Below are 71,678 nucleotides of genomic sequence, written 5' to 3'. Positions count from 1 at the left end.
CGTGTGTTTTAAGTGGAGGCGTATTTCGCAGGATACGTCTTCGCTAAACAGAAAGCGTAAGCCCCTCCGAAACGTTTTCTTTTTTCTGTTTTATTTTAAAACAGAACTTTGACTGGCTATATCTTTTAAAATAAAACTCCAAATGAGTTGATTCTTTTTCCTACCTCTCTCAAATTTCATCTAGTTTATTTTAAGATTTATTTCAAAAATATTTGGGACAACTTTTTGTACTGTTTTTGAAACATATGTTATTTGAATATTTTTCAAAATAGGAAATGGAGAGAGAAGAAAACTTTCAAAAGTTTTGGAATGCACACTTCCTCTCCACAACTTGAAGGCAAGCATTCTGAACTCTGGCATGATATTTTTGTGTGGTGTTTTGATACGATTACGACACCCCTTGACTTGGAGCATACGTTATTTTTATGTGACGATAAAGTCATACGCCTGAGTGCATATTGGAGATGCTTTGCTGTTAGAAACGGATATGCTGGTGATGGTAATCATCCTCGTAAGCTTCTCATGCATACCGGAAGGAAGCCGGGAAAGTCGCGGTCTTGGGTAGACACGAGCTTGTCCCTAGTTCCTCGTCGAGACGAGTATGTCCGGTATGGCACGGTGAGGCTTGATGAGTGGTGAGTTTATCTGTTAATGGAAATATTTTTGTCATGCTAATCATACGGAGAATACTTGGACCTCCTGAGTCGGCCGTAGGTCGAGTCTTGTTCAGTAACCCACATACTTGTTTCGTACCACCACTTGTCCCTGCCACAGGTAGGGTACGGTTCAGTGAGTTGTCGACCCCGTCCTAGCACACACCGTACAGAGAGGCCATGGTGGAAGATACCGGAGGCCTCCGGTAGGCATCCCACCTGGTCCGGGGGCATGGGTGTTTCCGGTTGGGACCGAGAGGGGGGCACCCCTTAGAGCGCGCGATATAAATTTGATCCCATGCTACGTCGAGGTTGTAGCCTCCCCACTTAGAGTTTGGCTTGACAGGTGTCGTGGGTGATTCCAGACGCCGGTAAGTCGAGTTGGTGTGTGCAGGACAGGTGTGTTCTCGATTAAAAGGCCGTAGGCGGAATTAGTCCCAATGGACTGAATAAATCCGTTACTCGTGGGTAAAGAGTACACCCTCTGCAGAGGTTAAATCTATTCGGATAGCCATGTCCATGGGTAAGGACTACAGTCTGAGATGGGTCTAGTGACGGTTTTCGGATGGAGAAACGGCTAAACTAGAGCATAGTGACGGTCTTCGGATGGAGAAACGGCTAAACTAGAACATTGATTATGACCTATGACATATGAGGATTATGCTTATTATTATTATGGACTAACCATTTACATTATTTGAATTATTAAGTATCCCTGGGACGGTTCTACCTCCTGGATACTCACTGCGATTATTGTTTATAAGCCCTTTATGTGGCGTCGCTCAGACGCCCGACTGCGGCATGCTTGTTATTTATTTATTCTTTATAAGCCCTTTATGTGGTGTCGCTCAGACGCACGACTGCGGCATGCTTGTTATTTATTTATTATAAGCCCTTTTTGTGGTGTCTCTCAGACGCCCGACTGCGGCATGCTTGTTATTTTATTAAATTCTTTCTAAGCCCTTTATGTGGTGTCGCTCAGACGCCCGACTGAGGCATGTTTTATTTTATTTTTCCTTTCGAGGCGTCGCTTCAGTCACTCGATCGGTGCATTCTATTTCTACTCCCGTAATGCATTTTTCAATAATAACCTGCATGCGTGCATCATGAATTTTGTTTATTTCGTGACTGACGTTATGATCATAGAATCTTTCGGAGCATGATTACCCACTATTATATTATACCCGTGTTCATAATGTTTGCGAGTACATTCAAAGTACTTACTGGCTTGTCCCTGGCTATTGTCTTGGCCAGATTTCTTGCTCGGAGAGGAGCATTGCGATGACAGCCCCGGAACCTACGCTACGATGATAGCAGCCTCGCGAAGATAGGAGTTATCCTGGTCAGCTGTTCTTGTGGGAAATGGAGTCCCATAGACGCAGATGAACCACCAACCGCTTCCGCCATCAACCACTAGAAACCAAGTGTTGTACTCATAGGCCACAATGGTCTTGTACTACATATTTTGTACCTTGCTCGGAATTCCTGTATCAAGTTGGTGCCTCATCAGCTAACAGTAATCCTGGGGCTGGTGAGCACAAAGACCACTTTCTGGGAAACTATATCCCGAAAACCGGTCCTGACATAGGCTCGTCAAGTTTAACCTGAGTATTCCGCGTGTGCAACTGTTTTGCACTCGTTGTATTTGAACGTAGAGCCTATCACACCCAATCATCACGTGGTGTCTCAGTACGAAGAACTTTCGCAACGGTGCATACTCAGGGAGAACACTTATACCTTGATAATTTAGTGAGAGATCATCTTATAATGCTACCGTCAATCAAAGCAAGATAAGATATATAAAAGATAAACATCACATGCAATCATAATATGTGACATGATATGGCCATCATCATCTTGTGCCTTTGATCTCCATCTCCAAAGCATCGTCATGATCTCCATCGTCACCGGCATGACACAATGATCTCCATCATCTTGATCTATATCAATGTGTCGTCACATGGTCGTCTCGCCAACTATTGCTCTTGCAACTATTGCTATCGCATAGCGATAAAGTAAAGCAATTATTTGGCGCTTGCATCTTATGCAATAAAGAGACAACCATAAAACTTTTGCCAGTAGCCGATAAATTCAACAAAACATGATCATCTCATACAACAACTTATATCCCATCACGTCTTGACCATATCACATCACAACATGCTCTGCAAAAACAAGTTAAACGTCCTCTACTTTGTTGTTGCAAGTTTTACGTGGCTGCTATGGGCTGAGCAAGAACCGTTCTTACCTACGCATCAAAACCACAACGATAGTTTGTCAAGTTGGTGCTGTTTTAACCTTCGCAAGGACCGGGCGTAGCCACACTCGATTCAACTAAAGTTGGAGAAACTGACACCCGCCAGCCACCTGTGTGCAAAGCACGTCAGTAGAACCAGTCTCGCGTAAGCGTACGCGTAATGTCGGTCCGGGCCGGTTCATCCAACAATACCGCCGAACCAAAGTATGACATGCTGGTAAGCAGTATGACTTGTATCGCCCACAACTCACTTGTGTTCTACTCGTGCATATGACATCTACGCATAAACCAGGCTCGGATGCCACTGTTGGGGAACGTAGTAATTTCAAAAAAATTCCTACGCACACACAGGATCATGGTGATGCATAGCAACGAGAGGGGAGAGTGTTGTCCACGTACCCTCGTAGACCGAAAGCGGAAGCGTTAGCACAACGCGGTTGATGTAGTCGTACGTCTTCACGATCCGACCGATCAAGTACCGAACGCACGGCACCTCTGAGTTCAGCACACGTTCAGCCCGATGACGTCCCTCGAACTCCGATCCAGCCGAGTGTTGAGGGAGAGTTTCGTCAGCACGACGGCGTGGTGACGATGATGATGTTCTACCGACGCAGGGCTTCGTCTAAGCACCGCTACAGTATTATCGAGGTGGACTATGGTGGAGGGGGCACCGCACACGGCTAAAAGATCAAATCAATTGTTGTGTCTATGGGGTGCCCCCTGCTCCCGTATATAAAGGAGTGGAGGAGGGGGGAGAGGGCCGGCCCCTATGGCGCGCCCGGGAGGAGTCCTACTCCCACCGGGAGTAGGATTCCCCCCTTCCAAGTAGTAGGAGTACGAGTCAAGGAAAGGGAAGAGGGAAGAGAAGGAAGGAGGGGGCGCCGCCCCTCCCCCTAGTCCAATTCGGACTAGTCAATGAGGGGGCGCGCGGCCTGCCTCTCCCTCTCCCCTAAAGCCCAATAAGGCCCATATACTTCTTCCCCCGTATTCCCGTAACTCCCCGGTACTCCGAAAAATACCCGAACCACTCGAAACCTTTCCGATGTCCGAATATAGTCGTCCAATATATCGATCTTTACGTCTCGACCATTTCGAGACTCCTCGTCATGTACCCGGTCTCATCCCGGACTCCGAACTACCTTCGGTACATCAAATCACATAAACTCATACTACAATCGTCATCGAACTTTAAGCGTGCGGACCCTACGGGTTCGAGAACTATGTAGACATGACCGAGACACTTCTCCGGTCAATAACCAATAGCGGAATATGGATGCTCATATTGGCTCCCACATATTCTACAAAGATCTTTATCGGTCAAACCACATATTCTACGAAGATCTTTATCAAGTAGTCATCATACTGAGCTAGCCAAACGTTCATAACGTCTGCATCTGCTCCTGCAATAGGTCTGTCACCTAGCGGTGCATCAAGGACATAATTCTACTATGCAGCAATGAGGATAAACCTCAGATCACGGATCCAATCCGCATCATTGCTACTAACATGTTTCAACTTAGTTTTCTCTAGGAACATATATAAAACATAGGTAAGCAACAACGCGAGCTATTGATCTACAACATAGATATGCTAATACTACCAAGACTAAGTTCATGATAAATTAAAGTTCAATTAATCATATTACTTAAGAACTCCCACTTAGATAGACATCCCTCTAATTCTCTAAGTGATCACGTGATCCAAATCAACTAAACCATGTCCGATCATCACGTGAGATGGAGTAGTTTCAATGGTGAACATCACTATGTTGATCATATCTACTATATGATTCACGCTCGACCTTTCGGTATCAGTGTTCCGAGGCCATATCTGTTATATGCTAGGCTCGTCAAGTTTAACCTGAGTATTCCGCGTGTGCAACTGTTTTGCACTCGTTGTATTTGAACGTAGAGCCTATCACACCCGATCATCACGTGGTGTCTCAGCACGAAGAACTTCCGCAATGGTGCATACTCAGGGAGAACACTTATACCTTGATAATTTAGTGAGAGATCATCTTATAATGCTACCGTCAATCAAAGCAAGATAAGATGTATAAAAGATAAACATCACATGCAATCATAATATGTGACATGATATGGCCATCATCATCTTGTGCCTTTGATCTCCATCTCCAAAGCATCGTCATGATCTCCATCGTCACCGGCATGACACCATGATCTCCATCATCTTGATCTATATCAATGTGTCGTCACATGGTCGTCTCGCCAACTATTGCTCTTTAAATAATTGCTATCGCATAGCGATAAAGTAAAGCAATTATTTGGCGCTTGCATCTTATGCAATAAAGAGACAACCATAAAACTTTTGCCAGTAGCCGATAAATTCAACAAAACATGATCATCTCATACAACAACTTATATCCCATCACGTCTTAACCATATCACATCACAACATGCTCTGCAAAAACAAGTTAGACGTCCTCTACTTTGTTGTTGCAAGTTTTACGTGGTTGCTATGGGCTGAGCAAGAACCGTTCTTACCTACGCATCAAAACCACAATGATAGTTTGTCAAGTTGGTGCTGTTTTAACCTTCGCAAGGACCGGGCGTAGCCACACTAGTTCAACTAAAGTTGGAGAAACTGATACCCGCCAGCAACCTGTGTGCAAAGCACGTCCGTAGAACTAGTCTCGCGTAAGCGTACGCGTAATGTCGGTCCGGGCCGCTTCATCCAACAATACCGCCGAACCAAAGTATGACATGCTGGTAAGCAGTATGACTTGTATCGCCCACAACTCACTTGTGTTCTACTCGTGCATATGACATCTACGCATAAAACCAGGCTCGGATGCCAATGTTGGGGAACGTAGTAATTTCAAAAAAATTCCTACGCACACACAGGATCATGGTGATGCATAGCACCGAGAGGGGAGAGTGTTGTCCACGTACCCTCGTAGACCGAAAGCGGAAGCGTTAGCACAACGCGGTTGATGTAGTCGTGCGTCTTCACGATCCGACCGATCAAGTACCAAACGCACGGCACCTCTGAGTTCAGCACACGTTCAGCCCGATGACGTCCCTCGAACTCCGATCCAGCCGAGTGTTGAGGGAGAGTTTCGTCAGCACGACGGCGTGGTGACGATGATGATGATCTACCGACGGAGGGCTTCGCCTAAGCACCACTACAGTATTATCGAGGTGGACTATGGTGGAGGGGGGCACCGCACACGGCTAAAAAATCAAATCAATTGTTGTGTCTATGGGGTGCCCCCCTGCTCCCGTATATAAAGGAGTGGAGGAGGGGGGAGAGGGCCGGCCACTATGGCGCGCCCTGGAGGAGTCCTACTCCTACCGGGAGTAGGATTCCCCCCTTTCAAGTAGTAGGAGTAGGAGTCAAGGAAAGGGAAGAGGGAAGAGAAGGAAGGAGGGGGCGCCGCCCCTCCGCCTAGTCCAATTAGGACTAGTCAATGGGGGGCGCGCGGCCTGCCTCTCCCTCTCCCCTAAAGCCCAATAAGGCCCATATACTTCTTCCCCCGTATTCCCGTAATTCCCTGGTACTCCGAAAAATACTCGAACCACTCGAAACCTTTCCGATGTCCGAATATAGTCGTCCAATATATCGATCTTTACGTCTCGATCATTTCGAGACTCCTCGTCATGTCCCCGATCTCATCCGGGATTCCGAACTACCTTTGGTACATCAAAACACATAAACTCATAATACAATCCTCATCGAACTTTAAGCGTGCGGACCCTACGGGTTCGAGAACTATGTAGACATGACCGAGACACTTCTCCGGTCAATAACCAATAGCGGAACCTAGATGCTCATATTGGCTCCCACATATTCTACGAAGATCTTTATCGGTCAAACCGCATAACAACATACGATGTTCCCTTTGTCATCGGTATGTTACTTGCCCGAGATTTGATCGTCGGTATCTCAATACCTAGTTCAATCTCGTTACCGGCAAGTCTCTTTACTCGTTCCGTAATACATCATCCCGCAACTAACTCATTAGTTGCAATGCTTGCAAGGCTTAAGTGATGTGCATTACCGAGTGGTCCCAGAGATACCTCTCCGACAATCGGAGTGACAAATCCTAATCTCGACATACGCCAACCCAACAAGTACCTTCGGAGACACCTGTAGAGCACCTTTATAATCACCCAGTTACGTTGTGACGTTTGGTAGCACACAAAGTGTTCCTCCGATAAATGGGAGTTGCATAATCTCATAGTCATAGGAACATGTATAAGTCATGAAGAAAGCAATAGCAACATACTAAATGATCGAGTGCTAAGCTAACGGAATGGGTCAAGTCAATCACATCATTCTCCTAATGATGTGATCCCGTTTATCAAATGACAACTCATGTCTATGGTTAGGAAACATAACCATCTTTGACAAACGAGCTAGTCAAGGAGAGGCATACTAGTGACACTCTGTTTGTCTATGTATTCACACATGTATCATGTTTCCGGTTAATACAATTCTAGCATGAATAATAAACATTTATCATGATATAAGGAAATAAATAACTTTATTATTGCCTCTAGGGCATATTTCCTTCAGTCTCCCATTTGCACTAGAGTCAATAATCTAGTTCACATCGCCATGTGATTTAACATCAATAGTTCACATCTTTATATGGTTAACACCCACAGTTCACATCGACATGTGACCAACACCCAAAGGGTTTACTAGAGTCAGAAATCTAGTTCACATCACTATGTGATTAACACCCAAAGAGTACTAAGGTGTGATCATGTTTTGCTTGTGAGATAATTTTAGTCAACGGGTCTGTCACATTCAGATCCGTAAGTATTTTGCAAATTTCTATGTCTACAATGCTCTGCACGGAGCTACTCTAGCTAATAGCTCCCACTTTCAATATGTATCTAGATCGAGACTTAGAGTCATCCAGATCGATGTAAAAGCTTGCATCGACGTAACTCTTTACGACGAACTCTTTATCACCTCCATAATCGAGAAATATATCCTTATTCCACTAAGGATAATTTTGATCGTTGTCCAGTGATCTACTCCTAGATCACTATTGTACTCCCTTGCAAAACTCAGTGTAGGGTATACAATAGATCTGGTACACAGCATGGCATACTTTATAGAACCTATGGCTGAGGCATAGGGAATGACTTTCATTCTCTTTCTATCTTCTTCTGTGGTCGGGTTTTGAGTCTTTACTCAATTTCATACCTTTGCAACACGGGCAAGAACTCCTTCTTTGACTGTTCCATCTTGAACTAATTCAAAAACTTGTCAAGGTACATACTCATTGAAAATCTTATCAAGCGTTTTGATCTATCTCTATAGATCTTGATGCTCAATATGTAAGCAGCTTCAACGAGGTCTTTCTTTGAAAAACTCTTATTCAAATATCCTTTTATGCTATCCAGAAATTCTATATCATTTCCAGTCAACAATATGTCATCCACATATAATATCAGAAATGCTACAGAGCTCCCACTCACTTTCTTGTAAATACAGGCTTCTCCAAAAGTCTGTATAAAACCATATGCTTTGATCACACTATCAAAATGTTTATTCCAACTCCGAGAGGCTTGCACCAGTCCATAAATGGATCGCTGGTGCTTGCACACTTTTGTTAGCTCCCTTTGGATCAACAAAACCTTCCGGTTGCATCATATACAACTCTTCTTCCAGAAATCCATTCAGGAATGCAGTTTTGACATCCATTTGCCAAATTTCATAATCATAAAATGCGGCAATTGCTAACATGATTCGGACAGACTTAAGCATTGCTACGGGTGAGAAGGTCTCATCGTAGTCAATCACTTGAACTTGTCGAAAACCTTTTGCAACAAGTCGAGCTTTATAGACAGTAACATTACCGTCAGCGTCAGTCTTCTTCTTGAAGATCCATTTATTCTCGATGGCTTGCCGATCATCGGGCAAGTCAACCAAAATCCATACTTTGTTCTCATACATGGATCCCATCTCAGATTTCATGGCCTCAAGCCATTTTGTGGAATCTGGGCTCACCATCGCTTCTTCATAGTTCGTAGGTTCGTCATGGTCTAGTAACATAACCTCCAGAACAGGGTTACCGTACCACTCTGGTGCGGATCTCACTCTGATTTACCTACGAGGTTTGGTAGTAACTTGATCTGAAGTTACATGATCATCATCATCAGCTTCCTCACTAGTTGGTGTAGTAGTCACAGGAACATATTTCTGTGATGAACTACTTTCCAATAGGGAGCAGGTACAGTTATCTCATCAAGTTCTACTTTCCTCCCACTCACTTCTTTCGAGAGAAACTCCTTCTCTAGAAAGGATCCATACTTAGCAACGAATGTCTTGCCTTCGGATCTGTGATAGAAGTTGTACCCAACTGTCTCCTTTGGGTATCCTATGAAGACACATTTCTCTGATTTGGGTTTGAGCTTATCAGGATGAAACTTTTTCACATAAGCATCGCAACCCCAAACTTTAAGAAACGACAACTTTGGTTTCTTGCCAAACCACAGTTCATAAGGTGTCATCTCAACGGATTTAGATGGTGCCCTTTTTAACGTGAATGCAGCTGTCTGTAATGCATAACCCCAAAACGATAGTGGTAGATTGGTAAGAAACATCATAGATCGCACCATATCTAATAAAGTACGGTTATGACGTCCGGACACACCATTACACTGTGGTGTTCCAGGTGACGTGAGTAGTGAAACTATTTCACATTGTTTTAACTGAAGGCCAAACTCGTAACTCAAATATTTTACCTCTGCGATCATATCGTAGAAACTTTTATTTTCTTGTTACGATGATTTTCCACTTCACTCTGAAATTATATGAACTTTTCAAATGTTTCAGACTTATGTTTCATCAAGTAGATATACCCATATCTGCTCAAATCATCTGTGAAGGTCAGAAAATAATGATACCCGCCGCGAGCCTCAACACTCATCGGATCGCATACATCAGTATGTATTATTCCCAATAAGTCAGTTGCTCGCTCCATTGTTCCGGAGAACGGAGCCTTAGTCATCTTTCCCATAAGGCATGGTTCGCAAGCATCAAGTGATTCATAATCAAGTGATTCCAAAATCCCATCAGCATGGAGTTTCTTCATGCGCTTTACTCCAATATGACTTAAACGGCAGTGCCACAAATAAGTTGCACTATCATTATTAACTTTGCATCTTTTGGCTTCAATATTATGAATATGTGTATCACTACGATCGAGATCCAACAAACCATTTTCACTGGGTGTATGACCATAGAAGGTTTTATTCATGTAAACAGAACAACAATTATTCTCTAACTTAAATGAATAAACGTGTTGCAATAAACATGATCAAATCATATTCATGCTCAACGCAAACACCAAATAACACTTATTTAGGTTCAACACTAATCTCGAAAGTACATGGAGTGTGCGATGATGATCATATCAATCTTGGAACTTGTCGGGGATATACCCCGCGGTATGACCTGGCCGGAAGTATGACCCGGCCGGACTTGGCATTTCACCGATGACCCGGCCGGACTCATGGGTCTGGCGGCTCATTGGTCAAACAGCTCATGGACCAGACGACTCACTGGAGACCCGGCGGGCGGATCAGACGGACGCCACGACCCAAGGCCCGGCAGGCTGACTTATACTCCGGTGGACCGGCTTAAGATGAAAGGTGTGAGGATTATTTCCTTTACAAGGAAGCAAGACCCGGACTTGTATTCAACTTATAAGGAAAGATAGACTAGTCCTAATCCTAATAGGACTCCGCATGTAACCCGCCCCTCTAACTTATATAAGGAGGGGCAGGGCACCCCAAAGAGGGACGAGTAACAAGAAACAATCTCTAGGGCTAGACACCGAGAGCCGGTTCCCGGCGACTCTCCCGTAATCATAATGAGACCTAGCCCCAAACAGCATGTAGGGTTGTTACCGGATGATGTTTCCCGGGGCCCGAAGCTGTCTAAATCCTTGTCTTGTGTTGCGTCTCTCGATTCCCCTCAACCCCTCTCAAGCTACCACATAGATGCGTTGGCCTCGCGACTAAGTCCTGACACTAAGGACATCTGCCGTGACAATTCCACGACAGTTGGCGCCCACCGTGGGGCCTGCGCACGGTGGTGTTGAGTTCTTGAAGGGATCTCTTTAGGGATCGAGAAGCTCGCGAATAGACGGACAAAGAAGAGTCGGCTTTAAGCAATCGCGCAGGGTAACGTGAGGCCGGACAACCTTGAGCACAGCCGGCGATCAGAATCGTGATTAAACTACGGAGCCATCGGGTACAAGATTATGATCTTGAGGAAGCTAGGGTTGCGTCGGCTCCGCCGCGGCCGTCCAAAAAAGTCGTCGAGACCGAGATTAAAACTTTCCGCTGCAGTTTTTCCTTCTTGGATTAAGGGACGTATACACCGAGGCCGACGCGAAGTCATCCTGTGCTATGGTCAATTCCACGTAAGCCTCGTTTTCCTCCAATCGATCAATCTAGGGGGAGCAACCAGATCAGATCTGCCTTTGCAAAAATTCATACAGAAAATATACACCAAGAAGACTGAAACTGTCACGTGGTAAGACAATCCATCATGGTACTAGATGTTATTGCTAATACGCAAGTGGTCAAAGGTCAAAATACCATGAGTCAGCGAGAAAAAAAAAAGGAAGGCCACGAACCGATCTATTCAATCGGTTACGACTCGGAAGCAACTTCTGCAGCCACGACCTTGCTCAGCCACCGCCGCCGCCGGATTGAGCCGACCCTGTAGCCGCGACCCCACGGTTGAGCCGCCCTCGTTGGTCCCCGGTCGCTTCAGCTCGCCTTGAGGAGTCTTCCGCCTGTGGTAACTCTGGCGCTTTAGCCGCCCCTTGAATTCGGCCACACCGGCCGTGCTGGCCTCCTGCGCCATCCCATACCATCTCCGCCTCGGACTCGCCAGGCCACACGCGCTTCGCATCATCCGCGGATCCCTCTGTTTCTTCGCCTCGTTAAGATATGTTATCCGGACCAACTCCCACGTAGAAAACCAAGAGCAGTGAGTTACAAAACCAAGAGCAGTTAGAATCGCGTAGCTGCGTGCCCCTTTTTCTGACTAGCTTCTTGTGAAAAGCATTTCAGGCACGAGCACACCTGATGAACTCAGAAACCTACTATGGAATCAATCAACCCGCTGGCCCCGTGTGGTCATGAAGCCTGAAGCCGCTGACCCGGACGAGACTTTCCAACCCGCTGCGCCGGATCGCCCCGTTTTCAACGCCGAGTTCCACTGGTCACCACACCTCGAGCCGCCGTCCGTTTGCAAGTCATCTCCACGCGTCCGGGCCTCCCTGGTTTCCATGCTCCTCCTGCCGACTCGCCGGCGTGGCCGTGGGTCGTCGTTCTTCGCCCTGCGGTGCTGCCGGTCCTCAACTACAGCTGTGCCTTCGACAACCACGATCTGACTTGCTCCGGCCGGCGTCGGCTCACAGCTGCTGCTCCTGCTGGCTGCTCCCGTGCCGGTTCATCTCTGCAAGCCTCGCTTTTGAGCTGTCGCACCGGCAAGGGCCAGATGCAGTTTCAGCCTTTTGTTTTAAGATGTCAACGCCTTCCATTCCAACGTCAAGGCCTTTGAGGATTGGGGATAAGGCAAGACTATTCAAAGTTGGATGTATCATTTCTAGGGAGGTGTTTCAAGCACACGAATGGGTGTCACATCAAACAGAGAAACGAGACTACAAGTTTATAATTACTGGAATATGGCGTTCACCCAACAGAACATCAGGTGATATCTTTCCTCTGTATTTTATCAGCATATTAATTCGCTGAGAACAATCACTCTGGTCTGTGGTTGGTATTTTTTCGCAGGACCATTATTCATTACAAAAGTATCACAAAGGGACGTGCGCCAGTATTACTGTTGCATTAGCGCTTGTCCGTGCCGTGCTGCTGGACGGATACATGCGCAAGTTGCCGCTCCCGCTACATCAACACACGCGACTGATTCATCGTCTGCGCCCGCGCCCGAGCCATTTCCAACGCTGCGGACGACTCTCACGTCCGCGCCGGCTTACAATGCCGCGGCTGATTCTCTCGTCCGCACCGGCTTACCACGCCCAGGCCGACTCACCCGTCTGTGCCGGTTTACAACACCGCAAACAACTCACCCATCCGCCCCCGCGGCCGGTTCACTAGACTGCATCGGGCCGCATCTATGTTGCCTCTGATGTTGCGGTCGTTTTTACCGTCCATCTCTCGCGGCCTGGTTTACATCAACACACCGGGCCGCACCTGTCTGCATGAGCTGTTTGAGCAAGTCACAGCTTGGGTAGCCCGGTTTTCTTTCAACAAAATGGAGGCAAATTATCATATACTATCAACCGCCGTCTGCACTGGGTGGCTCAATGGGCAGGCGCACAAGTCGCCGCCACTACAGTTTGCTTAACTTCAAAACATCCAGTTGGAAGGAACCATTGGCTGAGTTGCTGATACGGCTCATACGGGATCATTTATAACCCGCCGCAGTCACTTCAACCTTTTGTGGATTCACATCGCGCTATCAACACCAATGATATACACCTTATGCTATGGTCAATATGGAGAATCTCAAAGCCAACTCCTCGAGTCATCTTGAGACTCGGGGGCTACAATGATATGACTCGGCAGCATTGGCCGGTTTCAATGCATTCAAGAACTCCGGGTCATTGGAGGGAAAAATAATCCGGTTCCGGAGGCTGCCGCCATATTGGTGAAAAGTTTAAAGGCCGTCAGAAAATTTCCGGCTTAAAAAGAAGGATTCCGGTTTAGATCCGGCTCAAGAGACTTGACATCTCCCACAAAGCACTGAAGCTCTTAAATATCCGGTTTAAAATCCGGTTCAAGGGAAATTTATCTGGCACAAAGTTTTGAAGCTCTCAAATCCGGTTCAAAATCCGGTTCAAGGTAAATTTGTTTATCACAAAACTTTGAAACTCTCAATATCCGGTTTAAGAATTTCCGGTTCAAAAAGAATTTATCTCTCGCAAAGTTCGAATTCTCAGGAAAAATTAAAGGGACCAAAGAGAGTCAGTTACAAAGCACAACTCAAACATAGGTACCCTGCTTTAATGGCCATTGGGAGCTGATCGTATTCGAATTTAGCTTAACCCTTTTGGTGTGACCCTGATCGTATTCGAATCAGAGTCATTAAATATTCTCATGATCACTAGGGGGCTTCCTGTTCAAACATAGGTCGTATTCGAACCAAAGAGAGCATAGCTGTCGGTACCCTTTTGATTGGCACACTGCCGAGCTCACTAGGGGGCTTCTTGATCGTATTCGAATCATAGCTCAACCCCTTTTGGGAACCGACGTGGATCGTATTCGAATCAGCGTCGTTAAACAATTCTCAAGGTCATTTGGGGGCTTCCTGTTCAAACATAGGTCGTATTCAAACCAAAGAGAACATAGATGTCGGTACCCTCTTGATCGGCAACGCCAAAGCCACTGGGGGCTATATGATCGTATTCGAATCTTAGCTTAACCCCTTTGGGACGGTTTTCTGATCGTATTCGAATCAGAAGCCTCAAAATTTTTGAAGTCTCCTTTTGCAAACAATTTTTGGATTTTATTTGAAGCTCTTTTTCATATCTAAAGTGTGTATGAGTGGTTGCTATTTAACCCGGCTTGATTTTCGATGATAGATCGCCAGCTTATGACAATCATCATCTATGTGGAAGAATTGGCTTCTAAGGATTGGGTTATCACCCTTACTGCACAGGTCATGTAAACCGGCAGTACAAATTCAATATCACAGTGGTTATATGTGAGATATTATGACCCGCCCTGTGGTAAACCGCCAAGGGATCTTGTGATCTACTTGTGTGCAGGATAAGACTACATTTGGGTGGTTACCCGCCCTGGCTTTTAACGTTAAGTCGCCAGGGCATATGTTGTTTAAACTCTGTGCAAGATTTACAGAGCTATGACTTACATAAATGATTAAGTTCAAGCCCATCATCAAAGATTGAAATTGGTGTCTCAAAAGGGTTATCAATTCTTGATTTTCTCAAAGGCTATAAGCTGTCGGGTATTTAAACTCCGGGTTTACTTATCAACAGATGAGGTATTCAAAGTCGCTTTGGCGCAATGGCTATTATTTTATCAATGGATATGATTTATTCTACGATAGAAGGAATAGTCCTGAGTCGCTGCAGGCTTACGACCCGACACTTGAGGGCTATATTATTCAAATTGATATTACATCGAATATGCAAGTCCCATGTTACTGCCAGCATGAACCATGGCACTTGGGGGCTAATGCAAGGTCATTGTTTGCTCAACTTATTGAAGACCCGACTCATCACATTCTAAATGAGCCGGCCCTTGGGGGCTACCAATTGCTCCTGTCGAAAATTCAAGGTACACAAGCCTTAATCCATTATATTGAAAGATCCACTACTCAGTTGGTAGAGTACAAAGCTCTTAACCTTGTGGACGTGGGTTCAAGCCCCATGGTGGAGATTACATCATATGCTGTTATTATCAATGAATCATATACAAAGTCCCAGCTCGGTAATATCTTACTGACCCGGCCCTTGGGGGCTACACGTTGCTGGTCAAGTTTACATGATCATATTTACAAAGTCCCTGCTCATTATTGCATAATGACCCGGCCCTTGGGGGCTACACTGGTTCAAGTTTTTATGAGCATAAGGCAAGTACAAGTCCCAAGTTGCTGCAAGCATGACAACCCGGCACTTGGGGGCTACAGGGGATATGCATATAAGAGAGGAATAACTTCAAGTTCTCAGTTTTGAGCAAATCTGGTATTATTATTATCGGAGAAATCTACAAAGTTTATGACCCGGCGTCATCTTAAGATTAACTCGGCATCAGCTACATGACCCGGCATCATTTGATAACCCGACAATTTTGGCAGTCATAAATCGGCAAGATCTACATCTTTAAGCCGGATGAATATCAGTTGAATATTTCAAGACTAATATTTTTGTCAAATCAGAGAATTGAAGGCCGACTCAAATGGATTATTTCTTATAATATTTCTTTACAAGAACCAATGTTAGCAAATGGATTATGAAGCTGGACTATTGACCCGGATATTCCAAGAGAAAATGTCAAGGACATAAGAATAATCAGGTGCCGGCTTACAAGAATATTTAACCCGGAGCACAACCTGTCAAATTTGTTCTTGTGTTTATGTTGCAGGGTCAGTTTAACATGGATAAATCCAAATTAAACTAGGGGCTAATGTCGGGGATATACCCCGCGGTATGACCCGGCCGGAAGTATGACCTGGCCGGACTTGGCATTTCACCGATGACCCGGCCGGACTCATGGGTCTGGCGGCTCATTGGTCAAACAGCTCATGGACCAGACGACTCACTGGAGACCCGGCGGGCGGATCAGACGGACGCCACGACCCAAGGCCCGGCAGGCTGGCTTATACTCCGGTGGGCCGGCTTAAGATGAAAGGTGTGAGGATTATTTCCTTTACAAGGAAGCAAGACCCGGACTTGTATTCAACTTATAAGGAAAGATAGACTAGTCCTAATCCTACTAGGACACCGCATGTAACCCGCCCCTCTAACTTATATAAGGAGGGGCAGGGCACCCCAATGAGGGACGAGTAACAAGAAACAATCTCTAGGGCTAGACACCGAGAGCCGGTTCCCGACGACTCTCCCATGATCATAATGAGACCTAGCCCCAAACAGCATGTAGGGTTGTTACCGGATGATGTTTCCCGGGGCCCGAAGCTGTCTAAATCCTTGTCTTGTGGTGCGTCTCTCGATTCCTCTCAAACCCTCTCAAGCTACCACATAGATGTGTTGGCCTCGCGACTAATTCCTGACACTAAGGACATCTGCCGTGACAATTCCACGACAGAACTACTTCCAACACACACCGTCACCTTGCCCTTAACTAGTTTCTGTTCATTCTGCAATTCCCGTTTCGAGTTACTACTCTTAGCAACTAAACCAGTATCAAATACCGAGGGGTTGCTACGAACACTAGTAAAATACACATCAATAATGTATATCAAATATAGCTTGTTCACTTTGCCATCCTTCTTATCCGCCACATACTTGGGGTGGTTCCGCTTCTAGTGACCAGTCCCTTTGCAGTAGAAGCACTTAGTCTCAGGCTTAGGTCCAGACTTGGGCTTCTTCACTTGAGCAGCAACTTGCTTGCCATTCTTCTTGAAGTTCCCCTTCTTCCCTTTGCCCTTTTCTTGAAACTAGTGGTCTTGTTAACCATCAACACTTGATGTTTTTCTTGATTTCTACCTTCGTCGATTTCAGCATCACGAAGAGCTTGGGAATTACTTTCGTCATCCCTTGCATATTATAGTTCATCACGAAGTTCTACTAACTTGGTGATGGTGACTAGAGAATTCTGTCAATCACTATTTTATCTGGAAGATTAACTCCCACTTGATTCAAGCGATTGTAGTACCCAGACAATCTGAGCACATGCTCACTGCTTGAGCTATTCTCCTCCATCTTTTAGCTATAGAACTTGTTGGAGACTTCATATCTCTCAACTCTGGTATTTGCTTGAAATATTAACTTCAACTCCTGGAACATCTCATATGGTCCATGACGTTCAAAACATCTTTGAAGTCCCGATTCTAAGCCGTTAAGCATGGTGCACTAAACTATCAAGTAGTCATCATATTGAGCTAGCCAAACGTTCATAACGTCTGCATCTGCTCCTGCAATAGGTCTGTCACCTAGCGGTGCATCAAGGACATAATTCTTCTGTGCAGCAATGAGGATAAACCTCAGATCACGGATCCAATTCGCATCATTGCTACTAACATCTTTCAACTTAGTTTTCTCTAGGAACATATATAAAACATAGGTAAGCAACATCGTGAGCTATTGATCTACAACATAGATATGCTAATACTACCAAGACTAAGTTCATGATAAATTAAAGTTCAATTAATCATATTACTTAAGAACTCCCACTTAGATAGACATCCCTCTAATCCTCTAAGTGATCACGTGATCCAAATCAACTAAACCATGTCCGATCATCACGTGAGATGGAGTAGTTTCAATGGTGAACATCACTATGTTGATCATATCTACTATATGATTCACGCTCGACCTTTCGGTCTCAGTGTTCCGAGGCCATATCTGTTATATGCTAGGCTCGTCAAGTTTAACCTGAGTATTCCGCGTGTGCAACTGTTTTGCACTCGTTGTATTTGAACGTAGAGCCTATCACACCCGATCATCACGTGGTGTCTCAGCACGAAGAACTTTCGCAACGGTGCATACTCAGGGAGAACACTTATACCTTGATAATTTAGTGAGAGATCATCTTATAATGCTACCTTCAATCAAAGCAAGATAAGATGTATAAAAGATAAACATCACATGCAATCATAATATGTGACATGATATGGCCATCATCATCTTGTGCCTTTGATCTCCATCTCTAAAGCATCGTCATGATCTTCATCGTCACCGGCATGACACCATGATCTCCATCATCTTGATCTATATCAATGTGTCGTCACATGGTCGTCTCGCCAACTATTGCTCTTGCAACTATTGCTATCGCATAGCGATAAAGTAAAGCAATTATTTGGCGCTTGCATCTTATGCAATAAAGAGAACCATAAAACTTTTGCCAGTAGCCGATAAATTCAACAAAACATGATCATCTCATACAATAACTTATATCCCATCACGTCTTGACCATATCACATCACAACATGCCCTGAAAAAACAAGTTAGACGTCCTCTACTTTGTTGTTGCAAGTTTTACGTGGCTGCTATGGGCTGAGCAAGAACCGTTCTTACCTACGCATCAAAACCACAACGATAGTTTGTCAAGTTGGTGCTGTTTTAACCTTCGCAAGGACCGGGCGTAGCCACACTCGGTTCAACTAAAGTTGGAGAAACTGACACCCGCCAGCCACCTGTGTGCAAAGCACGTCGGTAGAACCAGTCTCGCGTAAGCGTGCGCGTAATGTCGGTCTGGGCCGCTTCATCCAACAATACCGCCGAACCAAAGTATGACATGCTGGTAAGCAGTATGACTTATATCGCCCACAACTCACTTCTGTTCTACTCGTGCATATGACATCTACGCATAAAACCAGGCTCGGATGCCACTGTTGGGGAACGTAGTAATTTCAAAAAAATTCCTACGCACACACAGGATCATGGTGATGCATAGCAACGAGAGGGGAGAGTGTTGTCCACGTACCCTCGTAGACCGAAAGCGGAAGCGTTAGCACAACGCGGTTGATGTAGTCGTGCGTCTTCACGATCCGACCGATCAAGTACCGAACGCACGGCACCTCCGAGTTCAGCACACGTTCAGCCCGATGACGTCCCTCGAACTCCGATCCAGCCGAGTGTTGAGGGAGAGTTTCGTCAGCACGACGGCGTGGTGACAATGATGATGTTCTACCGACGCAGGGCTTCGCCTAAGCACCGCTACAGTATTATCGAGGTGGACTATGGTGGAGGGGGGCACCGCACACGGCTAAAAGATCAAATCAATTGTTGTGTCTATGGGGTGTCCCCTGCTCCCGTATATAAAGGAGTGGAGGAGGGGGGAGAGGGCCGGCCCCTATGGCGTCCTGGAGGAGTCCTACTCCCACCGGGAGTAGGATTCCCCCCTTCCAAGTAGTAGGAGTACGAGTCAAGGAAAGGGAAGAGGGAAGAGAAGGAAGGAGGGGGCGCCGCCCCTCCCCCTAGTCCAATTCGGACTAGTCAATGGGAGGGGGGCGCGCGGCCTGCCTCTCCCTCTCCCCTAAAGCCCAATAAGGCCCATATACTTCTTCCCCCGTATTTCCATAACTCCCCGGTACTTCGAAAAATACTCGAACCACTCGGAACCTTTCCGATGTCCGAATATAGTCGTCCAATATATCGATCTTTACGTCTCGACCATTTCGAGACTCCTCGTCATGTCCCCGAGCTCATCCGGGACTCCAAACTACCTTCGGTACATCAAATCACATAAACTCATACTACAATCGTCATCGAACTTTAAGCGTGCGGACCCTACGGGTTCGAGAACTATGTAGACATGACCGAGACACTTCTCCGGTCAATAACCAATAGCGGAACCTGGATGCTCATATTGGCTCCCACATATTCTACAAAGATCTTTATCGGTCAAAGCGCGTAACAACATACGTTGTTCCCTTTGTCATCGGTATGTTACTTGCCCGAGATTCGATCGTCGGTATCTCAATACCTAGTTCAATCTCGTTACCGGCAAGTCTCTTTACTCGTTCCGTAATACATCATCCCGCAACTAACTCATTAGTTGCAATGCTTGCAAGGCTTAAGTGATGTGCATTACCGAGTGGGCCCAGAGATACCTCTCCGACAATCGGAGTGACAAATCCTAATCTCGAAATACGCCAACCCAACAAGTACCTTCGGAGACACCTGTAGAGCACCTTTATAATCACCCAGTTACGTTGTGATGTTTGGTAGCACACAAAGTGTTCCTCCGGTAAACGGGAGTTGCATAATCTCATAGTCATAGGAACATGTATAAGTCATGAAGAAAGCAATAGCAACATACTAAACGATCGAGTGCTAAGCTAACGGAATGGGTCAAGTCAATCACATCATTCTCCTAATGATGTGATCCCGTTTATCAAATGACAACTCATGTCTATGGTTAGGAAACATAACCATCTTTGACAAACGAGCTAGTCAAGTAGAGGCATACTAGTGACACTCTATTTGTCTATGCATTCACACATGTATCATGTTTCTGGTTAATACAATTCTAGCATGAATAATAAACATTTATCATGATATAAGGAAATAAATAATAACTTTATTATTGCCTCTAGGGCATATTTCCTTCAGGTGGAACCTGTCTCACGTAAGTGTACGTGTAAGGGCGGTCCGGGCCGCTTCATCCCACAATGCCGCCGAATCAAGATAAGACTAGTAACGGCAAGCAAATTGAACAAATCATCGCCCACAACTACTTTGTGTTCTACTCGTGCATAGATTCTACGCATAGACCTAGCTCATGATGATGCCACTTTTGGGGAACGTAGCAATAATTCAAAATTTTCCTACGTGTCACCAAGATCAATCTAGGAGATGCTAGCAACGAGAGAGAGGGAGTGCATCTTCATACCCTTGAAGATCGCTAAGCGGAAGCGTTACAAGAACGCGGTTGATGGAGTCGTACTCGCGGCGATTCAAATCACGGAAGATCCGATCCTAGCGCCGAACGGACGGCGCCTCCACGTTCAACACACGTACAGCCCGGGGACGTCTCCTCCTTCTTGATCCAGCAAGGGTAGAGGAGAAGTTGAGGGAGGACTCCAGCAGCACGACGGCGTGGTGGTGGAGCTTGTGGTATTCCTGCAGGGCTTCACCAAGCTCTACGGAGGAGAAGGAAGAGTTGGAGGAGGGAGGGGCTGCGCCAGGGAAGGGGTGCGGCTGCCCTCTCTCTCCCCCTCACTATATATAGGGGGAAGGGGGGTGGAGGAGGCGCCCTAGGGTTCCCTAGGGGAGGGGCGGCGGCCATAGGGGAAACCCTATATGGGTTTGGGCGCCCCCACCCCTAGGAAACTTGCCCCCCAAGCCGGGAGGGGTGGCTGCCCTAGGGGAGGCGCCCCCACCTCTCCAAGTTACGTGAGAGGGGTTGGGAGGGGCGCACAGCCCCTTAGTCGGCTGGTGTGCCCCCTCCCCTTGGCCCATAAGGCCCCCCAACGCTTGTCGGGGCCTCCGAAACACCTTTCGGTCACGCTGGTCGTCACCCGGTACTCCCAGAACAATTCCGGACTCCAATACCCTTCGTCCAATATATCGATCTTCACCTCCGGACCATTCCGGAGTTCCTCGTCATGTCCAGGCTCTCATCCGAGACTCCGAACAACCTTCGGTAACCACATACTATTTCCCATAACAACTCTAGCGTCACCGAACCTTAAGTGTGTAGACCCTACGGGTTTGGAAACCATGCAGACATGACCGAGACAACCACCGGCCAATAACCAATAGCGGGATCTGGATACCCATATTGGCTCCCACATGTTCCACGATGATCTCATCGGATGAACCACGATGTCGGGGATTCAATCAATCCCGTATACAATTCCCTTTGTCCATCGGTATGTTACTTGCCCGAGATTCGATCGTCGGTATCCCCATACCTCGTTCAATCTCGTTACCGGCAAGTCTCTTTACTCGTTCCGTAACGCATGATCTCGTGGCTAACTCCTTAGTCACATTGAGCTCATTATGATGATGCATTACCGAGTGGGCCTAGAGATACCTCTCCGTCATACGGAGTGACAAATCCCAGTCTCGATGCGTGCCAACCCAACGGACACTTTCGGAGATACCTGTAGTGCACCTTTATAGTCACCCAGTTACGTTGTGACGTTTGATGCACCCAAAGCATTCCTACAGTATCCGGGAGTTGCACAATCTCATGGTCTAAGGAAACGATACTTGACATTAGAAAAGCTCTAGCAAATGAACTACACGATCTTGTGATATGCTTAGGATTGGGTCTTGTCCATCACATCATTCTCCCAATGATGTGATCCCGTTATCAATGACATCCAATGTCCATGGCCAGGAAACCACGACCATCTATTGATCAACGAGCTAGTCAACTAGAGGCTTACTAGGGACATGTTGTGGTCTATGTATTCACACATGTATTATGGTTTCCGGTTAATACAATTATAGCATGAACAATAGACAATTATCATGAACAAGGAAATATAATAATAACCATTTTATTATTGCCTCTAGGGCATATTTCCAACAAAGCAGTGGTTGTGTAGTGCAGCGGCGCGGACGGTAGGGGATCCGGCACTGCTCTGTCCCGGGGAGCTGCAGTCGATCTTGCTCCCTTGGGGTGGTAGCTTGCTCCCTCCGCCGGCGGTCAACGTGGCCGAGACCGGGGGGCTGGCGGTGCTGGGCGAATTGGTGGTCGGTGCAGCATGGGGGCTCGAGGGGTGGCTCACACGGCCCGGCAGGCTCCTTTGCTGTGGCTGGGGGTCTACTATGGCTGCTGTCGGCGGGGGTGGAGTGTGGTGGAGTGTTGTGGACGGCGGTGAGGGTTTGGGTTCAGGTGGCGGTCGAGATCGACCGGCTTTGTCTGTGCAGGTGCTCGAGGTGAGTGACTGCGATAGCGGATGTCTCTTGCTGGACCTAGCGGGGATGCTCACCGGGGATTGGCGAGAGGGGGAAGGTCTTGCGCTGTCGGACTTGGTGGCTGGCGCCAGCGGAGATGGCCGGGCTGGGGTGCTTCACGCGAAAGCCTTCTGCCGACATCGTCGGCAACTTTGATGACGACGTCCTCGGGCGCCATTTCCCTTCATGAAGGCATCATTGGGGAGCTACCGTTGCCCGCTTTTTTCCTGTGCTCTGGGCGAAAGCCTCAGATCCTTCTCTGGATCGGACGACGACGCCATCTTTGATGTCGTTTTCCCCCTTGGGGGCGTTGTTTTAGGAGTCATGGATCCACAGTTAGTCTACTGATGTCTGGGTTGGAGCGTTTGTTCGGGTTGTTGGTTTCTAGCACTAGTAGAAAAAGGGGCTTTTGTCCCGGTTGGTAAGGCCCTTTAGTCCCGGTTTTTGAACCGGGACTAAAGGGTCGTTACTAATGCCTCTCCCCTTTAGTCCCGGTTCTTACACGAACCGGGACTAAAGGGCGTGGCCACGTGGCACGAACCGGGACTAAAGGGCCCAGGTGAACCGGGACTAATGCCTTAGCCGCACGAACCGGGATAAATGCTCACATTAGTCCCGGTTCGTGACTGAACCGGGACTAATTTGAAAACTGCCCTGTGACCAAAGCCCTGTTTTCTACTAGTGTAGGGCGGTGGCTGTGGAGGTGCTCTGTGGCGGTGACCAATGCCTTGGTCATCCTGTGTTGATGGTTGACCTCTCCTTTTGGGGGCTCATGGCGACGGTGAGGTCTCAGTGGTCGGTGCTCTTCGATGGCGTCTGATGTTTGGTTGCCTTGCACAGTGCTCTGGTTCTCTTTATTTGCGATGGCGGCCGTGGTGTGGCCCAGAGGAGGTGCAGGATTGTTTCGGCGGATCATTGCCCTTCGGCACGGTCTGTGGCTCTCTCTGTCGCGACGTTGCTAGGCAGTGGGATTCCCTTCGACGGTGGTTGCGACTTCCTAGCTCTTCAAGGTGCTGAGTGAATGCAGAGCAGCAGACGACTTCTTCTCTTCATCTTCTTGGCGGCGGATCTCCTTTCGACTAATCCAACAAAGTTAGTTCCCGCTCTTCTCGGTCCGACGGTGGCTATGGGTGCTAAATTCTTGGTGTTGGCTGCTTGTGGCAGCTTGCTTTTGGTTCTCTTTCTGTGGTTCTTTGTTCGTAGCTTGCGTCCGGTTCTCCTTTCTGTTTTTCTTGTTCTCTGTTGGGTGTGTTGGCTGCTATCTCTTGTACCCGTTGTCTTTTATCTCTCTTATTTATAATGAAAATGGTTCAGGCCGGCGTAAGCCCGCCGTAGCACCGTCAAAAAAAAAGTAATGCTCCTAGAGGAGCAAGAGCTGCTGCCCTGGCTTCTACAACCTGCTATTTGGAGCTAATGGAGCTAGAAGGCAGGAACAACCACTGTTCATGCAGTGTGAAGAGGAGGTCCATTTTAGCCAGAATGCACCAGAAGCTAGCCAAAAATGCTCTCTGTGATGAAGGTCGGCCTGATGATTTGCATGACTTCTTATCTCTGTAGTTTAGATGACAATGCGATGAAGTTCATGAATGAACTTTTGGTTTGGCATAGTTCATGAATGAACTCTTGTCTCTGTAGTTTAGATGACAATGTGATGAACTGCTCCTTTTGTTGGGGTTAAGAAGAACCAGATATGTCACTTTTGGTTCCTTGGTTAAATGTTCGTCCAATTTATGATTGTGCACGAATTGTGCAACATTTTAATGAAAAGCATAAAATCAGCAAAAATGTTGTCCAATTTGGGCCATAATGGTGCTCAGAAATATTTGAAACTTATACATGAAATCAATCATAAGCGTGGGAGTAATCTGGAATATTTTGAGCTCATTTCGATGAGCCATTTGAGAGAAACTTCAAACTGAATTTCAAACAGCAAAGTTTTCGAATTTTTCAAAGTTCTCAGAAAAAATTGAAATTTGTACAGGCAATCAATGATAAGTGTGGGATTAATATGTGAAAATTTGAGCTCATTTTGTATGATCCATTTGAGAGAATCTTCAAACTGGAAATTCAAACAGAAAATGTTATTAAACATTATAAAGTTGCCAGAAAAACTCGAAATTTGCACATAAACTCAGTCCTTCATTTCTGACTAGTCTGGGAAATTTTGAGCTGATTTGATGAGCCATTTGGGCAAAAAACAAAAATGATACAAAAGAACAACATGTCATCGTGGGCTCGAACACATGCCCTGGGGGAACAGGCAGCGAGTACATATCCACTAGGACAGGAAGGGAACTACAAACATCTAACTCATCTCGTTCCTTTTATCTAAAGTTTCTCGCCCGGTTCAGCCGTCAAGCAGACACTGTTTTGCGTGTTTTGTAAAAAGGGCAGACGGTATTTTGTCAAAATGGCACGCACGTGGTGGCATCAGACGCGGACGGTGGACCAGGTATGCCATGCTATCACCTCATACGAGTCCGTACGGAATTTCTGACTGTAACTGCACGCATTCGCAAGTTATATGACTGGATTGACGTATTTTACAACTTTTAGCATTAAAGTGAACAAGTTTTGTGACTAACGGTGATATTACCTTATTGCTAAATTATTTGACGCATATAGGGTGCGCGCAGAGCACAAAGGCATTCACAGATGTACCCCTATCTCTTCACAGAGGATCATCAGGGCATGAACTATGGATGCATCACCCACAGATGCCCCATGACTCCACTTAGATGAAGCAAATGAAGCCATGGTATTTGCGCAACAGAATAAACAAGAATATGTCCCCCCCCCCCCCCCCCCCCTTGTTGGACCCCTCTTCAATATATGCAAGTACTTTTCCATCTTTCTCTACTTTTGTGGAAAAAAAAACAGTTTTGTGTCAAAATGGCACGCGTGTGGCGGCGTCAGAAACGGACGGTGGACCAGGTATGCCATGCTATCACCTCGTACGAGTCCATACGGGATTTATGACCGTAACTGCACACGTTCGCAAGTTATATTACTGGATTGACGTATTTTTACAACTTTTAGCACTAAAAAACATCAACTTTTGTGACTAGCGGTGATCACTAACGGAGCTATGGCAAGGCTCAAAGGGACGTGACCCCGCCCAGGGCTGTAGCAAAACAAAGTTTTACATGCAGTTTTTCCCATAATAATGTATTGATTTTTAATTTGGTGGCATTGTTTTATCATCCGGTCCGCCCAACATTTTTTTGATAGCTCCGCCACTGGTGGTGATATTACCTCATTGCTAAATTATTTGACGCATATAGGGTGCGCGCACCCGAGAGCACAAAGGCATTCCCAGGTGTACCCCCTATCTCTCCACAAGAGGATCATCAGGGCATGAACTATGAATGCATCACCACAGATATCCCATGACTCCACTTCGATAAAACAAATGAAGCCATGGTATTTGCACAACGAAAGCAACAAGAAATCCCCCCTCCCCCCCTTGTTGGACCCCTTTTCAACATATATGAGTACCTTTTCATTTTCTCTATTTTTTCTTATCTTATATCCTCAACATGCTCTCTTTTCCCCTTGGACTAGCTATTTTTTTTCTTAATGAGGAGGGTGCATCCTCCACAAGATCCCGTCTCACCCTGCAGGCAATAGCTTTTTCTCCAGCTAGGGAATCTGGGTTGATATGGCAGCTGGGACAGTCAGTCCAGCGTGGCCCGTTGGCCATGCCCTTGCTCTTCAAGTGATCGGTCTTTGGGGGTCGTAATGTTTGTCTGATGGCATAGATGCAGTCTACTTTGCGCTTTCATGTTTGTTTTTGTGTGTGTCGTTATGCGCGGGTGTGGTGAATGTTTGGCATACGATGATTTGGTTTGGTTTTCGCGTGCCGTTCGTTTGAAGAGGCCTTGATGGGTTGTTCATGTTGAAGTCGGAGCCGTAGGCAACCTCGAGGGTGTGCGTGGGTCATGTGGGTAGCCAGATTCATGAGTGCCCTTTGTTATGGACGTGCTGTAACGGTTTTCGACGGATTTTCGGTAACTAACGGGGCAATCCTCCTCTACCTTTATTTTAATGAATCTCGGGCTCTAAGAAACCACGTATTAAAAAAAAGGTGACGGGTTTATATATCCGCCAGATGAAAATGAAACACATGAAGAATGTCATTTGAAATTTGAAATTTACATACACTTCCTCCTAGTTAGACAAAGCCCCGGGTCCGGATGGTTTTCCCGCTGAGTTCTATCAGAACTTCTGGGAAGTCATCAAACCGGTTCTCCTACTTTTGTTTAGTGACCTACATGCTAGCCAACTAGAATTGTTTCGCTTAAACTTTGGTGAGATTATCTTATTACCTAAGGTTAATGAGGCTGAAAGGATACAACAATATAGACCTATTTGCCTCCTTAATGTTAGTTTTAAAATATTTACGAAGGTTGCGACGATCAGACTAAATACGGTTGCTGAACACGTGGTTCGTCCTTCATAGACTGCTTTTATGCAAGGAGACACATCCTAGATGAAGTTGTTATCCTTCATGAAACAATCCATGAATTACATCAAAAAAAGTTGAATGGGGTGGTACTCAAATTAGACTTTGAAAAAGCTTATGACAAAGTCAAATGGCCATTTCTTCAACAGACTCTCAGAATGAAAGGATTTTCTGCAGAGTGGCGCGCTATGATCCATAGCTTCGTTTCTGGAGGTAGTGTTGCCATTAAGGTCAATGATGACATTGGACACTATTTCCAAACGAAAAAGGGGTTGCGAAGGTGACTCCATATCGCCCATGCTATTCAATATAGTGGCGGATATGCTAGCGGTCATGATTGAGCGTGCCAAGGTTGATGGCCAAATTGATGGGGTAGTAAATCATCTAGTTGATGGTGGTCTCTCTATACTTCAATATGCCGACGATACGATTCTCTTCATGGATCATGACCTCGAGAAAGTAAGAAATCTGAAATTAATTTTATCCGCATTCGAGCAACTCTCAGGTCTTAAGATCAATTTTCACAAAAGTGATTGTTTTGTTTTGGCGAGGCTCAAGACGACTCCCACCTATACGCCGAACTATTCGGATGCGGGTTGGGCCAGTTTCCGATCACATATTTGGGGATACCGATACATTATCGGAGACTCACAAATGCTGAATGGAAACACGTCGAGGAAAGACTGCAAAAAAGACTTAGCAGTTGGAAAGGTAAACTGCTGTCTCTGGGTGGAAGATTGGTCCTCATAAATTCAGTACTAAGTAACTTGGTACTATATATGATTTCCTTCTTCCAATTGCCGAAAGGAGTTTTACATAGATTGGATTATTTCCGATCAAGATTCTTTTGGCAAGGAGATAGCGAGAAAAGAAATATCGATTAGCTAAATGGAGTGTGGTTTGCCGTCCCAAAGACCAAGGCGAGTTGGGCATTCATGACCTTGAGGTTAAGAATAGGGCCCTCCTTGGCAAATGGTTGTTTAAATTAATGACGGGAGATGGTGTATGGCAAACCCTCCTGACAAGGAAATATGTGGGTTCCAAAGCGGTATCTCAAGTATACTGGAAGCCTGGGGATTCTCACTTTTGGGCAGGTCTGATGGCTATGAAGAAATATTTCTTCTCCTATGGATCCTTCTCAATTAAGGACGGCTCGGAAATTAGATTCTGGGAGGACAAGTGGCTAGGAAATGCCACACTCCGAGAACAATATCCGGCTCTATACAACATTGTGCGTCATAAGGGTGATACTATCGCCACGGTAATGGAATCATTTCCGCCAAATATGACGTTCAGAAGAGATTTAATTGGACCCAGACTTCAAACATGATATATCCTACTCCAGCGGTTGTCCATGGTGCATTTGTCACATGGGTCTGATGTATTTCGATGGAACCTACATGGGAATGGACAATTCTCAGTGGAGTCATGTATAGAGCGTTAATCCAGTCTGATGTGCCAGTTGATAATAATAAGAAGATCTGGAAGATGAAGATACCTCTAAAGAATAAAATCTTTGCATGGTATCTTCGTCGCGGAGTCATTCTTACTAAAGATAACCTTATTAAGAGGAATTGGCATGGAAGCCCACAATGTGTCTTTTGTCACCATGATGAGACAATAAAACATTTATTCTTCCAATGCAAATTGGCTCGTTCTATATGGTCAGTCATCCAGATAGCTTCTGGCTTGTATCCTCCTTGTAGTGTTGCTAATGTATTTGGCAACTGGTTACATGGGATAGATTACAGGTTCAGAACTATTCTTAGGGTGGGAGCGCTTGCCATTATTTGGTCGCTTTGGCCATGTAGAAATGATAAGGTGTTTAACGATAAAAGTACTTCTCTGATGCAGGTTATCTACAGGTGTATCGGGACTTTTTGTTTATGGTCCTCTCTACAACGTGTGGAGAATCGAGGCCTGTTTACGGAGGTGTGTACACGATTGAAGGATACGGCGAGGGATATTTTTACCCAACATGGGTGGCAGCATGATCTTAGAATTGGCTCACCTCCGCTTTAGGCGTTATACATACTCTGTTTCTTTGTATTTCGCCAGCAGATCTCCAGCTGGGACACATGGATCTGGATCAGGGTTGCAACCTTGCAGGGCTTCACCGGCGACCAGAAACCTTCATTGTTCCTTGAGAAGCCCCGGCCAAATGCTGGAGAAGAGGAGATGCGATCAGATGAAAGAATGTCCAGCCTGGACAGATCAACAGAGCCTTTCTCAGGATATTGTTATTTCAGAATGTGGAGACGTTCTCCAACCTCTGCTTGTATTGATCTGGTGACAGAATCAACCAGAACCTGATTGTCCTCAAAATGTTCCACCAAGCCTGTTTGACAGAAAGCCACCGTACATTGTAAAATATCATGGAATTCCTAAATTTTCAGATATTCCACATAACATCAAAGCAAACAGTGTTAAGGGCAGAATTACTATTATTAGCTACCCAGTATACTTAGCTGCTGAAGTAAAATCATGTCCAACCCGAGCTCCAAAAAAATCCCTAATGACATGCCAGATATTTCTAGCCACCACACAGTCAAACAAGAGATGTTGAATGGATCCACGTTCGTTGCAAAAGAGACATTCTAATGGTTTAATAATGTGCCTTTTCCTTAGATTATCTCTAGTCATGAGTTTATTATGGGAGAGCAACCAGAGAAAAATGCTAATTTTGGGAGGAACCCTTAGCTTCCAAACAACAGGAATGTAGACATGTTGGACTCCCCTAAAATTGATAACATGATACACTGAACTACTCCCTCCGTTCCGAATTACTTGTCGCAGGTATGGATGTATCTAGTTGTATTTTAGTTCTAGATACATCCATTTCTGCGACGAGTAATTTGGAACGGAAGGAGTAGTTGAGTAATGTCAGTTGCTTTCTAGCTGCCAGATTAAAGAGTCTGTTTCTCAGACAAATTAATCCATTTAGCTATTTCTAATAATTGGAATCAAAGTTCCTTCAAAAACTAAGCTTGAGCTGGTTACCATCCGAAATGCCGGCTCTAACCTAAGAAGACTCATTACAAATTACTCCCTTTGTTCTTTTATATAAGGTGTATTTGTTTTTTTAAAAGTAAAATGAGTGCATGTTTGACCTAGTTTTTAGAAAAATATATCAGTATTCACAATATGAAATTTGTATCATTTGATCCATCATGAAAAGTAGTTTCATATTTTATCTATTAGGTATTGCAGAGGTTTTTCTTTTTATTCTATAATCTTGGTCAAACATTTAAATGGTTGGCTTGCACGAAAATCAATACACCTTATATTCTGGAATTGCACAACCAGGGTGGAGGTACCAAACCAGGTGTCCTCCCAAAGCCTAACCTTGCACCATTCCCCATCACCCACCGGGCCATGGCGGGCTCCTCTTCTTCCAAGCTCTCGTTCACCTCTTCCCCAATGGCGCCCAAGCATCGCCATGAGGCGCTTTCCTCGCTTCCCAGCGGCGGCGACGACTCTTCCTCAGGCCCATGCGGAGCCTCCCAAAATGCGGCCTCCAGCATCATGTCCCAGATGGGGATACCACTGACGGCCCTCCGTCCCTTGCTAACCCAGTTCCACGGCGTTATACTAGGAAGAAAGGCAGAGCACCTCGGCCAGATAACCTTGGAGGCCATCTTTGAACACACACAAAACTCTTCTCCCTCTGATTGAACCCTTGAAGTTCAGAATGTGCTTCATCTCCCTGTCTATTTCCTCTTGGATGCTTATGGTCATAATCATCTCGGCATCTTCATCCGACTTTGACAAATCAAAGAATTCCTTTTGCATTAATTCATCGAGCTCCTTGTTTTCCATACTCCTCATCCGACAAACTCTTTGAATTCATCGTTTTGCCTACAAAAGAATAAAAAAGAACTGCTCAGATAATTTGTTGAACACATAGAGAGAAAGGTGCAGTCCGAGAATAGCCGGACGTAATGTGACGGCAAGAATGGCCGGGAGGAATTTTGTGGCGGTGGTGACGGTGCTGAGGGGTCGGGACAGCGACGGAACTAGGGGAGGGCCGACGTGGACGAGGGAGAAGAGAGGAGAGGAAAGGAGCTGGTCCGACAAGGTCTGAAGGTGGGGGCGGATTTGATGGAATTAGCGGTGGATCATGTTTGTCAAATCCGGCGTGGCAGACGCACCCGGGAGCATCCGGGCCTCCCATATTCAACCCAGATATAGATTGGATACGGGGTGTCGATCAGCATGGATGTGTTGACACGATTCAAGTCGTCCGTAGATGCTCTAACAGGGGGTGACACGGAGTGGATTGGACGAGGCCTATATTCTGACCGCGAACAACGCCTCGACGGCGGATTCCTCTCGCACGCGAATTCGTCGACTGCCCATGTCCCCCACTCGTCGGCGCACGGCTGGGTCTTTTCGATCGCTATCCCGATTCGCCGCGATCCACAACGCATTGCGCAGGACACGGCGTCGGCACCGGCACCTTCGTCGGCAGCGGAAACTTCATACTCCTGCAAAAATACGTATGCTCTCTGATGCATCTCGATTCTTCTGTTTTAGACCAAAATCGATCTCACTGCGCCCTAATCGCCAGTTCAGCTTGGAAATCCTAGATACTGCAGACAACAAGGCTAGCACGAGTCGACTGAATTTTTCAGTTAGTGTCAGTCGATTCGTGGACCGTTGGATAAAAATCGTGTGGCAGCTAGATCTTCTTCTTCCTCAGCTCCCCGACCGCCAAACGTGCCGCCGGCCGAACCGCCGGCCACCGCCACCCGTGGCCGGCGGCGCTCCCGCGACCGCCTCGCCGCCCCGCCCTCCCCAGAACCGCCCCCCACCGCGGGTCTAGCTGCCGCCCCGGCCATCCCTCTAGCCCCGCCCATGACTGGATTTTTTTCTCCGGCGAAGTGCGCCCCCGCCCCACCACCGGCCCCCACCACCGCCCCCACCCTGAACCCTAAGATAGATACTGGGGTGATGACGGCGAGTCCCTTCCTCATCTCCGGCGAGGTCTTTCCTTATCTCCGGCGAGCTCTTTCCTTCTCTTGCCTTCGTTCAAAAATCGACTGACCCCGAACTGAAAAATCAGTCGACTGATAAGTAGCTAAACTGCCTCTAATAATGTGTTTTTTTCTTTCAAAAAATCCTAGATAATCAATTTCAGCAAATTTCACATTATTGAGTAGTTTCTGACTATTTTAGCTTCTGTGCACAATCTTTTGACTTTTCATCTCTGGTTCGTGAGGATTCATAATTCTTTTTTGCAAAATTTGAGTTTTTTTTTCTCGAATACGCACGAGTGTGCGTATTATATATTAAAGAAGAGGATGGGGATTAGAAGACCCCTCCATGTTGGAGCTACAAAGTGTTACATAGCCCAACTCCACCCGCATGTCTAGGCTAACTACTCGCGTCATTGCCCACCTCAATGGCCGCAATGGCACTATCCATGACTGATCTAAATAGGCCTGCCGCCATCCACGCCCTACACTCTACGGCAATCCTGTTAATTACAAAAGAGCTCGAGGGAGCATCTCCATCAAAAACAACCCTGTTTCTATGCTTCCAAAGCTCCCATAAGACCAACACCAACATGGCCCTTGCATCCTTGCCTCCCACGGCCATGCCCGTGTTGCTCAAGCACCATGCTCCCAAGTTCGACGTAGAGGTCGGAGCCCAATCTGGTCTGCCCCAAGCAGCGCAGACGCGCACCCACACTTCCCTCACAAAGACGCATTGGAGTAGGATATGGTTTATGCTTTCTTCCTCTTGATCACAGGACGGGCATGCCTCCTGGTGGTCCAGCCCTCGTCTTACCAACCTGTCAGAAGTCCAGCAGCGGTCCTGCAGTGCCAGCCAAGCAAAGAAACGACATCTAAGTGGTGCTTTGGACTTTCAAGTGAATTCCGCCGTTGGCACTGTTTCCTTTGCCCAAAACTTCGCCTTATATGCTGATCTTGTGGAGTAGGATCCACCCTCCTCCCAAGTCCACCGAATCGTGTCCACCACATCTGGTTGAAGTTGCACCGTTGCAAGTCTATCCCAAAGCCGCAAGTATTCCTGGAGCATTTGCGTATTAACCTCCGGCCCGACGTCCAGCGCCCAAGCTGCATTTGCAATCCCTTGGCTGACCGTGCAAAATTTGAGTTGCATGAGCAAAACTGAGACATATATACTTGAGAACTCTGCTGTGTTGCAGGTAGTGGGTCAAAGGCTTCATCCACTGAAACAAATGGTGCAACTTGCGAGCAAGGTGAAGGTGTCCAAAATATGAGACAAGAACTTGGTTTAGAGGAGCTCCCAGAGGTATGTGTTGCTGGCAATGAACTATCCTAGTCACAAGGATTTTGTTTTTTATCACAACTGCTAGCACTAGCACAGGAACACGATGCATCTGGGCATACGACTTCGGCGATGAATCCGCAACTGCTGGTGTAATTCATTGCAGTCAGCTCAGCTACTAGCTACAAGCTAACGGTTGAACTTATCAACATCGGTTCTGCAGGACATCTTTCATCATATACATTCTCTCATGCCAATACAAGATGCTGCTCGTGCCGCGCGCCTGCGTGTCCCGTGGATTTCTGCACTCCTGGAGACACTATTCCAACCTCATACTCAGTGACCGTACGCTTGGTTTGCTTGGCAGAACATTTGAGGAAACGAAAACCCATCTCACTTATAAAGTTGACAAAATTCTTACAAACCATTATGACAATGGGGTGAAGGTGAAGACACTTAAACAGTCTTGGCCCTTGCAAAGATATCAAAGCCTCCTACCTCGACAGGTGGCTCCGGATCATTAAATCTGGGATCCAAGAATTTAACTTGGTGTTGTCTTTGGTCATGAATAAAAGCTACAGCTTCCCGTGTTCGGTTTTATCTAATGAGGCCGCTGCAAGTTCAATTCAGTCTCTTAGCCTCTTTGGTTGCGCTTTTCATCCCACGTCAATACTTGGGCGCTTGAGAAGATTGAAACGTTTAAGTCTGTGTCATGTCCACGTTACTGAGGATGGATTAGGGCACTTGTTCTCTAAATCTTCCGTCCTGGAGTGGCTAGAGATTGAAGCATGTAGTGGGATAATTTGCTTGAAAATACCTTGTACGCTGCAGCAGCTCAAGTTCCTCAGTGTTCAAAAATGCAAGATGGTGCAGCTGGTAGAGATAGATGCTCCACAGCTTTGCTCTTTTCACTATGGCGGGATACCGGACGGCTATCATTATGGCAGGACACCGGCCATCTATGTCCAAAATTCTTCGCATCTTAAGAATGTAGATATTTCACCTGTCAGCATGTCTGGTATTCTCTCTTATGCTCGCTTTAGCCTTCCGTCTATCGCGCAAAATGTTGAGAGCCTCACCCTGCACGGTCGTAGTGAGGTATGTGTTGGTTTTAATGTCTCAACGGGACCATTCAAGAATGTGTATGTATGTATGTAAGACTTAGACTTGTATGTTGCGATGAAACATGATTAATCTTGGGATTTATTTTTCAGAATGCCAACATTCCAATGCTGCCGTCCAAGCTCCCCCACCTCAAGAACTTGGAAATTTCACTCCTTAAACCCTTCTTTTCCCCAAACTATGATGTCTTCTCTCTGGTTTCTTTTCTTGATGCTTCTCCTGCCTTGGAATCTTTCATCCTACGTGTAAGTCACTATGTACATCCCTCAGAGCTATCTATGCTACTATTAATGTACAATTACACTTTGTTATCAGAAGAATATTATTTGATCCTGCATATGTATCTGCAGGTAGAGCAGGATGCCGTGATGCATGATCCTGTTGTTGGAGACGACACTGAATACCGGAGGCAGAATCTGGAGTGCCAGAATAACAGCCTCAGGAAGGTATTGATCACAGGCTTCTGTTCTGCCAAGAGCCTGGTTGAGCTCACAGTTCACATCCTGGAGAGAACACATTCACTCGAGCTCTTCACGCTGGACACAACCTATGGCTACGATAGGAGGACTTGTAACATTGGCAAATTCCCAACCGCAAGAATGATTGGCCAATGCTGGTCGTTGAGCAAGAGAGCTCTCGAGGAAGCTGATAGAGCCCTGGAGACAGCGGATAGATACATCAAGGGAAGAGTTCCCTCGTCCGTTCAGTTCGAGGTTCTGGGGCCCTGTAGTCGATGTCATATTAGGAAGTAGGCAAATATTATTCTTAGAACTTTCAGCCTAATTTTAACCCAAAATTTGGCTAATAAATTATGAGTAAAATTTCGAATACGAATCTAGTGACAGTTCTGTTTTTTGAGTAAAATTTTTGGTCAAATTTAGGCTAAAAATTTGAGGGGTGCTAACAGATCCAGATGGAGGGATCTCGGTAGCAATAAATAACTTTGGCCCTTTTAAACCTCCCTACTGGCCTACTGGCTGGTGTGTCTATTTATTTGGTGACTTCGAACGATAAGAGGTTGATTGGCCTTTGAATTGGACATGTTCAACTCTGTAAGTGGGACTATTTGCTATATTGAGTTATCTGTTCCTGAAGATATTAGAAGTAGCGTTAATACGGTATTAAGAAATTATTGGTGGCTGTTTGAACTGGAGATGCTAGTGCAGTGATGTTTTGTTGTAGAGTTTCGAATGGCGATGATGTTTCATCCCATCATTCCACGTTCAATGGTTGATGAGGGTTGGCAATCAGGGAATATAAAGCCTCAACCATTAGATGTACTACTGCTCTGGAAGTAGCCGTGAGCAGTTTAGATTTGATCATGATTTATTTTTATTTTTTGTATCAGCATGTGCATTTCATTTTTGATGTAGTAGCTTAGATGGTCTAGGACACTCTAGGCCGGTTGAAGCTTCAGCTGTGCACGCCCTGTCCTAGCTTCAATCTAGGGTCTGCCAAAGTTGACGTCATTAAAAAGATTTAAAAATTATTACCGGCCAATCCATCACCAAATAACAAGGGCACTTACAAAAATATGAGAAATAGTATCACCAAATATACCCTCCACAAACAGGACAAAAGGTTCAGCCTACTTTTTGAGCAATATTCACCAATTACTAAGTTTCAAAAGCATCCTGTAGTTACACTAACTATTTGACAATCATAATAGATTCTTGGCCCAGTCAGAATCTACACCAAAGAAAATAAAACACCAGTAAGCAATTCACAGTGCAGACCAAAATATTCAGTCTCAGTAGAAGTTCAAACTTTTGAAACAAAACAGGTTAAAGCACTGTTTATCTGAAATAAAGCGGAACCCAGCATTTGCCAGATTGTGAACCATCAGTGCAGTGGAAAACCTGGTGCAGCGCAGCACAGTGCAGATTCTGCACCAAAGAGAGAAAGCACGTCGGTAACCAATTCGACGGTTCAGGCTGAAGCATTCCAGTCTCAGTAGAAATCAAATATGTGCAACGAAATAGGCAGAAGTACTCTTTATCAAGAAATAGCTAGACACCCAACATTTGCCACAGAACAGATAGTGAAACCTAAACAACAGACCAGTACAATGCAGAACCACCACTCTCGATTCGTAACATTAAGACACCATAGAAGGCATGGAGAACAGACCGTTAGCACCCCAACTCTGATCATTGGTCGGCGGCAATGGGGACATTCTCTAGTGGCGCCATATGTGGCTCTACTGGAGCCGTCTGTGGTTCCGGTGAAGTCGGCTGCTGCTGCTGTTCTGCATCCTGTTGCGGCTGTTCTGAGCTCGTGGCAGGTTCAGGGTGGAAGTTGATTGGGAACTTGGTGACACGGGGCTTGTCAGCCAGAATGTTTCTCTGCACCCTGTCAAGTAATAGCTTTGCCGGGGGCTCTTCTCTCAGCTGCTCCTCATCGTAATCATTGTTCACATAATAACCAACCCTCATGAACTCCTGACCCACGTAGGAGCATGTCAACAGCAGCACAGTGACACCAATGATGTCTTCTTCGCGGATCTTTAAAGGGTCCGGTGGGTCAGCCTGGAATGGAAATGGAAAATTAATTTCTAGATGCATATTTAGTCCTTTAAACTATGAAGTTCTCTTTATAAGTAACAAAAGGGAAAATAGTGTGACGAATCAAGATTTGAATCTGTGCAAAGTATTCTAGGTTTACTGTCCATTATGAAGATATTGGACTTGACTGATCAATAAAGCACATCTGTTTTTACCTGGAAGACGAAACGGTAGGTCCCAACATTGACAGGTCCAACAAGCACGCTCTCAAGTTGTTGATCATAGGTTTCATCTTCAGCTGATCCAACATATGTGAGCTTCCATTCCAGATCTGACAGGTCAAACAACAAAAATCATCAATAGTTTAGCAAGTCTGTACCCTCAAGAATGAACAAAAATCATCTTTTGCAGAACCGAAACAGACATCACAGGAGAGAAGTCCCAGTGGACAAATCAGAATGCCATAGAAACATGACTGCATACATTAGGGCAGATGTGATTTGTACAGCTACACTACTGCAGGCTGCTTCACTATTTTCGAAAGAACAGGGATGCATATAATTAAGGGGGCTAGGCGGCTAGCACCAATGAACTGCCTTGTCTGCTGACAAATTTATTAATAAACTGCTAAGATAATAGATTGAGTCCCACCTGTATCAGGAATTAAGTGATGGATAGGATAGCCAAAAAAAGCCCAGATAACAGAGGGGCGTAATGAAACTAAATTCATTGTTGAGCTTTATCCGTAACTAAGGCAACGAGTGTTTGTTCCACGGTTGTGGGGCAGCAGTCGTGACACAATCTCTGAAGCCCCATGCTCCTCCTCTTTGCAATTCTTGGGTGGAGGCTGGGCAAGGCAAGTTCACTGTCGCTGCAATGGGTGTTTGCTGGCGTCTCCTCACCTACTCTGATCCTAGGCTTGCCGAAGACCTGCCTACATGGGTGGTGCATCCACACATACCTCGGAGGTCATGTCCCTGTGTTGCCCCAGCAGCAGTTTGGTTGTGAGCTTTCTTGGGCTCTGGTGCGGCTGCCAGTTGGCACTCAGGGTGCCTTAGGCCTCCATCCCTTTGTTCTCATGCTGTGCTAGATCTAGGTTAGCTAGGGATTCAGTGAGGATGGTAGTTTTGTTTTTGTTTCTGCCAATATTCGTTATTCCCCTTCACGCTATGATAGTGCTTTCTTAATGAAAATTACACACTCGAGCGGAAAAAAATGCAGGTGCAATTATTCTTTCACAGCCTCTAGAAAGACCATCTGACTGTGTAAATGAGAAGTTAACAGAAGAAAAAAAATCCAAGGTCAGTATAGTTTTAGCCAGAAAAGGCAGAGCAATAGCTTCTGTCCTAGAACAAGGAGACAGAAGCTTCAGACTTTGCTCCACAAAATCCTCTGCAATCGGTTCTCTTGGTCAGGGATCAACATCTATCTAGTACCTAACCCAGAGGAGTAAATTGGTCCACCCGGTTTATGAATCGGCCTCTGAACACAAGACGAAGCAGCGAGCAGAGCATTCCCGTCAGACAGCCAGTCTAGTCATTTACCCAGTCACAGCTGCAGAGATCGCCAAGATGTAGTGTACTAGAGGAAGATCTCGGCGAGAAACGCGTATTTCGTGATATTCAGAAACGTGCACGGCACACCAATCGCTGCCACCTCTGGAGGCGACAGAGTAGAACAGAGCAGAGCAGAACCGAAGCGAAGGCCGCCGGCAAGGTTCGGCGGACTCGGGAACGGCGCCTCCTAAAACGAAACCCTAGCGCGCCGCCGCCACGCACGAATCGAGCGAATCGGAAAGAGGGGGATGGGAGGGGGGAGCAGGGGGGGCGCGGGACGTACCGTCGTCGAGCGGGACGAGGCACTCGTAGGAGATCTCGAACTGGAAGGGGTTGAGGAAGGCGGTGGGGTTGTCCAGCACCGCCACGTTGGTGATGTTCACCGCGCTCATCGCCGCCGCCGCCGCCTTCTTCCGCCCACCCGGCCGCGTCTGATATCAATCGATCGAGGAGCGGGGGCCGCGGCGGGTCGGGATCTTGCGGGTCCGGGTGGAGGTGGAGGGGGAGCGGTGAATCAAGCCGAGGGAGGAGTGGGGCGGGGCCTTTTTGGAGGAGGGAGCGCGGCGGGGGCGGGAAAGGGGGATTGGGGTTGGCGGGAGACGATTTCGAGGGCGGCGGCACGGGGAAGCCGACTCCAGCCAGAGCCCTGCGCTGAAATCCTGGCTACTGAACCAACCGGGCCGAGACGGCGGGCTCCCCTGCCCACCTATGTGCGGCTCGGAAACCCCTATTTGCCGCTGGTTGCGGCAAATTGTCTTTTTTTTCTTCTTTTTTCACCTAAAAAAAGGCAAATTGTCTTTTTTCTTTTCCTCCAGCAATGCGGCGAATTGTCGAGTCTACGCACGCACAGGCAGAGAAGAGCGAGCGTTTGAGCGATCCGGGTTCTGGGAACCTTCGGAGGTTTCCAGCCGGGTTTTTTTTTTCTTTTTCTTTTAGTGTTTCTTTTTCGTTTTTCTTCTTCCCTGTTTCTTTTCTCTCTTTTTTTCTTTTTTACTTTTATTTCCTTTTCCTGTTCTTAGTTTTCTTTCATTTCTCAACAACTGCTCAGAAACTTAAGAAATTGTTCGATTTTTTGGAAAATGCTCTCTTTTCAAATTTTAATAAGAAATACCAAAAAAATAATTTCAAAAAATTGTCCACTTTTTCTCTAAGAAAATTCGGAAAATCAAAAACATTTAAAATTCCAAAAATGTCGCATCTTTTCAATATTGTTCACAAATACAAAAAAAACATGTTTCCAAAAATAAATTGCAAAATCAAAGTACATGGAATTGCGCAAAAATGTTTGCTTTTCTGAAAAACTTGTTCATGTTTTCAAAAAAATTGCGTTTTCAAAAAAGTGTTCATGATTTCGGGAAATGTTCTCATTTTCAATTTTTGGGTGTAAATATTTCATATGTATTTAAAAAGGTATAATATGGATGAAAAATAGATGTCAAAACATATTTTCAAAAAAATATTAATCGTGTATGTGAAAAATGTTAAACATGTATAAAAAATGTTTATGTTAAATCCAAAAACGTACAAATGTGTATGAAAAATATAGACATGTATTGAAGAAAAATTGAAATCTAAAATATATTTGAAAAAATATATATTAATCATGTTTTGGGACGGAGGGGGTATTAAAAAATGTTAAACATGTATAAACAAATGTTCATGATGTATGCAAAAAATGTAGAATGTGTATGAAGAAAAGTAGACATTAAAACATATATTAAAGAAGATGTTAACCATGTATAACTGAAAATGTTAAACGTGTAAAAAATCCATAACATTAATTGTTGTGCGGTGGAACCTATAATAATGTGTTGTTCTTACTTGAACAAAAACATATTTATGATTATACCCTCTAGGCAAGCATGCACAAATACAAAGGAGTAATTAAGATAACATCTGACCATAGCATTAAACTTTAGGGTTCCAATAGCCCCTTATGCAACAGTTCATAAACTTAGGGATTGGTAATTTCTGTCACTCCAACCACCCATCATAGATAAACTAATCGCATATAGCTCTTCTCTAGGCCCTTACGGTGAAGTGATATGCAGTCGATGTTCGCACATCACAACTAAAGAACACCACATCATAATATCAAAACATTGAACTTTGTTTAACTTCACATTATTATACTAGAGACTCTGCAGCCCAAAAGTATCCTGGCATACTCAGGTTTTTTAAAAGTAGTAGGGTCCAACTCTAAAGTTACACCAACCAAAGATCCAACATAGGCCACATTCTGCTCACACCATTAATCAGTTGGAACATTCCTGACATGTAGCCAAGCTTTGTTAAGGGACATGATGCACCCACATCATTCATTCAATGGGACCAACGAACCACTGATTTTCTAGATTCCAATTCCATGTGCTATCCTAAATATTAGGCACACTATACTATCCTAAGATTGGGAATCTCAACTAAACTAAGTGAAACTGATAGTCCTAGTAATGTACCTACATCCAGAAACAAAAAAAAACTTTAAACTCATGCTCAATAGCTCTAGAAGTAGCACTCCCTCACTAACAGTGATAACCACACTACTATATCGTCCCTTAACTTTTTTGAAGTACTATAGTCAGAGAAATATAAGAATACTGGGCCAAGAGACCTTATCCAAGAGCCGTATCCCGCAAACAACCCAATGCATTCTTAACGCATGATTGTGTGACAAATCTGAGTAATATGACCAAGGTTACTACATTGCTTACACCTAATCATAGGGTAATCAACAGGTAAGTGTCCATGAACACCATAGTTCATGCAATGGTTGAACTTATCTTGAGAAGGAGCTTGAAGGTTCCTCTGCGACACCAGTTGCTTTGTTGCGGTCCGAGAATATGACCGCCGACACGAGCATCATTAATTCTAGTGCACTACTCTCCTTGAACCTCATAGGCCATCTTGTCGCATTGCTCGTTGATGGGATCTGGACCAAAATTACCAGAGTTTTGCTAAGATCCTTCTGAAGCTTCGTGGTACCAGTCATAATTGTGCCCCTGGGCCCGATCTGATTTACCTCTTCCCATCTGACACCCCCCGTTGTCGCGTCGGCCACCCTAGAACCATACTTCACCTTGATCGTCCATTGATCTCGATGGCGTGGTGGAGTCTAGAGGTGGTGGAGTAGGAGACATATATTTTTGGCTACTTCTGCAACGGAACAAGGATCACTTGCAACCTTGCGCGGTCAAAACCCAAAGGATTCAGTGCTAGAAGGGACGTAAGCCAAAGCCCGTGTCGTTTCTAATTTGGTCCGTCTTCGTCCTCTTGAACAGGCCACTCGATATGCCCTAGGTGTGTCTCTTTTGGCGGATGTTTTTTTTTTGCGCCAAGATGAATGTAGATTTTTTTCGAGAATCGTGTAGATCCAAATTTTGTTACAAAAAACATGGCACCTTGCTTGGAACCAATGATTGATTGTATGGAGTAGCATTTTCAAATTTCGAAAACCACCTTTGCTTGGTCGCGGATGGATGAGCATGACCCCGGTCAAAAGCTGTCGAACGTTGGCCCACCCAGCAGGATCCTCCGCCCTCTTCAATAGACGCTCGACACGTGCCTAGCTCGTCGTCTAAAGCTCCAACCTTTCTCTTGTCTTCCTTCCCAACAAGACCCACCTCCGGCCGGCCTCAGAGTGAGCAAGAGAGAGAGAGAGAGAGAGCGCGGCCATGGCAGAGAAGGGGAGCAAGAAGGACATCGGATCCGTCCTCATGCAGGCCATGCTGGCCGCCAAGACGGTGCGGGCGCAGCGCGACCGCCTCCTGCAGCTCCAGCACCGCCTGCAGGACCTCCAGGCCGACGCCGACGCGGAGGCGAACGGCGACGCCAAGCTCGGGGGGCTCGCGTCCAACCTCTTCGAGGTCTACTACATCGGCCTGGAGGCCGGCGCCCGCATGCTCACGGCCTGCGTCGAGATCGCCGTCAAGAAGGGCGTTCGCTTCGCCCCGCCCAACCTGGCTTTCGCAGTCATGCCCGACGAGCAGCTCCACGACGCGCTGCTCGCGCAGCAGTTCCCGGCCCGCCCCAGGTCCCAGGCCCAGGCCCTCGACCGCGTCATGGCCGCCGTCTTGGCCATCAAGCTGCTGGAGGAGCACCTCCTCCCGCGCTGCGTCGAGTGCCTCGCCGGCGGCAAGGCCCCCGTCCCCGGCAAGACCCCCGGCTCCTCCTCGCCCGACAGCAGCCCCGACAGGGACGATGGCCCGGACCCGGTCGCCGCCGCCACCGAGGCCCTCGCCAAGGTCGACCTCTCCAACGACCCGGACGCCACCGCCAAGCCCGGCTCCAGCAAAGCCCGTCAGGCAGCCAGAGGCGGCGGCGGCGGCGGCGACGTGAACAAGTCGCTCGACTACCTGTACCGCGCGTGCAGGATCGCGAGCCTCGCCGTGAAGCACATCGACGTCGCCGTCACCGTCCTCTCCCGCTTCATGGAGCCCAAGAGGCTCGCCAGCCTCGCCGAGTTCTGCGACGACCACGCCTACATCTCCGAGGTCTGCCCAAACTTGCTCTTTTTTCTTCTTCTTCCTCTTAGTCCTTGATGAAAATGATGAATGAATCCATGGATGGATCTGACACACAGTTCGAATCATTTGTTCGCTTGCTGCAGGGGGGCTTCTATCTAGCATCCGATTGACTGCTTCACCTCATCGATCAAGCCATGCTCTCCTTATCGGTCTTTTAATTTACCATCCAGACCAGATCGACCTGTGGTTTCAGTTCAGTCTCTTCGTCAGATTTATCTGCTGCCATGCTCTTCTATTTGTGCTCAATTAATTCCTGGACGGCCGTGGCTATCTATCTCAGCTTCATCAAATCAATTTGGGGTAATCAATGTTGATCTGCATCTTATCTTATCTGTGGGACAAATGATCGAATCGGATGAGCTATATATCTTAATTAGATTCATGTATCGTACTAGTTCAGATGTCGTAGCTGCATCATGTTCGTGGTCGATGGAATCGAATCGCATCCGCATGACAAAATTAGGAATTTGGACGTGCTACTACTATGTGTTTTAGTAGTAATCAAATGTTCTGTGATGCCATTTTTCTGTTCGGATCCTAGCAAGCTTGCATCCCCGGTTTGTGAACCGTGTTTTCTTCTATGTGGCGTAGCAACATTTAGGCTGTGTTTGGTAATCCTCCTACATGCTGGTTTATCTGCGACTGATCGACCAGGCACAGTTTGTTTGTTGTCCCTGTTTATCCAGAATATTTGGTGACCTTCTGCCTTATGTCATTATGTGTGGTGTTCCCACTGCTTCTTTCGAATCATTCTATTGAAGATACAAGTATATAGAACCAGCGTACATGATCTGGACCTTTTGATTCCAGTTGGATTGCTGATCGAAAACGAGCTCCTATCAGTCTCTTATTGTTCATCGATATATGATGCAACCTTTTGATATGAGTGCAGTTGGCTCAGATTACTCTCCTGCATGCTACAAACCTGTGTTAACTTAATTTCTGGACGAAATGTTGTAGGTAGTGTAATGTTGATCTTGGACATGCTATATGTGAGACAACCGAATCAGATTCAAATTGCAGTTTTCGCGCATGTCCAAAATTGGGATTTTCTGGGATTTTGGACATGCTAGTTGTGTTTAATCATTTTCTGGGATGGCATTTGCCTTGACATAGGATAGTAATTTGGGTTGAGTAATGTTGTTATGCATTTTCTAGGATGGCATTTGCTTCGACATAGGATAGTAATCTGGATTGAGTAATGATGGAATTGAATTGCAATTTCAACGCATGCGAAATTGGCATTTTGGGCATGCTACTAGTATGTGTTTAATCGTTAACTGGTATGGCATTTGCTTCGATCACAGGATAATAATCTAGATTCATTATTGAATGTGTGTGTCCGCAGTTCGTTAATTTTGTTCTCAATGGTCACCGAGAAACTCACGGTGAACTGCATCCTCATATGCCGGTGGTTTGGGAGCATGCATTAGTCATAGTATGCTGCCACTTTTCCAACATGTAGTTTCGAAATCGTCTGCCCTGTCCTAGTTATTCTGTAGCTAGGAAAGGATATATATTAGTAGCATTGGCGTTACCCTTAAAGAAGAATAAACTAAAATAAAAAGTCAAAAGTCAAAATAATTAAGTTTTCAAAGAAAGAATGAATTAGTGGAATTGGTATTATTTTTAAAAAATGTTTTAAACAATAATAACACAATTTGCCCACAATTTGCAAGAAAATTGAGTTTTTTATAATATGCAAGGATAACATATAAAATGGAATTTCCAAAAAAGTAAGTTCTCCAAAAAACAATAAATTAGTGTCACTGGTATTATTCTTAAAGAATAAAATAGAAAAATTAAAGGAAAATCTAAATAAGTTTTCTAAGAAGAATCAATTAGTGGCATTTGTATTAGCCATAGAGAATAAATAAAAAACAAATAAAACAAGTAATGAAAATTTGCACATGGTTTACATAGAAATTATGTTTTCTTTTTAATATGCAAGAATAAGCATATATATTGGAGTTTTCTCAAAATAACAAGTTTCCTAAGAAGGAATGGATTAGTGGCATTGTATTAGCCTTAAAAAAGAATGAGAATGACATAAGAAACTAAAACAAAATCAAATTGATAATTTTTTCTAGGGAAGAATGAATTAGTGCCATTGATATCACTCTTCCCAAAATAATAAAATAAAAATATGAAAACACTTAATGAAGTTTTTTGCACGTAATTTACAGTACGCATTTTCAAATATGCAAGAATAAGCGTCTATTACTGAATTTTCTTTAAAAAATAGTTTTATAAGGAGAAATAAATTAGTGGCATTGATATTACCCTAATGAAGAAATAAAATGAAATAAAAATCAAAATAATGATTTTTATAAGGAAGAATGAATTAGTGACATTAGTATTTCTCTTCAAGATAAAGAAAATTAAATAAAAAATAAAAAAAATCAAAATAATGAAATTTCCTATGGAATAATGAATTTTTCTAAGGAATAACGAATTAGTGGCATTGGTATTACCCATTAAGAAGAAAATAAAATGAAATAAAAACTAAAACTAAATCAAAACAATGGATTTTTTGTAAGGAATAATTAATTAGTTGCATTGGTATTATTCTTTAAGATACACCGTCTCCAACACCGACATGAAGTTTTTCGGTGCGGTAGCACGAGTGGAGACAATGTGGCCATCGGGCTCGTCAACCATGGAGATCGTAGGTTTGCTTCTTTTTGCTCTACATGTTGGTCAATTCATTGATTCACTCAATTTTTCAACTTGATAATCAGTTAATCACCACGTTGTATAGCCCGAACAAGTTAAGGACCAGAACACACAGTCATGCCATCTGCTCTGCAGGACAGTGCCCCTAAGACAAACCTACGAAATAAAAAACCCAACTCAAAGAACCAGATCAAGGGAATCGACTCCCAACAACACAAAATACCATCAGAGCGAGAATGAGGGAGGGAAGACTTGCTCCCTGTTCGACAATAGCTCCATCACCACACCACAGACAACTAAGGATCAAAACCTTACTAAAAAACGCAGCTGCCACCATCGACACGAAACAATGATGTACATGTCCCTTTTCATTGCGGGAGTAGCGAATGGAGAAAAAGGGGAGTGGCGGGGGGTGGGGGTGATCACGTTGGGAGGTGGTAGATCAGCGGTGTCGTGGTACTACCTTCGTCCAGGTTACTGGTCATATTTCTACAGTGAATTTAACTAATAAATATAATTTATACATAGCAACAACAAAAATTCAGTAAATATTACTCCCTCCATCTCTAAATATAAGTCTTTTTAGAGATTTCAATGTGGACTACATACAGAGCAAAATGAGTCTATCTACACTCTAAAATATGTCTACATACATCTGTATGCAACTACTATCGAAATCTCTAAAAAGACCTGTATTTATAAACAGAGCGAGTACATTTAAATACGGATTCAACAATTATTTTTTATGATATGCCTTAACATTTTGATTTTGCTAGTTAAATATGCAGTCAAACTTTGATTCTAAGATCCCCAAGAGAGAGAGGTTTCACGGTACTATTGATGGCATTTCCCAAATGATATTCATCTGCCACCTTTCGAAATTTCTAAAATTGCACGTCTGGTTAGTGGTAGCGAAGGGAGCACACCACGCCGGTCAAAAGGAGTCAACGTGCAGGGTGAGAGGCGGTTCTTGTGAACAACATTGCCCTGTCGCTCTCCAATAGCCGCTCGACAGGTGCCCCCCCCCCGGCCCTCTTTTCACCTGTCTGCATCCTCTATTGCTCGTTCACCTCCTCCGAACAACCCAATAGATGCTTTCAGAAGTTTGAGGGATTGTAAGGCTTGAAGGGGATTTTCCCGATGCCAGTTTCGGGGTCTTGGACTGATCGGACATGCAGGGCAACGGGGATTTTCAAGGCAATGTATACATGCTGCACAACACTGGGCAAAATTAAGTTGAGCAAAAATTAAGTTGGGAGAGGGAAAGGGACAGAGACATGTGTGTGTTTGTGTGTGTGTGTGTGAGAGAGACAGAGAGAGGCACCTAGTGAGTGAGAGAGAGAGAGAGAGAGAGAGAGAGAGAGAGAGAGATGGAGTGTGGTAGACAGAGTGGGGGAGCGAGAGAGAAATATATAGGGTGTGAAAGAGAGGATATAAGGAGGGAGATTGCATATTAAAATGAGAGAGAGAGAGAGAGAGAGATGGAGTGTGGTAGACAGAGTGGGGGAGCGAGAGAGAAATATATAGGGTGTGAAAGAGAGGATATAAGGAGGGAGATTGCATATTAAAATGAGAGAGAGAGAGAAATATATATATATATATATATATATATATATAGAGAGAGAGAGAGAGAGAGAGAGAGAGAGAGAGATGGAGTGTGGTAGACAGAGTGGGGGAGCAAGAGAGAAATATATAGGGTGTGAAAGAGAGGATATAAGGAGGGAGACTGCATATTAAAATGAGAGAGAGAGAGAGAGAGAGAGAGAGAGAGAGAGAGAGAGAGAGAGAGAGAGAGAGAGAGAGAGAGAGAGAGCTTTGGTGTGAAATATAGCAGAAGTGCATAGTTACTTGTTTGAAATTCAAAGTGTGTGTTGATGGAGGTGGAAGGAGGGATTGGGAGCCGGATCTGTTACTAATTGAGGCGGCGAACATGGACCGGGGTTGTGGAGATAGTTGGTGGATAAAGATGAAGATGTTGAGTGATTTATTGATAAAAATGTAGATTGCATATGTGCACGAGAAATCTATAGGTATACGTTAACTTAACTAAATCTTCGTATTGATTATATATATATTGCTTGTGCGGGATGGTTATGAGTTGAGAAATAAATTTTTATTATACTTGTTGAAGTACCATTCAAATGAAGCTAAAAACAACATTCCTGACCTTGTACAGGAATATCTGAAGTGCATCAAGTTGATCTTAGTTTATATTATATGTGGATCATTGCTCTTTATGTATACATCGTGAAGTTACATTTGAGGTGAAGTGGATTTCAACTATTTTCCAGTTGTTGCAGGCTATCTTTTCTAGACATATGAAATATGATATACATTATATGCGCAATCAGATAAAAATCTATATGTGTGAAATTTAATATGCATTGTATTCATAGGTGTGAAAAAAATTAATATAAATCCCATGACAACGCACGGACGTTCTACTAGTTTAGGTAAAGAGGAAGTGTGCCTGGAAAATCTGAGAATGGTAACTGTTATGTGATTTTGGAGGAACGAGTTGAGTGATAAAAGGAGTTCGACCTGCCTGTTAGTTAGATATGTCAATCTATGTTTAGAGGAACAAATTTTTTTCCATTGGAGAATAAACATTGTGAGCCTAGAAATAGGGCTCGGAAAAGAGATAACATGTAATTATATTTCTTTCAAGAAAATAAATGGTTTTGGAGTGGTTTCAAGAAAATAAATACTAGATACATCTCCTTTTATCCATTTTGATGACAAGTATTTCCGGACGGAGGGAGTACTAGCATGTTTGTATATCCATCGCTTGGGCCAATAAAAAGACACGGCACCTTCCCTGCTGAGGCCACCAATTCCAGTGGCGGCCCAAAAGATATCGCTGAAGGGCCCGAGTGGACTGAAGCACCCCACACCCGCTGCCGCCCCAGACTCCTCCACCGCCGTCTCCCTCCCCTTCGCCGTCCAGCCACTCCAGCGCGCCGCCTCCATCCCCATTCGACCAGCTCCTCCCGCCTCCCCCGTCGACGTCCAGCCGCCCCCTCGCCGTACAGCTACGCCAGACCCCGTCGACGTCCAGCCAGTCCAGCGTCGCCTCGCTCCCCATCGACCGGCGACTCCCTCGTCTTCCAGATCCGCCGCACTCCAGCGCCTCCCAACCTGCATTTGTTCAAGGAAGACCCAGAAAAAGGTAGCAACAGCTTGTACACTTCTTTCAGTATATGTGTGGAAACCCTAGCAGAGAGTTCACTACTAACAGCAATGGTCATTGTTTAGTGCGGAGTATTTGACACTTCTCTTGAGGTTAATTTTTTTTGTCCTTTTGAAAAGATTGGAGTACACCTACCCTGGAGACTGTGATTACTACTATATGATTCAGTTCAAAATCCATATAGTTTTATGATCCCAGTGCAAAGGAATTGACACATTTTAGTTGCCATCTCTCTATGTACTAGTGTGCTGTGAAACTTTATTGGAGTTTGTTTGTGCTAGGATGCACTATATTTGGTTTGTGTCCGTTGATGTCACTAATAGAGCTGCGATGCATATGCAAGTTTCTTGAAAATTGTTGTCATTGATAGAGCGGTGATGCATATATAATTATATATATGAATGTAGTTATTACTGTACCCTGGTTAGAAAGATGTAGCTAATGCATGAATCTCTCATTGTTTTCTTTTTATTGAAGGTCTTAGGAAAGCAGGAAGGTGTAGCTCAACGAAGGCCAAGTTTGAGAAGTGACGGTGCCGCAACGCAACCCTCTCCAGCGACAGGTCCACTGCGCGGAAGCCTTGTTGCGCACAGCCGCAATGTCCACGCCACAACCAGCTGCCGGGCGCATCCGGCTGAACGTCGGCGGGCAGGTATTCGAGACGACGGCTGACACGCTGACGCTCACAGGCGCGGGCGAGGGAACCATGCTCGGTGCCATGTTGGAACCTTGCTGGAACACCGGCGCCACCCGGGGCGTGCCTGAGTACTTCATCGACCGTGACCCGGCCTGCTTCGCCTCGCTCCTCAACATGCTCCGCACGGGCGAGCTGCATGTCCCGGCTGGCGTCCCGGAGCGGATGCTCTTCCAGGAGGCATCCTGCTACGGCCTCCTCGACCGCGTCCGCGCCGCTCGCATCGGTGAGCTCGACCTCGACAGGGCCCGGCTGGCTGCCTCCGTGCCGCCGGGGCGGGCACCGGTGGACCGCCCGGCCGTCCGCGCGGCGCCGGACGGAGGGTGCTGCGTCACGCACGGCCCCATCGCGCGGGTCTACAACTGGATGCTCGAGGAGCGCCGGCCGGTCTGCCTGACGCCTGTCGATCCGGTCCTCGATGCGGCCTACCTCAGTGACTAAACATTCCTCGTCGCGGGCCGCGGCATGGCGGCTTTCTCCGTGCTCACCGGCGATTTGAGTCACCATTTCCGCCTAGAGCACGACGGCAAGAAGACGGCTCCGCTTTTTAACGCGGGAGCACTGGCCTTTGACCAGCAAACAAACGTCTTTGCTAGCTGCAACAGCTGGGGCATAACTCAAGGAATTGGCGACGGCATCGGTGTTTGGGACTGCATCAACGGCGAACAGACAAGCTCTTTCTTTGACCGGAAGTACGTCGACGCTCTGACCGACGCCAGCAAGCTTCAGTGGCTGGCAAGCACCAACGCGCTCATGGCAGTCAAGGCGTGCTCACCGAAAGATGCTTGCTCGTCGTCTTCCATCACTCTGGTAGATTTCCGGAATATGAGTGTTGTGTGGTCATGGTCCGGTGGCCCCCAGAGAATTAACGAAAGGCGTGTTGCCGATGCCGTCGTGATGGAGGACGAGAGGTCGGTCGGCTTGATCAGCCAGGACCATGATCTCGGGTTCCTCGACATCCGTCGTCAGGGCTCTGTCCAGGAGCCGTGGACACATCAGAGCAAGATGACGACTCCGATATGCTATCCGAAGCTTGCCGTGCGCGGCGGACTGCTCTTAGCGTCCAAAGATGACACCATCTCGGTGTATGGCGGCCCAAATCATGACCACCTGAGGCTGGCGCTGCGTGGGAGCCAAGGCGGTGGCGCCATTGCCGATTTCTCGGTTGGGGGCGACCGTCTCTTCGCGGTGCATCATGAGGACAACGTGCTGGATGTGTGGGAGACACTGCCACCTCCCATCGCCTAATATTTAGGCTATGGTCATTGATCTACATTCGTACCAGTCTACCGGGGCTTGGATAGTGAGCCGGCTTCAGATCGTAATATATATTTGTGCTTTGGAGATGTACTGTGCTTTGGTGATGAATTGCTGGGTGGTTAGTTGTACGTCTGAGAAGAAGATGAGCTGAGGTAAGATGAAGGGTTTAATTTGAGTCGCACCTGCTTAATTAGATGAACTGAGGTAAGTCGAAGGTAGACTTCACTTGCCAGCGCTCCCTATAACTTGTGGGTCCTAGTCAACACATTGAGAATGAAATTAGAAGAAAAAATAATGACACGCAGGATGCTTCTAATTTTATTCTCCGTTACTGAAAACTAGGACCTTTTTTCTCAGTTTTCATGTTATAACAAAATCAAACTTGGCAGCGTCATAACGTAAATGACCCCGTATTTGCTGCATTCAAGACTACTTGAGGAATGCAAGATCCTGTCGATATCTCCCCTTCAAGAACTCTTTCACCTGATCTTTTAATGAGCAAGCAGGTCTTTATCAAAAAATAATACTCCCTCCGTCTTAAAATAAGTGCCTCAGCCTTAGTACTAAGGTTGAGACACTTATTTTGGGACGGAGGGAGTAATAGCATATCTTAAGGAATTGATATCCAAGAAGGTGAAGTCTCATCTGCCTTCCGAATCATTGAAACATTGACATCTTCCATCTCCAATGTCAAACACCCACTGAGCAAATGCATAACGCTCAGCACGGGGCTGCGGCGTCAATTCAGGAGACATAACACGCATGTTAGTATTAAAATTGCATACTAACACGATCAATGAAGCAAAAGTCTTAGGTGTGTAGCTGAGAAGATTTGTGCCTATGTGGAGATGGTGGTGCAGTATTGTTTCAGGACTGGGAATGCTTCTAGGTGTGATTCCTCTTCTTCAGGTTTAAGATGGACTCCACCGCCAGCAGGAACAGTCGTCATTAATGTTGACGCTGCATTGTTCCAAGCTTCACGTCGGATGGGGGTTGGCGTAACCCCCATCCGAGACCACAACGGCAACTGCTTGTTTGCTTGCAACGAGCGACTTCCTGGGATTCGTTACGCCTGAAATTGCTGAAGCTTTGGCGACCCGTCGTGCTGTGACCCTTGCTCAGGAAGAGGGCTTCATAAAGGTAATTGTGGCTTCTGATTGCCTCTCTGTTGTTCAACGAACCCAGTCGACATCCTGGTCAGCGACATTAAGAAAATTGCGACTGGTTTCCTTGAGTGTTGTTTTATTCATGTTAATCGTTTGTCAAATGTCTAGGCACATACTCTAGCTCGCTATTCTGAGCACTCTGTTAGCTCTGTCTACCACAATGTAACCCCGGATTGCATCCGGGAGACTACCTACTGATGTTGTTTAGTCAATGAAGTGCCGTATTTGACTCAAAAAGAAAAAAATGAAGCAAAAGTCTTGCGTGTACCACCATGCCCAGAAACAAAATACACACCTCCCACTGAAGCATCAATGGCCTGTATAATTTCATTGCAAACAACCCCTTTGTCATGATTTAGCTTCCCCGGGAACAATTCTGCTTGGATTTTCAACTCGGCCTTGTTATATTGCAATTCATCGGCTAGCAATTATAAGAGTCCTGGTTGGCTAGTACAGTACTGTCCATGATGACAAGTTAAAAGACGCAGGTGATGCTCCATTTTTTGAAAACAACAAGTATATGATCAAGTTGGGCTGAATAGAGTAGCAGGAACTTGTGACCAGCTACACAATATTATCATGCAGCGCTCCAATGTCTGGAGTACCAGGAAATCTGTTAATCAAACAGAGGTGACTTAGAGCCTGTTCGGAATCTCTCCATTCCACCAAATCTAAATCTGCTCCAGTATTTCTGGCCGTGGAGCTCGGTTTTAGCCACTCCATGAAGATGAGCTGCAGGCTGTTGCGCTCCGCTCTTTTGACTCCATGGAGTTGGTGCATTCGGCGCCCGGGAGCAGATCTGAATAGGCTCTTAATGTACTGTTTTATCCACCATTGCACCACATCACGACTCACAAATGACGCAATCCATCTACAAGACGATGCTGCCAGGTAATAATGGGTTCACCGTCAAAAGAAAAACTGTTGCACTGTCGATCAGTCATCCCAAAACAGTTGCACAGAATTCAGGACAAAGAGTAAGCAGGGGCAACGCTGAACAGGCTCTTGGTAACCAGCGAGCGATTAACACGACACTAATCAAACAGATAAGCTTTACAAATAGGATCAAAGTCACTCCACATCTCCATCTAACCAGCAGCCCCTACCACATCATGGACGCCTTGGTACTACTGCTCTGCTCCCTCATCTCCTCACAAGCCCTCACCACCCCTGCACCCTCGGCAGGTCCAGCCCCAGCCCCAGCCCAAGCGCTTCCGTCTCCTCGCCCCACCACGACCCGCCTCCGCATCGTCGTCGACGACCAACAAGGGGTTTGGGACTTGGGTGGCCGATGCGAGGACAGGTTCCTGCACGCCTCCAGGGCCAGCTTCTCCTAGTTCAGGCACCAGCATATCATCACCCGCTCCCTGGACGTCAGAATCGGGTGTGCCTGCACGCACAAGGATACATCATTAAATGGAGCTATTGCTAACTTTCGGTTGTCTGAACAGTTTCGCTTGATGTTGCGCACTACTAAGATTGAGCATACTCTCATTTATGGTGTGCAACTATTATCTCTACTCTGTAGCTAGGTTATATATGAAGTTACCTTCAGATGAGTATGATTGGATGTTGATTGAAAAGTTTGGTAATGTGACTGAGATTTTAGAAAGTTGCAGGCAACTTATGAAGAGAGAAACCAAAATCAAATGCAGCTATCAAGTACTCACAAAATTCAACCAAGTTCTGTAAAAAAATCTTGTTAATGTTAGTACAGTCAAGTTCAATCATGCTGCAACCAGGGCAATATTGCAGTGATCTTAAATTTGTGTGTTTCTATGTTTCAAAGGAAGGGTGTGGGTCCAGAACTCAGAAGGAAATTAAAGAGGGAGCATATACATAAAGGCCAGGAAGATCATTAAAGGAGAAAAAAAAACCATTTCCACACAGAAAGCAGCAACAGCAATCCGGCAGAAGAGTCGTAAGGTTCCATCGCAACACTACACTAAACAAGATGATATATTGGTTGTATAATGATCAGAGTTTAATACCAGAAAGGATTGATTTCACAGACTAGTGACAGTGTGAATCACAAAAGTGCACGGCCAACAAGTACCGCTGTAAATCATTATGCGTGAATTTGTTTTGCGTGTGGAGCCTTAACTTAGAGAATCACCAACCTGACCCCCATCTGCTTGGGCTGGGCTGTCCAGCAACCCCCAACGCCAGCCCATATGTGTGGCTGATTTGGAGTTGCCCAGATGCGTTCGCGACTGACAGTCCAGACCCACGGAAGACCCAGCAGTCTGCCCCGAAGCTCACTGGTTTGCCTGCCCACATTCATGGCGCAACTGTGCTGCCCAAGGAGCCTAGCCCCGGCTATTAAAGCCACACAACGAGGGCCAAACCCTAGCCGCCCACATTAATTACCATCCTTTTCCCCTCCCATCCGTGTCGCCAATGCGCCATCCCATGCGAGCCCATCATCCACCATGATCCTCGAGGTCGCCACTACAAGATGCTCACTCTGCAGTGCCTGGAGCGCCGCGCAGAGCTCACTGCCAAGGAGGCAACAACTACGCGTGACGCACGGCCTGCATTGCGGTCGGACAACCTCCGACCTCTGCAGAGCCAAGCTCGGAGGGGGGCATGGAGGTTGGCCCCGCCATCGGGTTCGAGGTGACCGACGGCGTGGCTAGGGGCGAGGGCATCGCCTCCTCATGGTGGAGGAAGCAGAGGAGCAATCCCGAGGCGCCGCTCGAGGCCGAGTGTGTAGATGCAACCACCTCGCCTTCACCGAGCTCGAGGCCGGCCTCGACCTCTTCACTGAGAACCATGCCATCCTCGCGTCCCTGGAGGACGAGTGGTTGGTGGCGGCGACTGCCGCATGAGACACCTCTGTGATGTCAAGTGGGAGCAGCTCTTCGTGGAGGATGTCGACGACGAGGAGAAGCCCTCGAGTCGCCCCGCCGCCAACGACCATGAGGCCGACAGCTCCGATAAGGGGGTAATCGAGCTCTCCTCCCACGACGAGTAGGGTAGTTTGTAGTTGTTCAATTGCAATTTTCCTTTCTTATGTAGTTTGTAGTTCTTTTTTGTCCCCACTGTGTATGAACTATGTATGATCAAATCTAGGTTCCATGCTTTTGTATGGAATTGAGGTTAATGGGGGCCGGCCGGCTCCGACACATTCGTATGTATCTGCAGACATATTGAGGTGTGTGTGTGTGTGTGGGGGGGGGGTGTCAAAATAGGCCATTATGGTTGAAGATGCTCTAACTACGGATGAAATAAGAGAGATATAAACAGGTGTGAACCGAAAACAATTTGGGATTTCTAAGGAAATAAAAAAATGTGCAGGAAAGGATGCCAAAATTTAGAACAATGCTTCTCTAAGACAAGTGCATTAATTCTGACAAAAAATTTCAGTAGGTTGCATAGATTAACTTGATGACTTTGATAAGAGCTTCGTTTATGAATGATAGGACATGTTGAAAGGATATTGCTAAGTGACAAGGTTTTCAGATGTAATGGACCAAAAGAGAACATTGCATGTTGCACAAAGGATTAAAGGAATGCCAAAGGTATCGCTTCATCTATCTCGATACATAACACAGAAGTACTACCAATCTCAGTTCGGTTGCTTTGCAAAATTCCTACTGAAATATGCATTATAAGGCGCAAAAAAGTTATAGTTTATTTAAAATTTCAAAATATAGTTTGATTTGTCTAGCAAAATATTTTGTAATTATATATTTTATTTAAAAATTACTATCAAGAATAATCAAAATTTCATACCAGAGACCAAATAAGACTTTTGAACCTCGGATATATTTTCATATGAAATCAATCTACTGAGATAAATTTATGGGTGAAGTGGTCACCAAATAAGAATTATAGTGGACATTTCTTTTAGCTGAGAATTAGTAGAAATGATAAGTCTTGGTCGACTGAAATAAATGTTTCTAAGGTGATTTTGCAACGTCCTAATTTAGAATTGTACCTGCTCCTTGTTCATTAGCTTGGGCATAAAAAAACAAAATAGTTGTTGTAATTTAGTGTTTTTCGCAGTTTCATGACACCACTAAAATGCTACTCCTAGTTTGCAAAGCCATTTATTCAATTTGTCTAATTACCTTAAAATGGCAAACAGAATAGAGAAACAGATAAATAACAATTAGATTGATCGGCTTTTGCACAAGCACAGAAAAGTACACTCGCTAAAGCGTGTAAACAATAACTATGATTACAATAATGGGCTGGCAAGCATGAGACAAATTGTGTGATAGTGATAGTGATAGTCATGAAGGGAAAGAAGTAACTGGCATATGTGTGACTAGATGCTGCATCGACGTTAGTTATGCAACAGAAAGTTACCACTTGACACTGTTGGTGATGATAAGAACGATGGTGGGAAGTTGCAATATATATGTGACTGTTTGGGTGATGATGCATCACACACCCTCTCAAGCTGGAATGTGTTGACGTCCCGTGTGAAGTAACTTGGCTTGACCAACAAGCCACGATACAGGTGCAAGTGCCTCCCCACTGCACCCATGAGCAAGGACCCATAATCCAGCGAGATTGTCTTCTCCTCCATCTGCCACTGGGTGGAACTCCCACCGTTGTTTCGCCAAACGGAATAAGTAAAGCGAGGTGTGTTAGGTTTAGGCACAAACATCACAGTCATGCCTTGGCCGGCCTCCGCGATGGCCACATCATCACTCACACCTCTGACACAGGGTGGGTGGTCAGCCATGGAGAACTCCATCCTCCGGATGTCAAGCACGAACTATTTTTCAGTCGAACCTGAAATCCAGTAGAAGCGACCATTGGCGTAATGGCGCGACACGAATGAAACCATCCATGTCGACGGCACGAAGCCAGGTAACGACTCGCTCCAAGTCAGGGGTGGAATGGCTCGCCATTGCCCTATGCAGGAAGAGAAGACAGCGGCCATCGGCTTAGTTTGGAGCAGCGTCATCCAGATCACTCTGACGTCTCCTCCGTAGCAGCTGCCTCCTGGTCATCGCCGGGAGGGCCGAGGAAGGTCTCTCTGTAGGATCCGCTGAAGCGCGGCCCTTCAATCATGAGTGTGTCAATCCACAAAGCGACTAGGTCATGGGGGAGCTCGGGAACTAGGAGATACTGCCGGTGCAAGAGGTCGCACACCACCATCTCATTGAGACCCTTACCGGCGCGGAGGGGTCTGCTGAGGAGGACGCGGCCGTCGCGGACATCCAGCACGGACCAGTCCCGGGAGGAGCCGGGGAGGAAGTCGAAGGAGAAGTCGGCGGCGCTGGCTACAGCGCTGGCCGCCGGCGCAGAGGGATGAGGCGGGACGGCGGGGTGGAAGCAGTGCCGATTTGGGTCGAGGAAGCCGAGGAGGGGCGGGGGGTGGAGCTTGCGGAAGCGCCTGAGGAAGGATCGGTCGGCGACGAGGCGGCGGAAGGAGACGCAGGCGGCTGAGGCTCGGATGAGATTCTCTGGGGTGGGAAGGCGGAGGAATATGTCCACCAGGAGCTTGTCGGGGATCGCCGGCAAGGCCATTTTCCGGCCGCCCTCCGGGGTCGGTACTGGCGGCGACGGCTGCGGCGGCGGGTGTGTGTTGGTGCGTGGGGAATTAGCAGGAGACTGCGTGTGGACTGTGGAGTACTGCGTAACTGAGCCAACGACATAAATGGACTGCGGAATACAAAGTCGGCCCGTGTAAAAAGGCTAAGCTTTGCGTGTGGGCTGAAAGTGTTGACTATTGCAGTTCTATACATTTAAAAAAAAATGCCGATTCTAAAAAAAAAAATATTGCCACCCCTAAAAAAAATCTAAAAAAAATATTGTCATTCTATCTATATACCTATACCAATATAAAAAGACCCAGAGGGGTAGATTCAATTAATCTCGGCCATCAAATCATGTCAATCCAACGACCTAGATTGCTTCAATGTCGAGCGCTCAATACGTTTAGCGTGCAGTTAATTTCATGCGAAATATAGTGCTAATTACATAATAGCATGCAAATAATATCCTACTTAATATCTGCATGCACTTAATATACTTCCAAATTAACGTGCATTGCACGTACACATTGACTAGTGTCAAAAACAAAAGTGTTGCCATTCTAGTTTATTTTTCTGAAAAAGATATCCTAAAAAAAAAAGGTTCAGACTCTGATAGGTCTAGATTCTCGAAAAAAAAAACTACTAGGTTTATTGCTTCACGAAGCCTTGTAAACAAAGTTTCAATCGAACTGCTGGAGAAAAATGGGAGCAAATGCATGGCATTGTATGACTAGATGCTGCATCGACGTTAGTTACCCACTGTGGACAAGTAAAAAAATCATGAACATCAACTAAGGCCCAGTTTGCAATTGTGCCAAAACTATAATGTGACTAGTGGCATGGGAGGCTGATGGAAAACTTCACGTCCCTGAGGCTTGACAACTCTTCTCAAATACCTCGCTCGTCGCAAGTCGCAACTCAAGCAACCATCACAACACTGTATAAACCAAATGAAAGATGGGCGAAACAAAAAGGATCAAAAGAAAGGGAGAGAAACGAGGTAGCCCACTTGGCATCTCACCTAAAAAAATGCCGCTCCGTTAGCTAGCTGGTACTACATGGTAAGCACGTTCTAGGGAAGAGTTGTGCCGCCATAGTATTGTTCCCTTCGTTGTAGTCGTCTTGGACACCTTACTTTGGCCACTCATCTCCTTGCGCACCCTCTGCAGCTCTGCCGCCCGGCCCTACATTCTTCGCAGGGCCAGCAAACCGAAGAGGAACCATACATCTACCACTCCAACATTACCATACCACGGACGAACATGTCTACCCAGGGATCTGAAAAACTGGAATGATGAGATTGAGGATTTACGGGAGGAGGATCTTCAATAACGGTCAGAAGTAAGGATCATCAATAAGTGTGCCATCATTATGGCATACACTCTAGTAGTTGGTTTGAAAGTCATCCGGGACTAGCGCTTTTGTGGGCCACGGCTCATCCTCCTCTATGGCTTCATCTCCAATCTGACGAAAATATATTTTCACGCTCTAACCGCCGGCTCAATCATGCAGGCTATCGTGTTAGTGATTCATGTTTAGTTCTCTCGTACATGCAATTCCCTTTTTTCGATTGAACTCAAGAGAGAACCAAGCGGTGCGGGGTGGCCGTGAAATTGTCTTCAAGCTCGCCTACTTGCGGCGTTCGGAGCATAGTCTCGGCAGGCCAAGAAGTGAAGAAGGTGCATAAGTTCTTATATATAAGAAAACCACCAATGTATGCACAAACTATTGATAAAAGTTCTAATAAGATCTACTAATTTGACTAAACTATAAGGTTCAATTTCATTGGTTACATCTATAAATTATGAAAAGTAAGTTTTCCCTTTATAGAAAAGGGTTTCTTTTGTTGTCTCCAGAGTTTATGGAACACCATATTCTAGGAGCACAAGTTATGTTATTGAAAATTCGTTCTTCTAGCAGTCCCGGTTTGAGCATTCAATTCCCCTTTTCAAACCCCACTTCTTTTCATATAACAATCCTTGATCGATGAGAGAACAATACCCATTTCAAAACATTTCTAACGGATTCCTTGGTTTGAACCGACGAAGTAATGCCATTGTAGCTTTTGCGATAAATCCCAGCTATTCAAATGAAATTGTTATTGGTTTTTGTTTGAAAAAGGAGGTCTCCTGATGAAATGATACATAAAATCATTTCACGATACAATTTAAGGACCATCAATTTTCCAAAAGAACTAGGAGAGGTGAAGATAGAGTCGACATTGGTAGGCTAATGAACACCGCATAAGAACCATAGAACAAGAGCTTGCCTTCCAAGTACAATCACCTACTCAAATCCTCCATCGATTTCCTTCCAATCCTCAATATGCGGCTTGTGGTAATGGATCGGGATGTTGAGGTATCGAAAAAGAAGAGTGTTATACTTAACCAACAAATCCAAGAAAGCTGGCCACCCTCTGGAGCCCGGGTGAACAAAAGTGTGAACATCTAAAACCTCGTTGCACCCTTGATGACTGGACATGTCGTTTGCACAAACTTGCATTGGAAGGAAAAGATATTTGATTGTCTCATCCTTATGGCAGAAACAACACTTTTTACTAGGGCAATTGCATGTGTCCGGTTGTCCTAAGTTAGGATAATGCCTTTGTGGATGCAAAAAAAAAAACCTTGATTGTAAGGGCACCTTCATATTTCAAATTTGTTTAATATTCATGGCATGATCATAAGAATGGGACAAGTGCATGGGAAAGAGGGCCATAGATGGAAGGACGGGCATACTGCATACATGATGTTGTTAAGCAGAACAAGACACTCATACAATATATATGTCGAATTGGATGGGGTTTGAGTAAGGTGGCGGGGTTCTCTAGCACCACCACGTCGGGGATGTTCACCACGCCCATCAAAGCCATCATTTTCCACCCACCCGATCGTGCCTACCAATTGAAGAGAAACGCAGTGGCTCGAGATTAAGGGTCTTGGTACATGTGAAGGCGTGGCTAGATCGGTGGGCACAACACGGTGGGTCCTTTTTTGGGAAGGAAACACGGGGTGGAGGGAGCAAAAAATTGAAGTTGTTGAGAGACTTTGAAGACTGTAGAGAGGCGAAGCATGGATGACACGAGCGCCACGACAGCCGACTAGAGAGCCCTGAGTTGTACATCAAAAGAAAGTTCATGTGTTTGCACATTAAAAAAAAGTGTATGTGTATGTAGAAAAAATTGTTCATGTATATCACAACAAATACATGTGTGTCTATCAAAAGATATGTTCTGCCGCAAGAAAAAATGCCCACGTCTTTCAAGAGAAGCGGTCGTGTAGCTTGTAAAAAACTTCATGTACTTATTTTCATAAACTTCATGTGCCGCTCCATCGATTTGCGTAGGAGAACTAAAAATATCTTTCTTCTAAAAAACTCAGAAGATATGGTATTTTTTATGCGAGCTTCCCTGAAGCTGAGGTTACCCGAAATTTTCTCCAAAAACATATGTATTTGCACATGAAACTATAATAGAAGTATATATTACCCTAATACTAATAACTACATAGAAGTAGAAGAACTGATGGAGCGGCTGCAACCCAACGGCTAGACGAGACGCGTCGAATATATGGATGGCTAGTTTGGAATCTCCATCGAGCCTGCCCCATACCACGAGCTGGTAAAAGGATTGAACGTTCGCCTCGTGACCGTGCAGTGACCCGTCCCGTCGCCCCTTCGCAATAAAAACCTCCAGTCCTTTGGGCAACTACACGGCTGGCTCCATTGAAGACCTCGCCCACCCAGTTTCTTGAAGGATCCCCTGCCTGTGTTTGTGCTGGGAAGACGGAGAAAGAGCACCAGGGTTCCACTGAGCTGAAGAGGCCCGGTCAGAGCATCTACATACGGACCTCTAAAACCCGCCTCATACGTTCGGGCAGGCCATCCGGTCACTATCCGGTCATGATTTTTGACCCAGACGGGCCCCTCAAATGGCCCTCAAACGTCCGGGCTGGTCGGCACCCCCCATATCCAATATGGGACGGATAATGGGGCGCCCGGGTGCACCGGGCACGCCCGCCACGTCGGACCCGACAGCCCGTCCCCACCTCAAATTGCACCAAATTCACCAAATCCTTCCTCCTCCTCCCGTCATCCTCCAACCATTCCCGCGTCCGGACCCTCGCCGGCCTCCACCCTTACTCCCAATCCTCACCTCGGGTCCCGATCCACCGCCGAAGATGTCGTCCAGCCTGACCCACACCGCCGCAACGGAGACGCAATCCGCCTCGTCCGTCGGTGGCGTGATTTCGTCGGTGGCGACTTGCAAGGCGGAGAACGTCGCCCGCAAGTTGCGGCAACGCCGACAGCGAGAGAGGGAGGCGGCGACGGCGCGGGGAGGTTGGGCGTGGTGGAAATTGAGAGGGAGAAGATCGAGTTGGACAAGCAACAAGCGGTGATCAAATGGGAGCTCGAAAGGCCAAGACATTTGGCGACATAGAGCTTGAGAAGGAGAGGTTGCAACTCGCACGGGACGCGGAAGATGCGAGGATCATGTTGGTGGATGAGACCCTCTATGATGAGCATGCGAAGAAGTGGTTTGTGGACAAGAAGATGGAGATCAACGACCGTAGGAAGCATGAGGCGGTGAGGGCGGCTGTGGCTCGGATGCAGGCGGAGGAGGCAGCCCGGATGCAGGCGGAGGATGCTGCCCGAATGTAGGCAGAGCAGGACGCATTCCGCTCGGAACAGGCGGCCAACCGGTGATCCGAGACCATCCGTCATGCTCGTACATTGATTTCATTTTGCCATGTCAGGTTTGTTGAACTATGATTTGCTTTGCTTTGTTTTGAACTTTGGCATTCTGACAGTTTGTACCGTATGATCGACGTGCATGAATTGTATGGATTTGAGGATCGGAATTTGCGGTATGCGGATGTGCGGCGCAACATTTGAGGGGTGCTCGGTCAGTGCCCGCGGGCGCGTCTGCGGGCGTTTGAGGGACCGGATTTGCCAAGTCTGGCTGTAGATGCTCTTAGTTGTTCCATCCAAGGTTGCTGGAGATTTCCACCTTACGCTCGAAGATGGAGGGCTCCGACTATGACTCCGCGCCCCCGTTGACGCCTGTCCACGCCGGTTTGACCATAGAGCAGATGCAGGCGCAATTCCATACCTGTGTCTCCAGCGGTATAACCTGCTCCTCCTCGAACATCACTGGTTGTCGGAGGGCCAAATCTATGGCGAGCACGCGAGTGCGGAAGCCGTGGTGGCCATGGCCGCAGCAAACCATAACTTTGTCTTGGAGCAGTGTACGATCTACGAGGCCGCCAATGCTCACGCCGCCGCCGCTCTCCACGAATACGCAACACAACCGGACGAGAGGGTGGCGTTGGCTTCGTAGGCAATCGCGGACGAGAACCCCAACATCTGTGCTCCATACGCGGCACAGACGAAATTTTGGGCGCTTGTGGCACGAGGAGAGTGCTGGCCCGCCACACTTTCATCATGGACCTCACGTCCACTAGTGACGGGCAGGTCGCGGACTCCAACGGGGATGAGTAGAGCACGGGAGGTGGCGGGCCTCGAGTCCCAAGTGGGGCGGTCTGTCTCTCATGTTACACTCTTACTTGCTGACGACAACACCTTTACTTCACGGGTTTCATCCCCGCCGGTCATGGAGACAGCCCTAAACATCTCCTTGATATCTCTTGTACCCAAGGTCCTGGAGCTGAGAGGTTTTATCTGTGTCATTAAGCATAGATACCACCTCCTTGCTGTCAAGTTAAACATGGACCTTGTTATCTTCCCGTTCGTCGCTACTTGGAGAGCTCGCCTGCTGGCCAGAACTTTCGTAAGCTCTGGATCAGCGATGTGTTGAAAGATGTGGAATGGCCCTGCCCTGAAAGCACCATGATGGCCCGCAGTACCACTGAGGCCAACTTCAATCGTCGACCCCAAACAGAGTTTGTTTTGTCTGTTTGGGGCGGCAAAACGGGCGCCATGTCCAGTTTTAGACGTCCGCCTATCGATGCACCCAACCGGCTGCGCCATCTCAACTTGTCCACAAGGACATGTATTTTTTTGCAAATAAAAAGTAGATCGGTGGAGTAGACAAAACACATTTCGGCACGAATTCACTCGCCTCGTCGCGCCCTTGGCGGCAGCGCAAACACCCGACGCCTGCTCCAGCGCGAGGGGAGGAGATGGAGGCTATGGCGCGAGCTCCAGCGGCGCTCCTGGTCCAGCGCGCTCGGCCGCCCCGGCCGCTCCCCTCGCCGCGCCCGCTCGTCTCGCCGCACCCACGCCCTAGCCCCGCGCCCGCGCCCTGCTCGTCGTGCCGGCCGCCGGTTGCCCTCGCCCTGCAGCTGCCGCCGCCGCCTCGAGCTCGCGCTGCAGCTCGTCCCGCCGCAGCTGCCCGTCCAGCGCGCGCCAGAGCCTGTCCGCCCGCACTCCCCGCAGCTGCCACCGCCTCGAGCTCGCGCCCCACCCCGCAGCTCGCCGCCGCAGCCCGTCTGCCCGCGCTCCCCACAGCTCGCCTCGCTGCTGCTCGTCTGCATGCTGAGCGCCGCGGCGCAGCCACCGGTCTAGCGTGGTGGGTAAAAAAGGAGGAGGAGAGAGAGGGCGGTGTGGTGGGTGGTGGGTCCATTTGTTCGGATGAAAGACGGGCCATCATCTGCATGCAGTGGACACAGCAGGACACGGGGACGCAGCAAACGTCTACTCCTATGTGTTTGGGTCACATTTCCTGTCTGTTTGCTCCACACGGACACACACGATGAAATGGGATCTAGCGTTGGAGTTGGGCTGACTCGTGAGCTGTACGTGAAAGGAAAGATTAATGTGTTTGCCCAACGGCTAGATGAATGAGTCGAATATGGAATCTCCATCGAGCCTCATAAGTTGCTGCCCCATACCTCGAGCTAGCTAGGTTCACCCCGTGACCGCGCAGTGACCCGTCCCGTCGCCCACTCTCCGCGCTCCTTCCCGATGAAACCCTCCCGTCCTTTGGGCACCTACTACACGGCTGGCTCCATTGAAGACCTCTGACCTCGCTCACCCAATTCAAGGATCCCCTGCTTGTGCTCTTGCTGGGAAGATGGAGAAGGAGCTCTAGCGGTTCCACTGAGCTGAAGAGCCCCGGTTAGTTATTCCGTCCAAGGGTGCTAGAACTTATTGCATTAGTATCTTCTTTGATGGCTTGTTATTTCCTTGAATCAGTATTCTCCTTCTGCAACTATTTAAGCTCCGAGGAGTTTTTTTTTTTTTGAGGGGCATGCCCCCGATTTCATTTCATTGCATGAAAGGAAACCAATAAAACATATCAAGTATTCTTCAGATCTCATCCAGCCCCCAGATGTCCTACCATGACATCCAAGCATCAGCAACTAGACAACCAAGAGAATAAAGCTTGCAACTAAAAAAAACTCCACACTTATAAGAAATGCGCACCCAGGTGAGAGGTAACCACACATGGCTCCTCTTCCCCACCCATCGCCACATACTCTCCAGGGAGGACAGAAGTTCAGCTAACAGTACAGACATAATTACTTTCCGATATCAAGACGTTTCACCATGGGCGCCCATCCTCTGCTCTTGTTGAAGAAACCATTCGCAACATCAACCAGCAGTGCTGCGACGGCCCGCAACATCTGTTGCCCTTCTTTTCTCTGTAGACCAGCCCAGTAAGACATCCAATAAGATATTTGAAAGAACAACACATTAGGGTCATGAGGGTAAACATGATGAAATGTAGCAGCATTTCTAGCTTTCCACAAAGTCCAAAACACCGCAGAAACACCCACTGCTATTGTTTGCCTAATATTCTTAGGAATTTTTTCTACCCAGGCAGTAAACTCTTTTATCTTGCATGGAATGTCAAGAATTCCAGTTACATTCCTAACCACACCCCACACAAACTTAGCCACCACACATGTACAGAAAAGGTGATCAACCGTTTCTGGGTAATCACAGACACTACAGTTTTTATCCTTTCCTTTCCAGTTTCTTTTCGCCAAATTGTCTCTAGTTAGGACACTATTCTTAAACATCAACCATAGGAAAACTTTAACTTTCAGCTCTGAGGAGTTTCTCTGGTTTCAATCTAGGGCAAAAGCCTACTTGTTTAGTAAAGAGACATCGATGTTTCGATACCATGGTCTAAATAGTGAGAGATTCGGCAAGAGAACATTTTAATGGCTGATTTTATTGTTTTCCGGAGTGGCATTCAGATCCCCTCCTATTAGATGCATCTGGTTTTACTACAATGGTTATGCATACTCTTTTTTTTACTGATCCAACATAGACTATTCGTGTAGCAATGCACAAGAAGAAAGAAATTATTCGTGCATCAGGGATGGATGACTGCATAGACCTCTGTTCTTCATCAGAAGAGGAAGGAGGAGGAGTCCCTGCAGGGAGAGTCGAGTCAGAGTCTGATTCTGAATTTGATGAAAATGCTGAAGGAGGAGTCGAGTCAGAATCTGATTCAGAATTTGATGAAAATGCTGAAGGAGGAGTTGATTCAGAATTTGACGAAAATGGTAAAGGACATGGAGTAAATCATAATGGGCATGCAAAAGGAGGAGTTCCTGGAGGGGTAGCCGAGTCAGAGTTTGATTCAGAAATCAGAGAGCATGACAGAGGACTTGGAAAGAACACGTGCATCGGATCAAGGTGCAGCGTGAAGAAAATGTACAACTTGATCCATGGATTAGATGAAGAGAAGAGAGGTTATGTGAGGGAGATTGGTTTTGGGGGCCTGCTTCTCCTGCCAAAGCTCATGAGGACAAATCGGCACTTCCTCATGTGGCTGCTAAGCAAAGTTGATGAGGAAGCAAGCTCTATCATCACAGGTTACCGCAGGGACATACCTTTCCATGATAAAGATGTGGAAACTGTGCTGGGGATTCCATGTGGCGGCGCACCGGTGCAGAGTGAACAACACGGTGTTCCTGAGAATGTGATAGCAGCAGTCCGAAAGACTCTCGGAATATCCGAATCGGAGCGCGACATAGGTCCCGTGGTTGCGATTGTGAAGAAGAAGGTCAGGGGCCAAAAGATGACAAAAGCAGAAATATCAAAATTCAAGATTGCTTTTGTTATATGCGCGGTGACGTACCTGTTTGCCGCAACAATGAAAAATGACTACTTTGTGACAGATTACTGGGGCGCGCTTTTATTGTTTGTGCAGACATTCTATTTGGATAACTTGGTGGTGACTGGTGGAAATATCCCACACGACGAATTTCCCAGGATACAGTTTTACACGACGGAGGTGATCAACGCGATAGTTGAAGACGACACGAGGTCGCGTAAGGGAGCAGAACTTGTCACATATGGCCGATTGCTGGTAAGGACAAATAGAACCTATGCACCAAATACTGAACTTTTTTTTGTGTGTTATATCATATATTCACATGAACCTTTGATCATTTGTCACAGAAAGCCACGTCATGAAGCACTGGTTTGCTATCAGAGGAACCCCGCGAACAGGAACAATGTTGTTGGCACATCAAATGTGTTTAACAGAAGCGAATCTAGGTGCGCCGAGACCGGGTCTATGACCATAGATGAGGTAAAGTCGGTGAACAAAAAATATCTTCATTGAATCAGTATGAAGATTGAATCGCTAGTTATGGATAAGGTTTCATAAATGTATTCTTTTTCAGATTAAATTGCAGAGTTATGGGTAAGGTTTCATAAATGTATTCTTTTTCAGATTGAATCGCTAGTTATGGATAAGGTTTCATCCTTCGCAACGGCTTGTGAATATGTTTTGACAAGTTTTTCAAGGAAGAAGGAAGAGGAGAACCAGAGGCACCAAGCTGCCTTGACAGACCTCGAGAACCAGTCGCAGCAACAGGTCAAGAATGAGTCGAGGAAAGTGAGAGATCAACTGAAAATACTGTTTGCTGGAATTAGGCATCAGGATGGAGTAAGCCGGAATATGAAGGGAAAACGCCCTTTATATGGAGATCCAGGTAAGACTACCAGCAAAGCGTAATTATAATGGTAGGAGCTGTTTTGGTTAATATATTTGAGGACTGTAGTGGTCTTGGTGCTGCAGGTCACTTTGCTTAATTGATATATATCTTTAGGCTAACCTTCACATTTCTTCAAATTCACAGCTCCAACTGAGGATGCTGATGTTGGTTGCCCTAACTCCGATATGCCTCAAGATAGCCATTCATCACCAACTGCGGAGATACCTGGCCATGGATCTGAACTGGCGCGTCTTGGTATCAAGAGGGTAATTAAAAGAAGGAAAGAGTGACATTTTATCATCGCTTGTCCAGTTCACATATATATCGTGGCTGGAATAATTCTCTCTTTCTGTATTGTGAAACCTGGTACATACATAACCAGATAACCTGAGCGGAGGCAAAAAAAAGTGATGATGGCTGCTTTTGCTATGCCTGAGCACCTGCGTGTGCGGTGATCTAGGGGTAAAAGGGTGTGGTTTTCCCCCTTTCCCTTTGTAAGTTTGAGGGCATGTGGCCTTTGAGAACTTCCAGTTTGTCTCTGGTAGGGAGTTTAAAACTTTGTTCTTCACCCCTCCTGGTAGCGGTTCATGCAGCATGTTGGCTACCCTTTGCTGGGTGATAACATGGGGGTGTTTCGTTTTGTGCGGTTTTCATGTTGTGTTTTTCTAGCGTTGAGACGCTATTTTACTCTATGTTTTGTTTCGTTATCTGATGATAGTAGAACCCGGTCCAATTTGGATCATAGGGAAAAATACATAGCCAAATAACCTGGAATTATTCTCTCTTTCTGAATGGAGGGTTCTCTATATGCATCTATATCTATACCAATATAAAAAGAGCCAAAGGGGCGGATCCAATTAATCTCGGCCATCAAATCATGTCAATCCAACGACCTAGACTGCTTTAATGTCGAGCGCTCAACATGTTTAGCGTGCAGTTAATTTCATGCCAAATATAGTGCTAATCACATAATAACACGCAAATAATATCCTACTTAACATCCGCATGCACTTAATATACTTTCAAATTAACGTGCATTGCACGTGCATATTGACTAGTATGAGAAAGAAACAGAACCAGTCCTCTATATGCCAACTTGCCAAGATGGCTTCTGTTATATGCGCAACGACTTGTTTGCCCCAACAATGAAAAATGACTACTTTGTGACAAATTTCTAGGGCGCGCTAACAAACCCTGACATAATTCATTTGCACAATTTGTCAGGTTACCTAAGGTCGGAGATTTTAGGGAGAAGTATATTTTTTGTCCCTAAACTCTTTTAAAAGTATAAAAATAGTCCCTGAATTTAAAAACCGGTAAAACTTAGTCCCTCAATTTTTCAAACCAGATTAGTTTAGTCCCTCATACCGCTTCGAGTGGTTTCCATCTGATGTGGACACGGTTCTGACTAAAAACTTGACACGTCACCTAGGTTTGACCGCCATGTCACAGACTCACAGTCCATGTCATTTTTTTAGAAAACAGTGCATGTCACCAAGGGTCCCCAGTACTCCCAGGCGCGGCGAGTTCGGATGAGAAGCCGGCCAGCGTCGTTCATGACGGTCATGCATGCGGCGGAGATGAAGCGCTCGAGCGGCCAGAGGAGCTCGGCGACCCAGGGCGTGGCGTTGGCAGACGAGTGACTTGGCCTCCCTGTTGCACGGGCCGTCGAGCTGCAGCCTGCGCCCGGCGCGACGCCGCTGACCTTCTGGACAGGAGGAGGAGCTCCTCCGTGGGCACCTCCACTGACGGCGTTGGCCATGCATCCCATCGTATGTAGCGGCGTGTTGTAAGGTGCAGTCCAGGGAGCAACACATGGCGTGCGTGTGTATTCTGGGCGAGATCGGATCAGCATGTTCGTTGTGTTTCGCTTGCATCTCCGGCGGGCCGAATCAATACGTACGTTCACGTATACCTGCGTGTTTTGCCGGCGGCTAGAATCAATCCAGAAGCTAGTCTGCACTTCGTGTTCTGTCAGGAAGCATCGACTGGCCGCCGCACGCATGATCTCGCGAGCATGTCGAGCGCAGCTCGCGCTCCTTCCTGGAGCACGCCTGCCTCGCAGGAGACCCAAGGCCGCGCCCTGCTCGCGTGGTGCCCCTCCGTCCATCCTAGCTACGGCCATGTCAAGCCCAACCACAACATGAATTGAAGATCGGTAAGTCCGTAAGTGCAGACCTTGTTTTTATGAGGACCCGCGTGAGCGGGCAGACTTGAGCCACCAGCGGTGGCCGCGACAGGAGCAAAAGAGCAGCTTTGGGAGCTTCACGCTGTTGACCCTGCCTCCAGCACTCTAGCAGACTAAGGGCATCCTACACAGGCCATCGTTCATCAGCCTCATTATGGACCGCTCGGGCCGACGCGCACCGAGCCGCACCACGCCGGCTGCAGGCGCCGCCGTATTTGCTCGTCGCACACACTGCCGGGCGCCGTCGAGACGCCCTGGCGCTCGCTGAGCATTATACCGAGCACCTTTCGAGCATGTCTCTGAGTCAAAAACCACACGGCGTCAGCAGAAAATCACCCTAAGCGAGACCGGTCTTGAAAGTTGAGGGACTAAACTTATCCGGTTTTGAAAATTAAGGGACTAAGTTTTGCTGGTTTCGGAATCCAGGGACCATTACTATACTTTTGAAACCGTTGAAGGACGAAAAATATACTTGTCTCGAGATTTTAATAGCAGCAAAGAGGGTTAAAGTTGGTCTGCTTGGAGGCAGCTAGAAGTCTAATCTATCTCAGATGTCTACCGTTCATTCAGGTAAAATATGCATCCATCGGCCATTTTTTTTATAAAGGGTGTATTTTATTAACTTAAAATGAAACATCAAGAAGATATAAAACCGGTTTTTGCATAGTTAAGATGCACACAACCAACATCAACACACACAAACATGCCTGCAACTAGCAAAGTAATAAGACGAAAGCTATGCGTAGGCGAGGAATAAAGGAAAAAGTCCCAAAGCAATTAGATCCACTATCGTCAGAACTACAACAATGACCATATCTGCACCGACCATATCATGATACCACATGGAAGACGAGGTCTCCAACAACAATGCCTTCAACAAGGTAATGATGTAAAAAAACATCACCATTGCCAGGTATAACCAACTCCGGTCGAACCTAGGCTTTCACCCCGGAGGCCGGCGTCGACGCGTGCACCGCAGATCCGCGTTGGGAGACACCACGTACGCCCGCTGCCTCGGATCAGCCGGCTGCCACCGCCCCGCAGCAGTCCGGCCGCCAGCTCGCGAAGCTGGGATCTGATCGAACCTACTCCCTCCGTTCCTAAATATTTGGCTTTCTAGAGATTTCAAATAAACAACCACATACGGATGTATATAGACATATTTTAGAGTGTAGATTCACTCATTTTGCTCCGTATGTAATCACTTGTTGAAATGTCTAGAAAGACAAATATTTAAGAACAGAGGGAGTAGCTCACATGCATGCTGCGCGTGCCGTACGTGCCGCACCAGCCAACGACTCCGCTGATTCACATGTCTTGTGCCTCTACCAGGATGAGCAGCCCCTCGAGGCCCCCACACAAGCAGAGAGGAGAAGCTCCAGCCGTCACCGATGCCGAGTGGGCTTTTCCCGGCAACGCTCACCGGCGGCGACAGGGAGCGGGACGATGGGTCGCGGCGGCTCTCGACGGCTAGGGTTGCACGCCCGGATCCATAGGCCAATGTACCAGCCAGTCAATGTCTCTGATAATTATAATTATCTGATGCCTCTTTTATTGTTTGTGTAGACATTCTATTTGAATAACTTGGAGGTGACCGATGAAAATATCCCACACGATGAATTTCCCATAATACAGTTTTACACGACGTAACTGATCAATGCGATA

At 46.4% G+C, this 71,678-nt stretch overlaps 4 protein-coding genes across 4 annotated transcripts; 3 read left to right on the top strand and 1 right to left on the bottom strand.

Moving 5' to 3' along the window:
• Nucleotides 1–36,817: 36,817 nt before the first annotated feature.
• Nucleotides 36,818–39,464, bottom strand: LOC109787180 (probable histone chaperone ASF1A). Its single transcript, XM_020345734.3, has 3 exons — nucleotides 39,182–39,464; nucleotides 37,558–37,673; nucleotides 36,818–37,366 (listed from the first exon to the last, which is right to left on the bottom strand). The coding sequence occupies exons 1-3, from the start codon at nucleotides 39,288–39,290 to the stop codon at nucleotides 36,989–36,991; spliced, it is 603 nt and encodes a 200-aa protein (XP_020201323.1). The 5' UTR covers nucleotides 39,291–39,464; the 3' UTR covers nucleotides 36,818–36,988.
• Nucleotides 39,465–42,203: 2,739 nt separating this feature from the next.
• LOC109787181 (uncharacterized) lies at nucleotides 42,204–44,065 on the top strand. Its single transcript, XM_020345735.4, has 2 exons — nucleotides 42,204–43,388; nucleotides 43,505–44,065. Exons 1-2 carry the CDS (start codon nucleotides 42,570–42,572, stop codon nucleotides 43,529–43,531), a joined length of 846 nt encoding a protein of 281 aa, XP_020201324.1. The 5' UTR covers nucleotides 42,204–42,569; the 3' UTR covers nucleotides 43,532–44,065.
• Nucleotides 44,066–49,768: 5,703 nt separating this feature from the next.
• Nucleotides 49,769–51,717, top strand: LOC123496944 (BTB/POZ domain-containing protein At2g24240-like). Its single transcript, XM_045232384.2, has 2 exons — nucleotides 49,769–50,368; nucleotides 50,558–51,717. The coding sequence occupies exons 1-2, from the start codon at nucleotides 49,886–49,888 to the stop codon at nucleotides 51,227–51,229; spliced, it is 1,155 nt and encodes a 384-aa protein (XP_045088319.2). The 5' UTR covers nucleotides 49,769–49,885; the 3' UTR covers nucleotides 51,230–51,717.
• A 14,303-nt stretch (nucleotides 51,718–66,020) lies between these two features.
• LOC120965313 (uncharacterized) lies at nucleotides 66,021–68,599 on the top strand. The gene is made up of 4 exons (XM_040390883.3): nucleotides 66,021–67,191; nucleotides 67,288–67,416; nucleotides 67,561–67,822; nucleotides 67,970–68,599. Exons 1-4 carry the CDS (start codon nucleotides 66,160–66,162, stop codon nucleotides 68,113–68,115), a joined length of 1,569 nt encoding a protein of 522 aa, XP_040246817.1. The 5' UTR covers nucleotides 66,021–66,159; the 3' UTR covers nucleotides 68,116–68,599.
• The last annotated feature ends 3,079 nt before the right edge of the window (nucleotides 68,600–71,678 follow it).

The sequence above is a fragment of the Aegilops tauschii genome, chromosome 1, assembly GCF_002575655.3.
Source record: "Aegilops tauschii subsp. strangulata cultivar AL8/78 chromosome 1, Aet v6.0, whole genome shotgun sequence".
NCBI lineage: Eukaryota > Viridiplantae > Streptophyta > Magnoliopsida > Poales > Poaceae > Aegilops > Aegilops tauschii.
This window is presented reverse-complemented; position numbering and strand designations above follow the sequence as displayed.

Excerpts from the sequence above, each read along its gene's own strand:
- LOC120965313 (XM_040390883.3), top strand. The coding sequence starts at position 66,160 with ATGCACAAGAAGAAAGAAATTATTCGTGCATCAGGGATGGATGACTGC. Across the intron at positions 67,417-67,560 it reads GGTCTATGACCATAGATGAG|ATTGAATCGCTAGTTATGGA; the intron begins GTAAAGTCGGTG and ends ATTCTTTTTCAG. Across the intron at positions 67,823-67,969 it reads CCCTTTATATGGAGATCCAG|CTCCAACTGAGGATGCTGAT; the intron begins GTAAGACTACCA and ends TCAAATTCACAG.
- LOC109787181 (XM_020345735.4), top strand. The coding sequence starts at position 42,570 with ATGGCAGAGAAGGGGAGCAAGAAGGACATCGGATCCGTCCTCATGCAG. Across the intron at positions 43,389-43,504 it reads ACCACGCCTACATCTCCGAG|GGGGGCTTCTATCTAGCATC; the intron begins GTCTGCCCAAAC and ends CGCTTGCTGCAG.
- LOC109787180 (XM_020345734.3), bottom strand. The coding sequence starts at position 39,290 with ATGAGCGCGGTGAACATCACCAACGTGGCGGTGCTGGACAACCCCACC. Across the intron at positions 37,674-39,181 it reads CCTCGTCCCGCTCGACGACG|ATCTGGAATGGAAGCTCACA; the intron begins GTACGTCCCGCG and ends TTGACCTGTCAG. Across the intron at positions 37,367-37,557 it reads CCTACCGTTTCGTCTTCCAG|GCTGACCCACCGGACCCTTT; the intron begins GTAAAAACAGAT and ends TTTCCATTCCAG.
- LOC123496944 (XM_045232384.2), top strand. The coding sequence starts at position 49,886 with ATGTCCACGCCACAACCAGCTGCCGGGCGCATCCGGCTGAACGTCGGC. Across the intron at positions 50,369-50,557 it reads TGCTCGAGGAGCGCCGGCCG|CAAACAAACGTCTTTGCTAG; the intron begins GTCTGCCTGACG and ends GCCTTTGACCAG.